General features: G+C 38.4%; 3 protein-coding genes and 1 long non-coding RNA gene across 4 annotated transcripts; 2 read left to right on the forward strand and 2 right to left on the reverse strand.

Annotated features, from left to right (window-relative positions):
* The first annotated feature begins 9,847 nt into the window (after positions 1 to 9,847).
* Positions 9,848 to 10,373, forward strand: LOC110709192 (uncharacterized mitochondrial protein AtMg00310-like). Its single transcript, XM_021887404.1, has 2 exons — positions 9,848 to 9,967; positions 10,014 to 10,373. The coding sequence occupies exons 1-2, from the start codon at positions 9,848 to 9,850 to the stop codon at positions 10,371 to 10,373; spliced, it is 480 nt and encodes a 159-aa protein (XP_021743096.1).
* A 7,747-nt stretch (positions 10,374 to 18,120) lies between these two features.
* LOC110709193 lies at positions 18,121 to 26,771 on the forward strand. Its single transcript, XM_021887405.1, has 6 exons — positions 18,121 to 18,254; positions 20,709 to 21,112; positions 22,313 to 22,797; positions 22,888 to 23,134; positions 23,696 to 24,778; positions 26,668 to 26,771. Exons 1-6 carry the CDS (start codon positions 18,121 to 18,123, stop codon positions 26,769 to 26,771), a joined length of 2,457 nt encoding a protein of 818 aa, XP_021743097.1.
* Positions 26,772 to 28,587: 1,816 nt separating this feature from the next.
* LOC110709203 lies at positions 28,588 to 29,613 on the reverse strand. The gene is made up of 2 exons (XR_002508887.1): positions 29,468 to 29,613; positions 28,588 to 29,015 (listed from the first exon to the last, which is right to left on the reverse strand). It is a non-coding gene; the product is annotated as an uncharacterized LOC110709203 (long non-coding RNA).
* Positions 29,614 to 54,335: 24,722 nt separating this feature from the next.
* On the reverse strand, positions 54,336 to 58,529 carry LOC110709181 (ABC transporter G family member 11-like). The gene is made up of 10 exons (XM_021887396.1): positions 57,928 to 58,529; positions 56,798 to 57,087; positions 56,515 to 56,686; positions 56,278 to 56,400; positions 56,064 to 56,192; positions 55,777 to 55,971; positions 55,602 to 55,688; positions 55,172 to 55,444; positions 54,972 to 55,079; positions 54,336 to 54,762 (listed from the first exon to the last, which is right to left on the reverse strand). The coding sequence occupies exons 1-10, from the start codon at positions 58,327 to 58,329 to the stop codon at positions 54,385 to 54,387; spliced, it is 2,157 nt and encodes a 718-aa protein (XP_021743088.1). The 5' UTR covers positions 58,330 to 58,529; the 3' UTR covers positions 54,336 to 54,384.
* Positions 58,530 to 72,089: the final 13,560 nt, after the last annotated feature.

Raw genomic sequence — 72,089 nt, forward strand, 5'->3', positions numbered from 1 at the left:
AATAAATCACTCATAGATCTTCATGACAAATTGAACTTTTCTATTGTTGGGCTAATGGCTCCTCTGTTTGGATTATACCCTTCAGAATTTTTCAAAAGAAATATGAGGACATCAAACCTCCCTTTAGTGCTGAGCCTATTTTGCCGTTTATGTTGCCTTCGTGGAGCTTTACCTTAGCTTGCTTCCCATTCATGTGGACTGGCTATTGTGTGTCTTTTTGATGTTCCCTCATGTTGTGGTTCAGATGCTTCTTCAGTTGGCTGCATGTTTAAATAAAAGAAAAGTCCCCTATTACCTCCACCATTTCATCATCACTTGGTTGATCATCGTCTAGCATCATGTTCAAATCTATTCCTGAAGGCATGGTAGAATTAGGCAATGATGCGAAAGATAAACTCAATTTTTTTAATTTGCATATGATTTTATATTCTCAATAGAGTAATGGAGGCTAAAATTTTTGGCTTGAAGTCCTTATACATTTAGTGCCCTTGAAATGAAAAAGGCGAGATTATAAAAATTTCATTCTCCTCCTGTACAATTCGCATCGGTGTGTACCCATATCAAATGAAAGTGATTGGTTCTTTTGTTTTTCATAAGTAAATGTGATTGGTCTTTTTTTCTTTCTAAAAGGATTGATGACATGTGAATGCATTTATTTTCATTCTTTTTTTTAATCCAAAACAACAATAAATGTCCTTTTATTCCTTTTGTACTTCTCAATCACGGGTTTTAAGGAATCTCTAAGTTCCTTAATTCCTGTGAAAAATGGGAAATAGGTACGTAGATAAGGGACAGAGGGAGTAATAATTTTATGATACTAGATATAGGATAATATATTTTGATGTTGAATAATGAATGAAAAAAAATAAATTTTACACCCTCTGTTCCTTAATTACAAGCCTTTATTACTTCTTGGGTCTCCCAAAATGTTATTTGTGCCTATTTATAAAAATACCACTTAGGGCATGTTCTATTATGCTTAATTTCAGTTCAATTTAGCTCCAATAAGTTCAATTTAGTTCAGTTCCTAATTTCCTTATCTCATAAACAATTTATTTCAGCTCTATTTAGTTTAGTAGTTCAGTTCAGTTCGGTTCTCATACAATATTTCCTCAACTATTTCCATCCACCTTAATTCCTGTTGTTTTATTTTTTTTGGGCAGATATAGGCTTGTAATTAAGGGCAGCGGGAGTAAATAGTACGAGTATCGTAGTAATATAACTAATTTAATTTATATTTATATTTCATCACTTAATTTTTACCATAAAAGCTTATTTCAATATACATATACACTCGAGACATTGTCCGGGTAAAAAACTAGTTAATTGTATGTTTTTTACAACAAGATTAGGTTCATCCACGGTGACGGGTCCAGTGCGTGGAGGGCTGGGTGGGATTTGGTGTTGTAGCTCGGAACCCCCCTAGAGAAGTAATCTTTACAGGGACGAAAAGAACCAGAGGATTTTGGTCACCTGAGATCACTGAATGCAACGCGATGGTATTCGCTACCGGCCTCGCAAAGCAGCATGTCCTTCAGAATGTGATACTTTAGTCAACAACAGAACTATTGTTTCAAGACTCGCAAATGCTGTAACTTTTCTCTCTAATTTAGATTCACTTCTTGATGATATTTTAGATATTTGCTCTAGGTTTGATTTTGTCACTTGGTCTCACGTAAATTGGGAGGGAAATTATGTGGTTCACCACTGAGCTCGTTTATTGCCTCATGGCCTGATCTTGAACAAGTGTGGTATCACTATTGTCCAAGTGCCATTGATCCTTATGTACTAATGAACAATTTGTCCACCAATTAATGAAGGCTAACTTGCTTTCCCTCAAAAAAAAAAAAAAAGGTTCATCCGTTATGAGTTCTTCAATTCTTATAATCAACACCAAAAACAATTAATGTTAGACCATCCAAAATGATATGCAGACATGTAATCACTATTCTAAAATTGAAATGGGCTTGAACCTAAATGAACCTTAATCGGGATTCAATGTCATTACTATTCTTTCCGTTTCTAATTAATATGCCACATTTAACCTTTTTTTTTGGAAAAATGGAAAAGAAAAATCCAACTTTTGCACTTTTTCCTCCTAAAAATCCAACCTTGATTTTATTCCTTAAAAATCCAACCTTTATACCCCTCCTTCTCTAATAGATCCATTTTACCTTTAACCTGTTAAAGAGGTTAAAAATATATATATATATTTTTTAATTATCTCAATTACATTTCTCACTCATCCTCTTTCTCTCTCCTCTATCCTCAAAAACAGAAACAACCCATTACCACCACTACGCCACCAAAACCACCACGTCCACCAGAGCACCGTACCACCAGTGCACCGCCGGAACATCACCGACCAGCCCCTCCACCTCTAGTTATCAGTGATATTCGTGAACCCACTTCTCGTCATCGTCTTGCTTTTCTCCTTTCACATGCCTTAGAACCCTCCCTTGAATCTTTCAAAAAAGTTCTGTTTTTTTATCAATTTGATTGTTAAATTTGTGGGTTTTGTTCAATTTGGCTTGTTTTGTGTTATTATTGACTAATTTAGCTGAATTTCAATTGGGTATTATTGACATCAAAACGAACCTTGGCTTTGACTAATTGAGCTGCAGCTGAAGGTTTAAGGTGGATGGTGGTGATGGTGGTTGTATGGTATTGTGGGCTACGTTGTGTGTGCGATTATTTGGGCTGAGCAAGGAACTATATTGGTTTAATTTTGAGTTGGTGGCTGGGCGGTTTGGAGTCGGTGGTTGCGGTTTGCGGGACTGCTGAAATGGAGGGTGGAAACGGAGTTGGGTGGTGGTGCGAGCTGGGTTGTGGCTGGAAAGGGAGGGTAAGGGGAGGATGGTCGGAAAGGGAGGTGGTGAGGAATGGTGGCCGGATTTAATGGAGGTGGTGAGGATGGTGGCCGAAAAATCTGATATTTTTTATTTTTTAATTATTTTTGTTTTTTAATAATTAAAAAAATAATTAACCTATTAATAGATGACACGTGACATCTAACTTATAAAAACCGGTAATGGACCTTTAGATGAAGGGAGGGTATAAAGGTTGAATTTTTGAGGAATAAAATAAAGGTTGGATTTTTAGGAGGAAAAAATGCAAAGGTTGGATTTTTAATTTCCATTTTTTTTTTTAACATAATCATGATCATATAATAGAATATGTGAGCAACTCTTAAAATCGAAAATCTACTCGATTAAAGTTAATTTGAGAGAGATATTATCATTTAGCTAGAACAATTCAACCCATAATTAGAATTGGGGAATTTCAAGTTTCTCTTTTTGATTTTCAAGAGGGTAAATTGGTCCATTTTCGCAAGAATATGAGGGCCGGGTATAAGTGACTTTTTCATTTGACTGCCTATTTTCAATGAAAATTGCCACTAAGTCTTAATTTGGCATTCTTTTCCTCTATCCTTTCTCCTTCCTCCATCTTATCTTCATTCTCTCACCTCCTTCAATGAAATTCAATGGAGAAATTGGAATGCACAAACATTTTCGATAAAGGTAGAAGTCAAACCTTGCCCTAAAAGGTTAACCAAGCCCTAATTTCTCTATATTTATTAGGGTTTTTCGTTTACTTTTGGCGGCAAAAGCTAAGGAGGTTGAAGAAAATAGGGGACGACGAAGATGATGGTGGTATATGGTTGATGGTGGTTGTAACTATGGTTTTAATGATAACTTTGACAGATGACGTAATTCACCATTTAACACCGTCTACATTGGTGCACGTCAGCTGCTTCAGTGTGTATTAGGGTCAACCGTTATTCTTATTATAATACCTTTTTTTTACAATTTTCAAAGCGTTTTTATTACACAATTGCCACTAAAGATACACTTCTTGTTTATCAAGAAGAGCAATTAGGGCACCCCCATTAGAATTTAAGTACGTCATAGTATGTATATACATGTATATATTTTGGGATTATAATTTAGAAAGTAACAACATTTATATATGATCTCCTTTGCAATAATATTCTCACAACATATATACTTTAAAATCAGAAAAAGTCCCTTGCATATGGTTTGCTCTCGTCCCTCGACTAGGGCTGTTCGTATAGTTCTGTTTCGAGTGAGTTTTTTTTTTTATTTCCCCATCAATATTCTCTGTTTTTCCCCTCTCATCTCTGCTTTTATCATGGAGTCTAATCTGCTGGAAGAATTGGAGAAATTGCAATTGACAGAAGAAGAGAATAAGGTTATTGGCGATGAGTGCGAAACCAGTGTCAATGAGAACACAAAGGCCCAGATTTCCCTGACTCTGTTGGAAAGCTTCTGATGACGAGACCGTTCAATGTCGAGGGGATGAAAAGAATGCTTCTGAACGTGTGGAAGGTTAGGGGTAATGTGGCATTTCGAATGTGGAAACAAACCTGTTCATCTTCCAATTCTTTACCGAGGATGATAAGAAGAAAGTTATGGAGGGATGCCCTTGGTTTTTTGACTAAAAATTGCTATTGCTGACTGAAATTATTAGCGATGAACAACCTTTGGAGGTAAGTTTTGTTAATTCCCCTTTTTGGCTTAGAATTAGAGACGTTCCTTTTAACAAAAGAACGTCTGAATTCGATGATGCTGATCCACTCGGTTGGGACGAATACCTACGGGTTAAAATCCTAATAGACATTCACAAACCCTTTCGTAGGGGGATTAAAATTGTTAATGGACCTTATTACAATATGAAAGACTTGCGAATTTTTGCTACGATTGTGGTAGAATGGATCATACTAATATCAAATGCCAATTTGTTGATGAGGACGAAGTGAAAAATGGAGTTGTTTATGAATATGGCCCATGGCTTGGTGCTTCTCCTAAGAAAGCTACTCGATTTTCAGTTTTTTATCGTGAAAAAGAAAAGACCTGGTTGTCAAAAATTAAAGCTCATGCCACTAACTCCCTGGCTACAATGACCCTTCGGTGCTGTGTAAGAGACCCCCTAGTGCAGCCCGTAAATTATCCTTCTCTGTTAATTTAAGCTCGAAAGTATCAGGTTTAGAAAGTGGGACATGACTCCTCAAGGTTCTACCAATGCTGAAAAGGAGGAGGGGGTGATCAATGCTGAGCAGGCCCTTGTTATTCCAAGAACAGACCTGCATAATTTAATTGCTATACCCGTGAATTCTGTAATTTCTTCTTCAGTTCAGGAAGAGAATAGCAAGAGAAAGAAAAGGGCTGGTGGTTACTCTGAGAAGACTTGGAGACGCATTGATAGAGATATTGATTTATTAATGGAGCAAAATGTTCTTAGTGGTAAAAGGAAGCAAACTTATCATTATGAAGAGATGGATGTGCACGAGACTTTGGTTGGGAAGAAATTTAAAGCTACCCTTGCGAAGACTCATCACTCCTCTAGTCCGGCGGAGGTTGACTCATCTCAACCCCGCCCTCAGCAATGAGTACCTTATGTTGGAACTACAGGAGACTAGCTAGCCCTCGTGCAGTTCGAGCACTATGTAAGTGGTGCAATTCCCGATGTCCTGATTTAGTGTTTTTTTTTTCTTAAACTAAAGTGAATAAAAAGATTGCTGAAAATAATAAAAATAGATTTGTTTTTTCTATGTTTTTGGTGTTGGTAGTATTGGTAGATCTGGTGGCTTATGCTTGTAGTGGAATGATAGTGTAGATTTTTCTTTATCCTCCTTTTTGCTTAATCATATTTGTCGAGATGTCAAAACGAGCCTTGGGGTTTCATGGCGCTTTGTTGGACTTTATGGTTGGCCGGAAGTTGGTAACAAAAACAAAACTTGGTCCTTAATTAGAAATCTTTGTGACAATTTTGACGGACCAATTTTCTTTGGAGGGGATTTTAATGAAATATTGTTGTATGATGAGAAGGTAGGTGGGGTTGATAATAAGAGGAGAGCCATGCCTGAGTTCCATGACACTCTTTGTGACTGTGATCTTATCGACCTGCACTTTGTTGGTCAATGGTTTACATGGGAAAGAGGGTTTGCAGACTCTCATCAGAGAAAGATTGGATCGTTTTGTGTCCAATAGCTCCCTCGACCTAGTTGTTGAGAATATGGCGACAGTTAAATCTGATCACTCACCTATTTTCCTCAAGGTTGGTGCTCATAGAAAGAAGAAAAAGAAGAGGTTTCTCTTTGAGACTTGTTGGCTCCTAAAGAATGAATGTATGGATATTGTCCAGTGTGCTTGGCGTGGTACAGGGGGGGAAAGTGGAAGAGCGGATCAAGAGTGTCGCAGGGGAACTCCAAGTCTGGAGTAGATGAAAATTCCAAGACCTAGAGAAACAGGTGGAAAAGCTAGAGAATGAGCTCAAAGAGACACAAGCTGAAGAGGTGTCAGATACTTCTCTTGCTAAGTGTGCGGACATCGAGAAGAAGCTTGACGAGTTACATGATAAAAAGGAAGCCTACTGGTATCTGCGATCTAGAGCCTCAGAAATTAAAGACGGGGAACGGAATACCAAATATTTCCACCATAAAGCATCGCAGAGAAGGAAGAAGAATGGAATTATGGGTCTATTTGACTCGGAGGGTACTTGGCGTGAGGAAGAGGAGGAATTGGAGAAGATATATCAGAGCTTCTACTAAAATTTATTTACAGCAGGTACTTCTACGATAAAAGCTTGTGATAAAGTTCTTTATTTGACAAAGCAACTTATCACCTTGACATCAATTCTGAGATCCTTCGGCCCTTCTCGAAAAATGAGATCTTTGATGCCCTGAATCAGATGCGCCCTTTCAAGGCCCCGGGACCTGACAATATGCATGCTATATTTTTTTCAGAAATTTTGGCATATTGTCGGAGATGATGTAGCTAGATTCGTTAGTAACGTTTTACAGGGTAATGAGTCTATTAGCCCTATTAATTTTACTAACATTGTCCTTATCCCGAAGGTCAAATCTCCTACTATGATGTCAGAATTTAGGCCTATAGCTCTATGCAATGTACTATAAAAAATAGCTTCGAAAGCCTTTGTTATGAGACTCAAATCTATTCTCCCAGTCATTATTTCGGAGAATCAGAGTGCTATCATTCCGGGATGGCTTATTATTGACAATGCCCTAATTGCTCCAGCATTGTTTCATACGATGAAATAGAGGAGTAAGAATATGAAGGATACTATTTCTATGAAGCATGATATGAGTAAGGCCTACGACAGAATACACTACTAAAATTCGGCTAAATTGCGACTGTTTTTCTACGACCGTCTGAAAAACGGTAGCAAAATATGAAATTTGCGACCGTTTTTTATGCGATCGCAATATTACGACTGCTTTGACAACGGCCGCAAATTTGCGACCGTTTTCAGCTTTTAAGACGGTCGCTAGGATGTTTTAACAATTAAAAATATTTCTAAATTAAAATAAATCGTTTGCGACCGTCAAAGACGGTCGTAAATGTCATAATCTGCGACCGTCCAAGAGACGGTCATAAATGTCCTAATCTGCGACCGTCAAAGACGGTCGTTAATGGCATAATCTGCGACCATCCAAGAGAAGGTCGTAAATGTCATAATCTGCGACCGTTAAAGACGGTCATAAATGTCATAATCTATGACCGTTTAAGAGACGGTCGTAAATGTCATAATTTGCGACCGTCAAAGAAGGTCGTAAATGTCATAATCTGCGACCGTCAAAGACGGTCGTAAAATTCATAATCTGCGACCGTCAAAGAGACGGTCGTAAATGTCATAATCTGCGACCGTCAAAGAGACGGTCGTAAATGTCATAATTTGCGACCGTCAAGACGGTCGTAAAAAGCTTTTTTTTAATAAAAAAATATTCGGGTATAAATACTCACCCATCTCACCTCAACCCTAATTTACTAACCCTGACAGCCGCCCCTCATTTTCACGCCCCTCTCCTCTCATTTTCTCTTCATTTTCTCCCTCCTCTCATTTTCACGCCTCTCTCCTCTTTTCTCTTCTTCTTTCCCTGACCTTTCCCCTTCTCTTTCCTCTTTTCCTTGATCTATTTCCTTCTCTTCTTCTGCTCCTCCCTCCGTCTAGGCAATAAAGAATCCTTATTCAACGAGAAACAAACGAATTATGGTGTTAATGGTCAAATTCGACCATAAAAATTCCAGATCTGGAGTTTTTTTGGTCGAATTCGACCATATGAAACATTAGAGGAAAAAATATTGACAAAGGTGGGTTTAATTTATGTTTGTTTTATATTTATGAGAGTTTTATTTCATGTTTGTTGGAATTTTTGTTGGAATTTGTTGGTTTAATTGTTGTGGGTTTTTTTTTTGGGTATAATTATTGGGTTTAATTTTTGGGCGATTTTTTTGTTTGATTTTTGTTAATATTACAAAGTATGTTTGATTTTCGTTTCGAATTTTGGGTTGATTATTGTTAATTTCATTTCGGGTTTGATTTTTTTGTTGATTTTGGTTTGATAATTGTTTTATTTTCGAATTTCCATGTGTTATTCTTTCAAATTTTGCTGTTTTTTTGTAATTTTTTATTTTTCGTTGAATTTTTGTTTGGATTTTTTTTTTCTGGGTTTGATTTTATTCGTGTTTGGGTTAATTTTTGTTGGTTTGTTTGGTTTTTGTTATTTTTGGGTTCCATTTTCGTTCATTTCAATTTGGTTAATTTTGTTTGATTTTTATGTTTGAATATTTCGTTCTTTTTGGGTTTATGTTTGGTTTTGTTTAATTTCAATTTGGTTTTTTTTTTGTTTGATTTTATCTATGTTTTGGGTTGATTTTTGCTGGTTGAATTCGACCATATTTGATTTTTATTGGGTTTTTTTTTGGGTTTCATTTTCGTGGTGGCTGGTTGGGATTGTCGAAGTGATTGGGTGGTGTTTTCGAGGTGTTTGGTTGGTGGGTAAAGGTGGTTGGCTGGGAAGAGGCAGTGGTGGAGTTGGCTTGGGTGGTGGTGGGGGGCGTGGTTGTGAAGAGCAGGGATGGGGGTGAATTTTCTTTTTCTTTTTCTTTTTTTTTTTAAATTTTAGCGACAGCTAAAAGCGGTCGCTAAATTGCGACCGCTGCTTTTACCGGTCGCAATTGTTTATATTTACGACCGTTTTCCTTGCGGTCGTTGAAATTAATAAAAACGGTCGCAATAAATCTGCGACCATCATAATAATTTTTTTTGCGACCAAGAAATAATGACCACCCCTTTACGATCGTTGACGGTCGCAATTATAAATTGCGACCGTTTTTGCTATTTTCTGCGACCGTTAGAGGCGGTCGCAAAAACCTTAATTTTTAGTAGTGATAGAAGGGAAATTTCTGGAAAAGCTGCTTTTAAAGATGGGATTTGCGGAAAGATGGGTGAAGATTGTTATGGATTGTGTGACCTCGGTAAAATATTCCTTTATTGTCAATGGTAATGTTTGTGGATCGGTGGTACCTACTAGAGGTCTTCGGCAGGGAGACCCTCTCTCTGTATTTATTTATTCTTGCAGATGCTTTCTTTGGTCTTTCACGGAAACCTTTACACGATGGCTCTATTCATGGGGCTAAGGCTTGCCGTGGAGGCCTAGTGATTTCTCACCTTCTCTTTGCAGACGACAATCATGTTTTTGCTAGAGCCAATCCAAGGGAGTGTTTAAAAATTGTCAAAATTCTTGACATATATGAACAAGCTTTCGGGCTAAAAATTAATTATGATAAATCGGAGGTCGCTTTCAGTAAAGGAGTCAATGCAGTCGTCCAAGAGGAGTTATTGGGAATTCGATCTTGTGATGCGCCGAGTATACAATCATGAGAGATATCTTAGAGTACCAACCATCATCGGTAAATCAAAGAAATTGATTTTTTCGGCTCTAAAGGATGGAATATGGACAAAATTATCGGGGTGGAAGGAATTTTTTTTGTCAAGAGCTGGGAAAGACATTCTTCTTAAATCGATGATTCAGGCTATGTCGACCTACACTATGGGAGTATATAAAATTCCTGCCGAGGTGACTGATCATATTCATGCTATGATGGCCAGATTTTGGTGGGGTCAAGATGAGGCGAAACGGAAGGTTCATTGGAAGAGTTGGAAAGATCTATGCTCTCCAAAATGCTTAGGGGATATGGGTTTTAGGGACTTTGAAAGTTTTTAACGATGCTCTTCTCGGTCGGCAATCTTGGAGACATATTAGTAATCCAGACTCCCTTTTAAACAAGGTGTTGAGTGCTAAATACTATAAAGGGAAGAGCTTCCTTAAAACTAATCTCGGAGTAGGGGGCAACTTCTCTTGGCGAAGTATATGGCCCTCCAAAGGCTTGCTCAAAGAAGGGATAATATGGAGAATAGGGAATGGATCTTCCGTTGACATATGGGATGACCCTTGGGTGGACAATGGTACTAGCAGATTCATCGCTTCCCCTGTGTCCGATGAAGTTTCCCATGTTAGTGACTTGATTGACCATAATGCAAGAGAGTGAGATGTTTCGAGAATTGAAAAGATCTTCAATAAGGAGGACGTTCATAGCATTCTTGCCCTACCCTTGAGCTCTACAGGGGGTTTGGATTTCATTTCTTGGGCTTTTTCTATATGGCAAGTACTCGGTGAAGACGGCCTGTATGCTCGGTAAGTCTTGCAATCTTAAGAATTTTCACAAACACTGGGTTGAGTTATGGAACTTGAATGTTACTCCGAAGGTTCGTCATTTTATTTGGAGAGTGTGTACCGTTACTCTTCCCACTCGTGCTTATCTCCATTATAGACACATGACTGATTGCGTTGAGTGTCCATGGTTTATGGATTTCCCTGAAACCATGAGCCATGTTCAGTTTCATTGCTCGACTGTTCGCAATCTATGGTTGGACTGTGACTGTGTGGAGATGTCCCTATGGCCATCAGGTTTGTCTTTCTTAGATTTCATCGTTTCTTGGTTAAAACTGGACGAGAGAAAGAGGTGTAGGGGTGCTATATTGATGTGGCATATATGGTGTAGAAGAAATGTAATGATTTTTAATAGCAAGGACACCTACCATCCCATTATCATTAAGCGGGTTTTTCGCTTAGCAGCTGATTGTATGGCTTATTCCAAGAGGATTTATGGGTCTACGAAGAAGCCTTCTTGTAGAAGCCCGAAATCTTGGAAAGCTCCTCCAGAAGGGATGGTCAAAATCAATTGTGACGCCTCCCTTGCTGAGGATGGATGGATTGGTCTTTGTGTCATCGCTAGAAACCATGAAGGAGTATTAATATTTGCTACTACTCGTCGCTGCAAAGCTTATTAATTGGCCCCCGATCATAGCTAAAGGGAAGGCAGTAGCGTGGGCTGTCAGACTTGCCACCAGCTTCAACATGGGAAATATCATACTCGAATTTGATAGCAGTCCTCATTAAGCAGCTTGAAAAAGGAATCACTTTCTTCTCTGATTTAGACTTTATTTTAGATGATATTTTATTTTCTTGCTCTTTTCTTTCTTCTGTTTCTTGGAGCCATGTCAAACTTAGTGGAAACATAGTTGTTCATAGTTTAGCCCGTTTGACACCCAATGGTACTGAACAATTATGGGAGAACCAATGCCCTTGTGAGTTTTCTCCATATGTCTTGATAATTAAATTATCAATAAAAAGCTCCTTGAACTTTTCCTCAGAAAAAAAAATTTATTCTCACTGTTGTGAAATAGGGTGAAAATATGAGAGATGGAGAGAGAATTAATCTGTGTAATCTACTTGTATTCCATATAATGAGATATATATACACACACACACACAGTACAAGTGATAGGGTTTGCTTAGAGAATAATAAACCCTAAAATCAAGAAAGTTCTGGAATGATACAAGGGTATAATGGGCATCCATAAATATATATTTCATAACACTCCCCCTTGGATGTTCATTATCTAAGAATGTGCCTTGTTAAAACCTTATTAGGAAAAACTCTCTAGGATAAAAACCTAATTAAGGAAAAAGAGTACAACATTCTTCGTAATACGCTTGGGATATTGCCTCGTTAAAAAGGCTTACCAAGAAAACCCAATTTGGGACAAAACCATGATCAAGGGAAAAAGACTGCAGCGCGTATTTGCTCCCCCTGATGAATGCATAACGTATTAGCGTGAAATCTTCTAGTGCAATAAATCTCATGCGATATGTTTAGGTAACTTCTTCCATGTAGCAGAACACCATTTCTTGATGATTGATCTTTTTAAATTGAACTTGAATCTTCAAATCTTAAAATAGACTTATTGAGTCGTCTTCATTTCTTCATACTTGTGGAAATAATACAAGTATTTACCACTATTTCATTCGATAGTTTTGTTTTGAATTATCATAAAAATTAGATGTATGCCTTCTTCTAGAGGTCATATATACTACAAAATGATGATTTCATGGAAACACTTGATATCATATTGATAAGTGTCATTTATGTAGCTATTTTTAAGAGTTTTCTAGTTAGTTTTTCATAGTTTTTATATCTTTTTACTTAGTTTTAATAACGTTTTACTACATTTGTCATGATTGCGTGTGAAATGTCGTTATTGCTCAATTTTGGCTTTTCTTGCATATTTTGGTTGCTTATGGCATTAGATTATACTTTATTGGTTTATTCTTATGTTTAGGAACACTTGCATAAGTTCATTGCTCAAGATTGAAGAAATATAAAACATAAAAGAACAAGTAATGAAGAAATGTGCACTTGATTTGCAATGATTGAACTTCAAACGCCTATATCTTTTGATCTACAAAACATTTTGGGGCGATTTTAATTGGAGATGAAAGCTTATCTCGAGAGCTTTCCAACGACAGGTCATATGCCCAATTCTGTTGTAAAACGTGGGAGATATGCTCATTTGAAGCTGAGCGTTTATCCCAGTCCGATAGGAGCGGGCGCGTACCCTATGAGGAGCGTCCGCTCCAAACTTTCTGGAACGATCCTGCCATATTTTGCTGCAGCTAGGAGCGCCCGTGCACGAAATTGGAGCGCCCGCTCCTCTGCGCGCTGCTCGACTTTTTGCGGAAGGCAATATAGTAAGGGGTATAAATAGATTTTTTGCTCATTTTAGATGGAAAAATTCATTTCTTCAGTAGTTTTAAGATTAGTTTTATGTTTTTAGAGAAAGAAACTCTCAAATTTAAGAGAGAGAAAGTGAGAAACACAATGGTTTTCATGGATTTTGGATAATCAAAGGAGGAATTTTATGATTTGAAGATCTCCATCTTATATCAATGAGCATTCTTACTCTCTTTTCTCTTTATGCTTTCTTTAATTGCTTTGTTAATCATGTTTGAGTAGGTTTCCTTCTACTAGGTGTTGAGTTAAGCTTTGTAATGTTTAATTGAGTTATTTGAGATAAATTTGATGATAATTGTGTGATTAAATTGATTGAATTGATGATGGCATGTTGTTTGTTTTAGATTGGATTAATCTCCCATGATAGCAAACTTAATTGCATATTAGTTCTAGTTTAACAAGGGATTGTGAATTAGAATTGTTATATTTGATTGCATATTGGGTAAATTTCTTCTATGCACCTAGTCAATGAGGGATCTAGGCTAGGAATTTGAGAGATTGCTCTTGAGTGTAATTAATTCCCATTTTAATTCTTTCTTTGCATGATTGATTTTCAAATTGATTCTCATTAACTTGTTAATTGTTCAAAGTGGATCTTTACCCCTAGTAGACTTTATAATATTTGTTCTTTATATGTGTGTTAGTGTAGTTGTAGTGTCCACTATCCATAAATCGACTTCGGTGTAGCTTAAGCATTAGATCGAGAACAATCTAACATTACCGTTCCTTGTGGTTTGACTCCGAACTTACCACTAGACTTGTTTAGGGGTTAGTTTAGGATTATAATAAATTTTGTTTGGCCGTGAGGAGGTTAGTCAACGACCTAATTTCCCCGTGCTCAAAATGATATTTCATTTTCCAATATCATATGAATTAAGAAATTAAACTAATTACATATTTTGCTCATGGCTCTTCTAGACCATAAGAATATTATTCTCACTCGATGGTATCTCAACTTTATTCTTTAATTAGACATTTCATGTTTTATATGAGAGTTCGCCAATGAATACATAGAGTTGTTGAATCTCACATACTCTAACTTCAGGTTGAGATATCGATGATGTAGTCATATTGACTTTTCATGAGTTTGATAATAATTCCAATATTCAAGATATAAAATATGTAGTGCTGGGTATTTAAAGACGTTGTATATAAGTTCTTCATGAACTCTTCTTACATGAATCATAACAAGCTATTATTAAAACGACGTCCTAAATAATTTCATCACTAATGTAAGCCCATTGGAATATAAATATTTCTTTGTAAGTTCCCATCAATGTTGTATATACGATTTACTATACATTGGACGGACATTCACACATACCACAATTATAATATAGAAACTAGCTAGTGCATGAAATATGAGATATAGGAATCACGATAAGATATTGAACAAAATATACTATGAGTAATGCATGTAACGACTTCCTAAACGTGCAATAAGCAATCCATTAACCTATGCCTCACGCATGCACATGGGTATAAGACTCAAATTAATGCAAGACAATGTACAGTGTGGATTTAATAATCCATATTTCATTGGATTTTTGGTCCATGATAAATTTTTGATGATTATCATTATGTCGACATCATTATGGAAATACGTTTTAGATCCCTTATTCAATAGTCCATTCTATCATGCATATGCATATTATTCATCGGTTCCATTATGTATCGGTATCATAAAATTACTTTAAATTACATTTCGCATGCTATTTTTAATGATATCTGAATACATTTCTCATTATTGGTACCATCATAACATTTCTTCCATAATAGGCCATCTATTATGATAATTCAGATATCTATACCACCTATCAAGGGTATTTCTCACACTTGGCATTTATATACCATTATTATACTTTAAAAGTATCAACTGCTCTATCTTTCCATATATCGCATATTTATATTTGAACCAATCATACCAACTACACTTCAAGTGCAGTGATTTAAAGAAAAATTGGCAAGATCTATCTTAATGTATGCACATAATATCATTATCACTATAATCAAAATATATCTCTCTATTCCTCTAGATGTGTCATAACGATATACAAATCAAATCATAGATGTGCAACATATGTGTAAGGAATATTTCAAGCATTACTCCAAACTTGAACCCCACTCTGATCTTACACTTAAGCATGGTGGCGTCCAAAGGGAAGGAAGTTAGAGCAAAAGAGTCGTCAACAAGTTTTAGGAACTTGTAAACCGTTCACAGGGTGAAGGTTACACCCCTTAACGATCCAAGACATCGTTAACTCCAATAGGTCTGGAACCAAGACTGGAAGTTCCGGGATGAAGGTACAAATCCAATCTAAACGAGAAAGAACCTGCCCTAATAATAGGCCTCTACTTTATTCTTCTTGTATTCATGTGCGCTTTTTTACTAACATGCAATCATTAAGTTTACCCTAAACCTGTTTATCTATGTTGGTTGAATATTAATGCACAATAAATCTGTTATTGGCGATCACTTGAATTATAAACATATTATCCTTAACAAGATTATTAATTATCTTATTAAGCATGATTACAAATACAAATTCCCTTTAAACATGCATAAAAGGTGTGATCAAGCAATAAAAATAATAATATCAAGCAACATAATAATAATCATCATCATAATAATAATCAAAATAGTCATGTTAAAGCATAATATTAATAGCAAGATCCTAGGCATGATATTGACAAGATTAATAACAAACTCTAGCATGTCACTAACTATTAAAGATCAAAACTTTAGCCCTAACATGATACTAACATGATATTAGGAAAGAAAATAGGAAGCATTCTTCTAATCATACTTGATATTAGAAACATAAACTAACCCTAAACATGATACTAGGAAGTAATAAAACATCCTAACATGATACTAGGAATCAAAATAATAATCTAAACATCATTTCTATATCAAAATATCAATAAAACAATTAAAGTACTTACTTGGATGCCTCGTATCTCTTTCTAATAACAAAATACACACGTTAGTAATTTCAAGGAAAATATAAAATCAAACAATTAAATTAAATAATTGAAATAGAGATTTGGGACCAAACCCTCAAAAATATCAAACCTTTCACTTTTAGGGCGAAGGCAACTTCGAACTTGGCTAGGTGTGTCTAGTGCTAATGTATGAGGAATTGTGTTTGTAAAAGGCTAGGCTAGAAAGAGGGAGAGAGAGAATAAGCTTTAGCTTAGAGAGAGAAAGAATTAGAGAATTCTGGTTACTGAAAATCGAAGGTCCAGGGACCCTATTTATCAGAAAATAGTCCGGAATCGATAGAAAAGAATCAGTGTTCGAAAAGGAATAAAATACCTCCCTGTCACCAGGGCTCGTCGCCAGGTGACGAACCTTTCGTTTGGCGATGCATAAGGTTTTCACGCGTTTTAAACACAGAATCCACTTCTTGATAAAATCAATTCATAAAATCGTACGAAGGGGTAAAATCGTATTTTCATATAAAACACTTCTTTTATTCCAAATAAAACTCATAAAACATATTTATCAATCCTAATCCCATTAGGATTTAAAAGAACCCTCTAGAAGATTCTAGAAGACTATAATCATTCCTAATAGCTTTAGGATGATAATTAATAATAGGCCCTCCTCTAGATCATTGGGCCGCATATAAGAACCAAATCGGGCCAAATTCAGTATTTTGGCCATAACTTCCTCATTATTCTTAAAAATTGGGCTCATAATATATCGTTGGAAAGCTCTTTTCGAGTTCCATACAACTACACCATTATTGGACCCTTGTCATGAACCAAACTAAACTGGAATGACTATTTTCATAAAATAGAGTAGGTTTTCAAAAACAGAAGAAAGATTTTTAATAAAAGCTAACCGCAATATTAGACTTTTCACACTTTCACTTCATTCGATTATGATTCGACGCGAAAGGTATTCATCACCGGGTTTGGTTTTGGGGAGACACATTTGGGTGTCTACAATATGTGGATACAAAAGTTGGCATGTAACTTTATAAAGTATCATTAGAGGGATCAACTAATTATAGTTTTATAATTTTTCCAACTTACTTCAATTCTTATCTCAAATATTGGGGCAATTTTTCACCAACTTAGAATATAATTTCATGCGCATCAAATTTATCTCGTAGGATAATCATATATGTTCAACAAAGTTCTATCTCTTCTAGAGAATAATGAAATTTTGTTCTCTTCTAGAGATTAATATTAATAGGGGTAATAAATTGTGCAGTTGCTAATTTCTTATTATATTCCTTATGTGCTGACATACAATAGCCCCAATCAAGAGAATTGTTATATAAATATAAAATTTCTTGTAATTTCACTAGGTGGTGATCTTCGGAATCACTAGAATCATTGATAGTATGATACTAGTTACTTAAAAATTTCCACATATAACTTGTACGCGGTGAGCTTCGTTCTGGTCACCTAATATTTGTCAACATATAAAATATTCTAATGAACTTCTGGTCATCAATTATTCAGAATAACCAATGTATTATCTCTTGAACTTCTCTTTTAACACAAATTATTAAAAATCACAATCCAAATATGTCTTGCCATTTGATTTATTTCATATATATAACATGAGAAATCATCAACACATTATTTCTTCGTTTTCATAACGAAAATTTATTAAACCCCGGATGGCCTAATTATTAATATCACATCCAATCACTTTTTCTTTAGTATTTAAATTATGGTCAGTATCACTACTAGAAATAGGCTAAATTGCGACGGAATACTTACGACGGACATGTTTTTCCGTCGTTAAGGTGGATATTTTCGACGGAAAACATTTCGTCGCAATTTAGCGACGGAAAATTTTAATTACGATGCATTTTTCCTCGTAAATTTTACGACAGAAATAAATTCCGTCGTAATAATAAACTTCCGACGGAATATTTCGTCGTAAAGTGATTTGCAACGGAATATTCCGTTGGAAGTTTATTATTACGATGGAATTTATTTCCGTCGTAAAATTTATTGTTATTTTTTAAAATTAAAATTGTTTCCTTGACCTAAAAAAAAGGGGGATCGAAACGCAGAGAAAGAAAGAGAAGCAGCGGGAGGAGAGAGAGAAAGAGAAGGAGAGAGAAGAAAGTCGCGGCGGCATAGAAAATTACGCCAGCGATGCCTGCAGTCGACGCACACCAGCCGCCGGAGAATGAAAGAGAGAAAGAAGGGTGAAAGAAAGAGAGAGGAGAAAGAGAACGAGAAAGAGAAAGCTAAGGAGGAAGGGAGAGCTGTCGAGGAAGAAACAACCGCCCTGGTGGTTTCCGGCGACACCGCCGCGTCTAGGTATGTGTGTGCAATTGGTCAATTTTTTTTAAATTTTGCAAATAAACCACCACCGGCTAACATTTAACCACCACAACGCAGCCTATGCGCCGCACCTCTGTCCCCTAGCCGTGACTGAACCACCTGGCCATGGTTGTTTCTGGCGACGCCACACCTCCATCCCCTGAAAATTCAGTAAGTTGCCTTTGCTTTCCCCCTTTTTTTTTCCAATTTAATTTTGTTTACTTATAAACCCTTAATTATTTTTTTTTAATTTTGTTGTAGGATTTTGATAACTTGCTATTTTATGCGGTTTTAGGGCGTATTTGAACCTATTTTACCTGAACAAATTTGTGTTTTGGTTCACTTTTACCCTATTATTATGCAATTTTTGTGTATCCTATGCTTCACGGGTTGTTAGTGTTTTTGTTGAGATTTTAGGTCCAAAGACGACCAAATGAAGCCCACGGTTACCAAACCGAGGTTAGAAGCAAGGAAATGATGGAAAGAATCCAAGTACAAGAGCATCGTAGAAGAAAACACGAAGAAAAGGGCCCAGAAGACCCTGCACGGCCGTGCAAGATGTTGCACGTCCGTGCAGGAGTGCAGACTTGAAGCCATCTTTCTGCCAAGGCCTGCACGGACGTGCCAAATATTGCACGTCCGTGCAGATGATGCAGCACGGACGTGCCAAAGGTGCACGCCCGTGCTGCAGCAGGTCGTCTTAAACTGAGTTTCTGCCTTGGTCTGCACGGACGTGCCAACTTCAGCACGTCCGTGCAGACCTACAGTTTACCCGTTTCTTGTTTTCACCGTCCTCTTATTTTAGGGGGTAATATAAATAGCCCCTTTGGACCATTTTAGAGGGGTTCCCAATTTTTCCAGATTTTCATACTCCTCTTAGTTTGAAACACAAAAATCCTCAAATTAGCATAGATTTTAGTTCTTGTTTTGAAGGTTTTTCAATCCAATCATTGTAGAAGACAAGTTCCACCATTGTTAGTCAATTATTGAAGCTTCTAGTAATTTTTTCTTACTCTTTCTTTCTCTCTTCTATCTTTAATTCTTGCTTTTTATTAATTGTTTGGTTGTTCTTTGCATGTTTAATTGTTAAATTCTACTTAATTCTTAGTTTTAATTTGTTCATGAATTCCTTGAAATCTTTAATTGCTTTAACCTCCATGGATTGTGAGTAGTCTAATTTCTAGGGTTTGGGTGAACCCTCAATGTAATCACCAACACTTGTTGCATGAACTAATTTGTTAATTGTGGGGTGTTAATTAGTTGAGTTTAAGAGGTTTCATTGTTAATTCTTGTAATTGGCCATTGCTTGAATTATTTATCTAGCTTCCTCAACGAAGGATCGAGAGATGAACTTGAGGAAGCTCCCTTATGCTTGATTGACTTGATTTGCCATGAGAATAGGAATTTCTAGTCAAGGGAATTTGCATGTTATCGTGAGGATGTTTTAACACTTGTTTCTTGCCCATAATCACGAGAGTAGGTTATGGTTTTGATGTCAAGTAATCCCTCTAGCTTGAGAGAGTAGTTGGGTGCATTTGATAACTTCCCCTAATTTATCCCCTAAATCACCATTTCTATGCATGCTACTTGTGGTCCGTGATGAAGTTTAGTGGTGTAACCCATGCCCTAGGCCTTCTTAATATTGTTAATCACCTCTTAGAATTAGTTGATTTGAATTAGAATAGTGTGACGTAATACCAACTTAAAACCCCCGACTTAATCTAGCTTGTTTAAACAATAACATTTGGTGGTTGATTCAACGCCTCTCATGGGTTCGACCCTTTCTTGCCCTTGCTACTAGTTGAGTAGGATCGAGTTAGGTCTTATTTCTTGATAGGTTGACGACGTCCTATCAAGTTTTGGCGCCGTTGCCGGGGAGGCAAAGTCACATTGAATAAGTTATTGTTGAATGAGTCTAGATTTGTGTATATGTATATAATCTTCTTATTTTGTTTTTGTTTAAGCGTGTTTACTTGTGATAGTCATTGCTAACGTTTTCCTTAGCTTTGTTTGACTGTGCATGACACGGAGGAGTAAGCAATCACCGCTTATCCCCGTAGATCCGGAGTTAAATAGAACTTTGAGGAACGTAAGAAGGCTCCTACAAGGCACGCCGTAATTTTCTCTAGCTTATACGGATTCCGAGTCGGAGGATAATCTTGACAACGAGCAAGAGATGGCCAACCCACCGCCTCCTCCACTTCTACAAGACTATGACCACCCCGATGCATTCCAACTTCGGAGTGGCATACTTCTTCCCACCACCAATGCAAACAACTATGAGTTCTCTCCTCAACTCATAAGGATGATCCAAAGTGAACAGTTCGGGGGGAGTGCAAATGAGTGCCCTCTATCTCATTTAGACAACTTCCTTGAGTTGTGCACTACCATCTAGCAAAACAACCTCACGGAGGAATTCATTTGGATGCATATGTTTCGGTTCTCTCTTAGGGACAAGGCTAAGTGTTGGTTGAGGTCCGTGAAAGAAGGATCCTTAACAACATGGGAAGAGGTTACCAAAGCATTTCTTGGGAAGTTTTGTCCGCCCGAAAAGACCGCGGAATTGAGAAGGAAGATTACAAGCTTCACTCAAGAGGATGATGAAACCTTAGGTGAAGCATGGGAAAGATTCAAGGATCTAAAGAGGAAGTGTCCACACCATGGGTTGCCTTTATGGATGATTATTCAAAGCTTCTACGACGGTCTCACTCCTACCTCAACGGCCAATCTTGACAACGGAGCCGGTGGTAGTCTTAAAAAGCTACCGGTGCAAGAAGCCGAGAATATGATTGAAGAAGTTGCAAGGCATTACGCCTATAGATATGATAGAAGAGAAAGTCAACCGAAGAAGAAAGGTATGCATGAGTTGAGTGCAATAGATCTCATTGCCTCAAAGTTTGATATGCTAGCTCACAAGCTAAACCAAGCAACCTCCTCAAGCGGTACCTCCTCTTCACAACCACAACCACAAGTCATGTCTTGTGAGACTTGTGGGGGTAATGATCACATGGCTTCATATTGCAATGCTACTAATGAGCAAGTTGCGGCCATGAACCAAAGAAATGAGCAACCTTTCAATCAAGGTTGGAGGCAACAAAACCAAGGGTGGAGACAACCCAATCAAAACCAACAATCCAACTACAACAACCCTCCTCAAAACATCTACAACCAAAATCAACAAAATCACCAAGCCCCATACCGCCATCCAAACCAACAAAGACAACAATTCAACCAACAACCTCCTCCACCCCAAAAGACTTCCCTTGAGGCCGCTCTTGAGTCTTTCATAAATCAACAAGGGAAGAGCAATGCAGAAATGAGCTCCAACATCCAACAACTTCAAGCGCACAACAAAATAATTGAGAATCAACTAGCTCAAATTGCACAACAAGTTGGGAGTTCTACCTCCAATGCTAGTGGTCAATTTCCAAGCTCAACGGTTGTGAACCCAAAGGAGCATGTCAAGGCTATCACATTGAGGTCCGGGAGAGGGTATGAAGGTCCGGTAATGAGTGAAGATGTGCCACAAAAGAGAGATGAGGGTGTGGAGGTGAGAAGTGAGAATGATGTTGAAAATGAGGTGGTAGAAGTTGAGAGAAAAGAAAAAGAAAAGAGTGTTGAGGGAGACACAAAGAAAGGAGAGGGAGTTGAAGTTGAAGTGGAGAAACCCCCAATGAGAGTCTACAAGCCACCTATTCCTTTCCCTCATAGGTTGGTAGAGAAAAAATTGAATGAGAAGTTTTCAAAGTTCCTTGAGGTCATGAGAGGGCTCCAAGTGAACATTCCCTTTCTTCATGCTATGTCACAAATGCCTACATATGCGAAATTTTTAAAAGATCTCTTGTCCAACAAAAGTAGGCTTGAAGAGAGTGCAACCATCTCCCTTCCAATGGAGGTGAGCGCAATCATTCAAAACAAGCTTCCCCGAAAGCTTGGTGACCCGGGTAGCTATGCAATTCCGGTGAAGATTGGAGATATGGAAGCCATGGATGCTCTTTGTGATCTTGGGGCAAGTGTAAGCTTGATGCCCTTCTCAATTGCGAAAAATTTAAAAGTTGGTGAGATGAAGCCAACAAGAATCTCAATACAATTAGCCGATCGTTCGGTTAGGTTACCAATGGGAATACTTGAAGATGTACCGGTACAAGTGGGAAGAGTTTTTGTACCTTGTGACTTTGTGGTGATGGAAATGGAGGAGGACAACAAGGTTCCTCTCATTTTGGGAAGGCCGTTCTTGAACACGGCGGGAGTGGTAATTGATATGAAACAAGGCAAGCTAACATTGAATGTGGGAGATGAGAAAATTTCTTTCTCATTCTCGCAAGCCATGGGGAAGCCTATGTATGAGGATATCAATAGAATCGATACTCTTGACCGAGAAGTGGAGGAATTGAAGATGATGAACAATAGCAAAGATACTCTACAAGCGATCCTCACGGAAAGTTTGTACAATGATGATGATGAAGCTAAGGGGTACAAGTTGTTGCTAGACCAACCCCTACATGGCAAGGCAAGGGAGTTTGAAGCACTTAAGGTGGAGGTAAAAGAGGAGAGGTCTACGCCTCCTCCTAAGGTTGAACTTAAACCCCTTCCCCCTTCACTTAAATACGTTTTTCTTGATGATAATGAGACTTATCCCGTTATTGTCAATACCAACCTTGATGACACTTCCCTTGAGAAACTCCTAGTTGTGTTGAGGGAGTATAGGAGTGTCATTGGGTATGCCATTGATGACATTAAGGGGATAAGTCCCACGATATGCATGCACAAGATTTTGCTTGATAATGATCATGAATCCTCAATTGAGCACCAAAGAAGGCTCAACCCCAACATGAAAGAAGTTGTTAAAAAAGAGGTTTTGAAACTTCTTGAAGCGGGCATAATCTACCCTATCTCCGATAGCAAGTGGGTTAGCCCGGTTCAAGTTGTTCCAAAAAAAGGGGGCATGACCATTATCAAGAACGATAAGGGTGAGACCATTTCTACAAGGTCGGTCACCGGGTGGAGAATGTGCATAGACTATCGAAAATTGAACAAATCCACTCGGAAGGACCACTTCCCTCTCCCCTTTATCGATCAAATCTTGGAAAGGTTGGCATCACATAGTCACTATTGCTTCTTGGATGGGTATTCGGGATTCCTCCAAATCCCTATCCTACCCGAGGATCAAGAGAAGACTACATTCACATGCCCTTTTGGCACCTTTGCTTATCGAAGGATGCCATTTGGATTATGTAATGCACCTTCTACATTTCAAAGGTGTATGATGTCTATCTTTTCCGACATGCTTGAATCATCAATCGAGGTATTTATGGATGACTTTTCTGTTTGCGGTTCATCTTTTGACACTTGCCTAAGTAATTTGATTAAAGTGTTAAAAAGATGTCAAGAGGTGAACCTTGTGCTTAATTGGGAAAAATGTCATTTCATGGTTGAAGAGGGTATTGTGTTGGGACATGTTGTTTCTAGTAGGGGCATTGAGGTTGATCGTGCCAAAATTGAGGTTATTGAGCGCCTCCCTCCCCCCACTAATGTGAAGGGTATAAGGAGTTTTCTTGGACACGCGGGTTTTTACCGCCGGTTCATTAAAGATTTTTCCAAAATCGCTAAGCCGCTCACTCAATTGTTGGTAAAGGATGCCCCTTTTGTGTTTTCTAATGATTGTTTGCTAGCCTTTGATAGGTTGAAGGAAGCTTTGATCACGGCTCCCATCATTCAACCACCGAATTGGGAGCTCCCTTTTGAACTCATGTGTGATGCTTCGGACTATGCCGTTGGATCTGTGCTTGGGCAAAGGAAGGATAAAAAGCTCCATGCCATCTATTACACTAGCAAAACTCTTGATGAAGCACAAAGAAACTACACAACGACTGAAAAAGAGCTCCTAGCCATCGTCCATGCTATCGAAAAGTTTAGGTCTTACTTGGTGGGCTCCAAAGTTATAGTCTTCACCGACCATGCGGCTTTGAAGTACTTGCTGTCCAAGAAGGACACTAAACCAAGGTTGATTAGGTGGGTCTTGCTCTTACAAGACTACGATATAGAAATTCGGGACAAGAAGGGTGCCGAGAATGTAGTAGCCGATCATCTCTCACGGCTACCGATCGTAGAAGGTGAAATTGAAGCTTTGCCAATTGATGATTCATTCCCGGATGATCAATTATTCGCAATCATTCAAGCCCCGGCCCCATGGTTTGCGGATATTGTAAATTACTTGGCTTGCTCCATCCTTCCTCCCGACCTCACCTATCAACAAAAGCGGAAGTTCCTCCATGATGTCCGCCAATACTTTTGGGATGACCCCTTGCTCTTCAAACAAGGTGTTGATGGTCTTTTTAGAAGGTGTGTCCCCGACGATGAAATTCATGAAGTTATCACAATGTGTCACTCCTCACCTTGTGGAGGACATATGAGTGCTAACAAGACATTGACGAGAATATTGAAATGCGGTTTCTATTGGCCCTCTATGTTCAAGGACGTATGGGGAGTTGTTAAAGCTTGTGACCGGTGTCAAAGGACCGGTAATTTGTCAAGAAAGAACGAAATGCCTTTGAATAACATTTTAGAGCTGGAAATTTTCGATGTGTGGGGAATAGATTTTATGGGACCTTTCCCATCCTCTTTTGGGAACAAATACATTTTGGTGGCCGTCGACTATGTATCAAAGTGGGTTGAAGCGGTTGCATCTCCTACAAATGATGCTAAGGTAGTAGTCAAGTTGTTCAAGAAAGTCATTTTCCCTAGGTTTGGTGTGCCACGTGCCGTAATAAGTGATGGAGGATCGCACTTTGCAAAGCGATCTTTCAAGGCTCTCCTTGAAAAATACGGAGTGAGGCACAAGGTGTCATTGGCTTACCACCCTCAAACAAGTGGTCAAGCTGAAATTTCAAATAGGGAGATTAAGTTGATACTAGAGAAGACGGTGAATAGGTCAAGGAAGGATTGGTCATCAAGGTTGGATGATGCTCTATGGGCCTACCGCACCGCCTTCAAGACTCCTATTGGCACCACCCCTTACAAGCTCGTTTATGGGAAGTCATGCCATCTACCGGTGGAACTGGAACATCGTGCGCACTGGGCTATCAAAACCTTGAATTTTGATATCCAATCCGCCGGAGAAAAGAGGATGCTTGACCTCCATGCCTTGGAAGAGTTGAGGTTAGATGCATATGAGAGTGCAAAGATCTACAAGGAGAAGACCAAAGCATGGCACGACAAGCACATCAACAAGAGAGAGTTCAAGGAGGGTGACAAGGTCTTGCTATTTAACTCCCGGTTGAAGTTGTTTCCGGGAAAGCTAAAATCAAGATGGAGTGGCCCTTTCACCATTACAAAGATATTCCCATATGGCGCCATTGAGATTTCCAACGACAAAGGTGAACCATTCAAAGTTAATGGCCAAAGGTTGAAAGCATACTTCGATGGTTTCGTGCAAGAAGAAACAAAGGTAGTTCATTTAGATGAATTTGATATCCCTCGTGATTGAAAACGTAATATGGTCAAGCTAGTGACAATAAAGAAGCGCTTCCGGGAGGCAACCCGAGTATTTTAGTAATTTTACTCAAAAAAAAAAAGAAAAAAAAAAGGAGAGTAAACGTACCAAAAGCAGCAAGTATTCTGCCAAGTTAAGCACGTCCGTGCCAAAATCAGCACGTCCGTGCCAAAAGCAGCACGTCCGTGCCGATAATGGCACGTCCGTGCTTTTACAGGCAGAAAGTTGAGAAGTATTCTGCCAAGTTAAGCACGTCCGTGCCAAAAGCAACACGTCCGTGCCGATAATGGCACGTCCGTGCTTTTACAGGCAGAAAGTTAAGCACGTTCTGACTTGAGCTGCACGTCCGTGCCAATGCTGCACGTCCGTGCATACCAAGTATTTAAGGCCGAAACTGCTCGAAAAAAAAGAAAAAATCCACAATTTTTTGTTCTTCCTCTCAAACCCACGGTTCTCCTCCTTCTCTCTAACCCCTCTTACTCCTCCTCTCAACCCTCAAACACTCAAATTCTCACCCAAAATTCAACATTTCCCACCATAATCAACACTCCTTTTCAACAAAAACGCAAAATACTACTCCTTTCTCCAATCTTCAACCCAAAAATCACCCATTAACCGAAACCCTAAGAAGAAAAAAATCAATTTGGGGGTTTTCTTTTGGATTGAAATTTTAACAATTGGTTGAAGGAAAAGGTTCAAGCAAGGGAAAGGAAGGCTAGGAAGGTTCATTGGCGGGTTTTACACCCACGTTAAGCTCGGTATAATCGTTCCTTCCACTTACTATTTCCATACTTGAAACTTGTTGTTTTGTGCTTATTTTTGCTTGCAATCTTGGTTGAATTGATAGTTGTTGAGTATTTGTGCTTTTATGTAAAGCATTATGGGTTTAATTCAATATTGTGAGGATTAATTGTTTAGGTTTTGTGAGTTTTTGTGATTGTGTGGATTATTCTTTGTGGTGTCCTTTGGTGTGGCTAAGTCTTGGGTTTTTGACCTTAAAATTGCTTGGTGAATTGGTTTAGTGTCTTGATCTCTTTGTGTGGCGGGTTTAGTCATTCTAAATAAAACAAAATAAAAACAACCATGCCAAGAAGAAACCAATCCCGAAACACCTCTTCCCTTAGATTTAGGAACCCATCGCCTCCTCCTCCCGTTGATCCACCGCAAGTGGACACAATGGGAATAGTTTTCGCTGACCAGGCCTTTTCGGCCAATTTCCTTAAAATCAGTAGGAGGCGGGTCAAGCCCACCAAATTCTATGATAGTGAGGTGGCGGACGCCTTAGGGGTAGGAGCTGATATCACAATGTTATTCGAGGGAGCCGACCTAGGTTCTTGGCTAGAGTTACATGCCTTAACCTATAGGAGACTGACCCTAGAATTCCTCTCCTCCCTTTGTGTGCACCGTGACACCACAAGATCCCCCCGTTACATGACCTTCCAGCTCATGAATGCCCAACATAGAATGTCCGTAGCGAGAGTTAACCAAGCTTTCGGGTGGCCTGTTTCTGGAACTATGGGGCCTAAGGATAGGCAACCCCGTAACTATATGGCGGGTGAATTTTGGAGAAGAATCACAGGGCTGTTTGGGTATAACCCTAGAACTGATAAGGCCACAGCCATTATTCACCCTGCCTTTAGGATCGCCCAGCGTACCATAGCGAACACAGTTTTTGCTAGGGGAGACAGTTCAGGGGTCGTGTCTACTCGAGAGCTTTACTTTCTATGGCATCTGAGTGAGGGTAGTACGAGTTTAAATGTGGGGTCTTGGTTTATGAACCACCTAGAAGATGTTGCCACAGGATCAGGCAACATCACCATAGGTGGTATGATTACTATAATTGCTGCTGCTCTTAACCTTGATTTTGCAGAAGAGCAGGTTGTTCCAGGTCCAACACAGTTGGATATGCAGTCGCTGAGAGCCATGAAATGGCTCACGGATGTAGAGGGGAACCACCCCTATTTGTGGTTGGTGAGTAGGCGCCCCTATGCCTACTTACCCGACCCCGAGGCCACCGCCATCTACAACCAGGCGAATTGGATCTTTCAGAGGGACTTCCCTTGGGCTCCCGGTCAAGAGGGAGAGGAACAAGGGCAAGAGCAGCAAGAGCAACAACAACAACAATTTCAGCAACAACCAGAATTTCACCAGCAGTACGAGTTCCAACAAGGGTACCAAGAGGGGTACCAAGGTCAGGGCATGGGTGAAGGCAACCCATTCCTCACCTTCGAGCAGCAGATGGCTAATATGAATGCGAACTTCGCCCGCATGACTTCCGAGTTTGAGACCATGAGGAAGTCAAATGAAGACTTGTGGACTTCTTTTGACGGAATGACGTCAAGCTTTGAAGGTCTTCGATCGGAATTGGGCGACTTCCGCAATGTATATCACCATCTCTACCCCGGGGGTTCGAGCTCCCAAGGGGGCCCGAACCAATGAGTTAGTATCTCCTTCCCCTTCTCTTTGTGCTTATATTGTTTCAACATTGGGGACAATGTTTATGATAGCTTGGGGGGGAGTATTTTCTCATTTACCATTGGTTCATGCTGTGTTCTCGTACGTATATGTTGATTTGCATGCCCCTATTCCCATTTCCCTAACATCCAAACCCTTTGAATCCAAATTGCTTCCTTTGAAATCCAAATCCCTTGCATTGTGAATACTTCTCCTATCCCTTATTTAGATGTATAGTTATTTTATGCCTAAAAAAAAAAAAAAAAAAAAGAGAAAAAAAAAGAGAGAAAAAAATGAAAAAAAATGATGAAAAAGTGCCCAAGGATGAAACTCATATGACGATTATATGTTTTGCTTGCTTGACTCTTGAGTGATGAGTAAAAGTTTTTTTTTAGAAGAGTGTGTGCACGAGTTGGGGGTCATTTAGAGGTCTATTAATCTTGATTGCATTGGAGTATATGAAATGAAAGCCAATGAATGCTCAATTGCACGCCTAGTATAAGATATTGTCTAATTTGCTCAAGTAGGATATGTTTGAATAAATTTGTGGTCCCTTGTGCCCTTGATGTGTCCCCTTTCCTCCCCGAAATGAAACTCTATTAGGGAATTGGTTCTACTTGTATCATGTGTAATAAGTGGCGTAATAAGCCACACGTTCTCAATAAAGAAAGAGCCGCTCACAGTTAAAAGAGGCGAGGGCATTGAAAATTGAAAAAAAAAGAAGAGCATAAAAAAGGGGGAGAACAAAAACTACCCCAAAACTTCTAAAAAAAAAAAAAAATTCTCTTCTTTAGAGGTCAACTCGTGGATGCCTCCTGTTTGGGGGTTTTCTATGTGTCCTTCGGGAGAGTTACAATTTCCTAGCAGACTTCCTTCTTACGCCTGTACCTGCAGCTAGCCGACTTCCTTCTTGCGCCTGTACCTGCACAAATAACGGAGACTCCGGATGGGGGGTGGGAGTTCCGCCTCCGAAGATTAAGTTAGTATCTTTTCGAAGTGGAATAAGAACAGTAAAAGCTTCTCGGTTCGAGAGCGTTTCAGTAGGTTTGGGCTTTTTTTGGTTTTTTTGTGGTTGCAATTAATGTATATCTCTCTGTGTCATAAATGAGGTCTACCCTTACTATTTATAGTAAGGGAGAACTGTACCTCAATTAGGGTATAAGGGACACGTGTCTGCAAAGGAAATGGGCCTTTGCACTGAAAGATTGACACGTGTCAAGCCTTTATTGGGCCACGTGTCTTAAGGTATTTTCACCCTAAACACCTCCCACACCTTGTTTGCATTGTTGTTTCTTATGAAATTCCCGAGTTAGAGTGTAGTTAAGGGGCCTTGGGTGTGCATTTTGGGAGGTGGACTAGCATTTTGAGATTTTATAACCGAAAGAGGGCTTGTTACAACTTTGGAATATCTAGGTGTGCTCTAATGAAATAGTAAAAGGCCAAAGGAAGTATCCTAGTGCAACCTTGTTTAGTTCTCCTCTCTACCCCCAACTCATGTGTACATTTGTATGATTGGTAATTCTTGAAAGTTGTTCACTTGTCTTGCTTTTGAATCACATCCCGATGAGTTGACTTGGGCTATAAAAAAAAAAAATCGTGTGTTGTGTTTGTGGGAGTTGTGGGTGATTCTCTTTGGAAACCCTCACGAGAGATGGACTCGTCCTACTAGGCGACTTGTAGGTTTAAACGGCTTCTCACTTTTGCTAAAAGTGATCGTTCGGTTTATTGTGTATTCCTACCCTTTCTTGGTTTAACTTTTGCTTCAACCTTCTATAACAAGTTAGTTCCCTCTATTTGTTTTGTCATGACTAGTTTGCTCGAGGACGAGCAAAAGCTTAGCTTGGGGGGATTTGATAACTTGCTATTTTATGCGGTTTTAGGGCGTATTTGAACCTAGTTTACCTGAACAAATTTGTGTTTTGGTTCACTTTTACCCTATTATTATGCAATTTTTGTGTATCCTATGCTTCACGGGTTGTTAGTGTTTTTGTTGAGATTTTAGGTCCAAAGACGACCAAATGAAGCCCACGGTTACCAAACCGAGGTTAGAAGCAAGGAAATGATGGAAAGAATCCAAGTACAAGAGCATCGTAGAAGAAAACACGAAGAAAAGGGCCCAGAAGACCCTGCACGGCCGTGCAAGATGTTGCACGTCCGTGCAGGAGTGCAGACTTGAAGCCATCTTTCTGCCAAGGCCTGCACGGACGTGCCAAATATTGCACGTCCGTGGAGATGATGCAGCACGGACGTGCTTCCGTGATTATGAGGCAGCATGGCCGTGCAAGATGTTGCACGTCCGTGCAGGAGTGCAGACCTGAAGCCATCTTTCTGCCAAGGCCTGCACGGATGTGCCAAATATTGCACGTCCGTGCAGATGATGCAGCACGGACGTGCCAAAGGTGCACGCCCGTGCTGCAGCAGGTCGTCTTAAACTGAGTTTCTGCCTTGGTCTGCACGGACGTGCCAACTTCAGCACGTCCGTGCAGACCTACAGTTTACCCGTTTCTTGTTTTCACCGTCCTCTTATTTTAGGGGGTAATATAAATAGCCCCTTTGGACCATTTTAGAGGGGTTCCCAATTTTTCCAGATTTTCATACTCCTCTTAGTTTGAAACACAAAAATCCTCAAATTAGCATAGATTTTAGTTCTTGTTTTGAAGGTTTTTCAATCCAATCATTGTAGAAGACAAGTTCCACCATTGTTAGTCAATTATTGAAGCTTCTAGTAATTTTTTCTTACTCTTTCTTTCTCTCTTCTATCTTTAATTCTTGCTTTTTATTAATTGTTTGGTTGTTCTTTGCATGTTTAATTGTTAAATTCTACTTAATTCTTAGTTTTAATTTGTTCATGAATTCCTTGAAATCTTTAATTGCTTTAACCTCCATGGATTGTGAGTAGTCTAATTTCTAGGGTTTGGGTGAACCCTCAATGTAATCACCAACACTTGTTGCATGAACTAATTTGTTAATTGTGGGGTGTTAATTAGTTGAGTTTAAGAGGTTTCATTGTTAATTCTTGTAATTGGCCATTGCTTGAATTATTTATCTAGCTTCCTCAACGAAGGATCGAGAGATGAACTTGAGGAAGCTCCCTTATGCTTGATTGACTTGATTTGCCATGAGAATAGGAATTTCTAGTCAAGGGAATTTGCATGTTATCGTGAGGATGTTTTAACACTTGTTTCTTGCCCATAATCACGAGAGTAGGTTATGGTTTTGATGTCAAGTAATCCCTCTAGCTTGAGAGAGTAGTTGGGTGCATTTGATAACTTCCCCTAATTTATCCCCTAAATCACCATTTCTATGCATGCTACTTGTGGTCCGTGATGAAGTTTAGTGGTGTAACCCATGCCCTAGGCCTTCTTAATATTGTTAATCACCTCTTAGAATTAGTTGATTTGAATTAGAATAGTGTGACGTAATACCAACTTAAAACCCCCGACTTAATCTAGCTTGTTTAAACAATAACATTTGGTGGTTGATTCAACGCCTCTCATGGGTTCGACCCTTTCTTGCCCTTGCTACTAGTTGAGTAGGATCGAGTTAGGTCTTATTTCTTGATAGGTTGACGACGTCCTATCAGATTTGTACAATTTTGTTGGTTTAATTGTTAAAAAGAAGTGCAGATCTAAAGGTTAGTTACATTACAAACCCTAATATAATGTATGTGTGTATCTTACTTTGGTTGTTAGATAGTGTGTTGGATTATAATTAGAATGTATTCAATAACTTTTAGTTTGGTTAATTTATTGACATTGGTCATCTCTTATAAGTTATTAATTGCTCCCTTCTCTTTAAAAAAACAATATAATGTTAGTTTGGTTTAGTTTAGTTTAACATAATGTAGTTTAGTTAAGTTTATGTTAATATAATGTGTTTTAATTTAATTTATTTTAATATAAAGTATCTTATTGTAGTTTAGTTTTTTTTGAAATATGTTAGTTTAATTTAATATATATAACGGTAGTTTGGTTTGGTTTAGTTTAATATGATATATTAGTTTACTTTGGTTTGGTTTGATTTGGTTTATATTAATAGTATGGTGTTATGATATGTTTCTCTTGTTTAGTTTAATCTTGATATATTTGTTTAATATTATGTATGTTAGTTAAGTATATATATTTTTTAAATAAATCTTATAATTAATTAATTGCTCCCTTCTCTTTAAAAAAAACAATGTTAGTTTGGTTTAGTTTAGTTTAACATAATGTAGTTTAGTTAATTTTATGTTAATATAATGTGTTTTAGTTTAATTTATTTTAATATAGAGTATCTTAATTTAGTTTAGTTTTTTTAGAAATATGTTAGTTTAATTTAATATATAAAACGGTAGTTTGGTTTGGTTTAGTTTAATATGATATATTAGTTTACTTTGGTTTGGTTTGATTTGTTTCTCTTGTTTAGTTTAATCTTGATATATTTGTTTAATATTATGTATGTTAGTTAAGTATATATATTTTTTAAAAAATTATTTACATAATAATATACCTAGATACCCGTTCAAGGCATACACATTAGGAGTATGTCTTGAATAGTCCCCGGTTGGGACTGTCCTTGTACGTTTATTCTCACTTAGGTGGTGAATGTATTCCTTTGTTTTAATTCTAAGGAAGATCCTTGCTTGTCATTTCTCTACAATGTTCTCTAGGTACATATATAGGTGTTTCTAATCGCCTATGTTGTGTACTTGGGGAACTGTAGGGAGATGCTGCCGGATTTTCCATAGAATTGAAATTCTGGCATACATTCACTAGTGAGATTGAACGTACAAGGATGGGTTAGGTTGGAGTGATAAGGACCCTTGGAAATCATTTCTCTTCTCATTTGCATTTCCATAACAGTTTGATCTATAATGAATATATATTGTGCTTTATGACTAATGTGATTAATGGCATATGTGTTAGTTGTGTAGAACTTGTAATCATGAAACGAAAAGAACGTAGCTGGATGTACGAAAGGAAGGTTGGGAATTCTATTAATCCTGAGTTCTTGAAGGGGGTAGATGAATTCCTTAAATATGTGGAAGATCATCCCGAGAGTAGCAGCTCGAATGAAGTTAGGTGTCCATGTTTTAAATGCAAAAACAAACGTCTTTGGGATCCAGATACGGTCAAACTTCATTTGTATCGCAGCGGTTTTTTTACCTAATTACTATGAGTGGATGTGTCATGGGGAAGGGTTTCCAGGAACTCGTAGAAGGCAGTCAAATGAATATCGTAAAATGGTTTTGGATGCCTTTGGTCAGTCTCAAGATCAAGGCCATTCCGAAGAGCCACCTGTTTCATTAGAGGAGGAGCCTAATGCACAAGCCAAGCCATTTTTTGATTTGTTAAGAGCTTCTGAACAATCGTTATACGAAGGGAGTTCATTGTCTGTGTTAGAGATGGCTTCTAGAATCACTAACCTAAAGTGTGAGTATAATTTGCCGCACAGATGTGTTGATGGATTTGCTTCTTTGGTTAATGAAGCAATTCCTAATAACAACCACATGGCCGAGACATTCTATGAGGTCAAGAAAATTGTTAAGGGGTTAGAGCTGCCCCATGAAAAGATTCATGCATGCCCGAAAGGATGTATGTTGTTTTGGAAAGATGATGCTCAATTATCTACATGTAGGGTGTGTGGCAGCGACCGATACAAGAAGACTTCTAAAGGTAGCTTAGTGCCTTTGAATGTTCTATTTTATTTCCCTATCACACCTAGGTTGCAAAGGCTTTTTGCAACTAAAAACATTTCTGAGGAAATGACATGGCATGCTAAAAATCCTCGAGTTCAAGGCACAATGGCACACCCTAGAGATAGTGAAGCGTGGAAACACCTAGATAGTTGCTTTCCTGAGTTTGCCTTTGAACCTCGTAATGTTCGACTTGGCCTATGTACGGATGGATTTGCTCCACATGGTCAGTTTGGGGGACAGTATTCATGTTGGCCTGTCATTTTGACCCCTTATAACTTGCCTCCGTCAATGTGTATGAAAAGACAGTTCATGTTTCTTTCGTTACTCGTTCCTGGTCCTAAAAACCCTAAGGGCAACTTGGATGTTTACATGCAACCGCTCATACACGAGTTGAAACAGTTGTGGGAAGTTAGGGCAAATACTTACGATATTTCGAGATTACAAAATTTCAATCTTCGAGCAGCCATCCTATGGACCGTTAGTGACTTCCCGGCTTATGGTATGTTATCTGGTTAGACCACAGCCAGTAAGAAGGCTTGTCCATATTGCATGGAGAAAAGCAAAGCATTTTGGCTCGAAAATGGTGGTAAGGTTTCTTGGTTTGATTGCCATCGTCAATTCCTTCCGACAAATCATCCTTTTCGACATAGTAAAAATGCATTTTGTAAAAACAAAGTCGAAAAAGGTTCACCACCTCACATCATGTCAAGAGAGGAACTTTGGGAATGTGTGAAAAACCTCCCAAAAGCAACAGATGGCCCCGAGGCACTGAAACGTCTCAAGAATGCAAAAAAAGGGTGGTTCAAGCAAAGCACTCTATAGGACCTTCCATATTGGAAACATCTGCTTGTTCGTCACAACTTAGATGTCATGCACGTTGAAAAAAACTTTTTTGATCAGTTGATTCACACTATAATGGACGTGAAAAAGCTATCTTGTGGCACGCCATCAGCTCGGAATGACATTGCTAAATACTGTAAACGGCCCCAGCTACATCTTCAAGAGGATGATATGTGATTATTTCTCTTAATTTCTATCCTTAGGCACTTAAAATTATGTGATATTGGAACGTTAGAAGAAAGAACGAGTCCATTTGCTTGAAAACATAGAAAATAGGCATGGGTTTAGCCATATAGGCCAAATTTGGATGATTTTGGATGAGTTAGGGTCGATATTTGACATATGTGCTTATTTCTCTTAATTTCTATCCTTAGGCACCTACAAGTATGTGATATTGGAATGTTAGAAGAAAGAAACCTTCCAGTTGATTGAAAACATAGAAAATAGGCATGGTTTTAGCCATATAGGCCAAATTTGGATGATGTTGGATGAGTTGGGGTCAAAAATTGACATATGTGCTTATTTCTCTTAATTTCTATCCTTAGGAACTTAAAATAAATTGATATTGGAATGTTAGAAGAAAGAACGAGACCATTTGCTTGAAAACTTAGAAAATAGGCATGGTTTTAGACATATAGCCCAAATTTGGATGATTTTGGATGAGTTAGGGTCGATATTTGACATATGTGCTTATTTCTCTTAATTTCTATCCTTAGGCACGTATAAGTATGTGATATTGGAATTTTAGAAGAAAGAAACCTTCCATTTGATTGAAAACATAGAAAATAGGCATGGTTTTAGCCATATAAGCCAAATTTGGATGATTTTGGATGAGTTAGGGTCGAAAATTGACATATGTGCTTATTTCTCTTAATTTCTACATTTAGGCACTTAAAAGCAATTGATATTGGAATGTTAGAAGAAAGAACGAGACCATTTGCTTGAAAACTTAGAAAATAGGCATGGTTTTAGCCATATAACCCAAATTTGGATGATTTTTGATGAGTTAGGGTCGATATTTGACATATGTGCTTATTTCTCTTTATTTTTATCCTTAGGAACCTACAATTATGTGATATTGGAATGTTAAACGAGTCCATTTGATTGAAAACATAGAAAATAGGCATGGTTTTAGCCATATAGCCCAAATTTGGATGATTTTGGATGAGTTAGGGTCGATATTTGACATATGTGCTTATTTCTCTTAATTTCTATCCTTAGGCACTTAAAAGCAATTGATATTGGAATGTTAGAAGAAAGAACGAGTCCATTTGCTTGAAAACTTAGAAAATAGGCATGGTTTTAGCCGTATAGCCCAAATTTGGATGATTTTGGATGAGTTAGGGTCGATATTTGATATATGTGCCTATTTCTCTTAATTTCTATCCTTAGGCACCTAAAAGCAATTGATATTGGAATGTTAGAAGAAAGAAACCTTACCTTATATTGTTGGTTGTTTTTTTAACAATATTTTTTATTATCTTTAATATTTTGGAGGAGACCTACTAGAAGAAGCTCGAAGAAACAAGGAGTCAGGGGATTCAGAAGAGTCCCAATGAGTTGTACTGGGAGACGGTGGGTGGGCGCAATAAGAAGGGGCGTGTGAAGGGACTTGGCCAAGGTGCAGAGCTATACTATGGCAAACAGATGGGTCGAGGTTCCCGTTCTTCACAGCAATACACGCCGTATGTCATTTCTCAATTGCAAGACCAGATGGAACACAGGGTGTAAGCTCTCCAAACTCAAATGGAAGCCGAGATGGAAAGGCGAATTGACCCCGAATGGCTAAAATGGAGAGGAGATACAAGGAGAGTATGGATGAGATGATGAGTCGTTTGACCAACAACGACTCATGTTCCACCATTCATCCTCAGCATCGAGACCCAAGGAACAACCCGGGTAGTAGTGGAGCAGGCCAGGGTTTCCAGGAGATTGCGTAGCTTAGCTTTAGTCTAGCATAGAATCACTCTAACCTAGCTTTTGTTTGGTATAGATACCAAAATGTGGACTATCTTTTGTACTAGGACATAATTATTTTATATATATGTACATAAATATAATTTCGTAGGTCGGTAATTAATTTTTTTAAAACAACAATTTGGAGACTCAATATTTAGTTTTTTTTTTGTCGATTTATCATAAAAAAATTCAGGTTTGAAATTGCAGAAAATTACAGAAATTTGTTTAGGCTGGAACTATAATTTACGACGGAAAAAGCGTCGCAACCTATAATTTACGACGGAATTTTCTGTCGTAAATTATAATTTGCAACGGAAAATTCTGTCAGAAATATATAGGTTGCGACGGAATTTTCGGTCGCAAACTCTAATTTACGACGGAAAATTCCGTCCCAACTTATAAATTTCCGACAGAATTTTTCGTCGCAAATTATAGGTTGCGACGCTATTTTCCATCGTAAATTATAGTTTGCGAGGCTTTTTTCCGTCGTAAATTATAACTTACGACAGAAAATTCCGTCGTAAATTATAAAATACGACAGAAAATTCCGTCGTAAATTATAGGTTGCGACGGATATGTTTCCGTCGGAAGTTTGCAACGGATCTTCAATAAAGGCCAAATTCAAGTCCAACGATATTATTTCCATCGTAAACTCCGTCGTAAAGTAGGTTTATGACGGAAATTCCATCGGAATATGGACATTTTCCTACAAAGGGTTTTTCGACGACCTGTTACGACGGAATTCCGTCGTAACCCTACTTTACGACGGAATTGACATATTTTACGACGAACTTTTTCCGTCGCAATTTCGCTGTTTTCTTGTAGTGTTTTATAATATTGGTGATCACCTTATTAAAGATACTTTATGCATGGCCATGAATATGATGTGATATTAGTACACTGAGCGCGGGGAAATTAGGTCGTTAACTAACCTCCTTACGACCAAACAATTTATTATAATCCTAAACTAACCCCTAAACAAGTCTAGTGGTAAGTTCGGAACCGAACCACAAGGAACAGTAATGTTAGATTGTTCTCGATCTAATGCTTAAGCTACACCGAAGTCGATTTATGGATAGTGGACACTACAACTACACTAACACACATATAAAGAACAAATATTATAAAGTCTACTAGGGGTAAAGATCCACTTTGAACAATTAACAAGTTAATGAGAATCAATTTGAAAATCAATCATGCAAAGAAAGAATTAAAATGGGAATTAATTACACTTAAGAGCAGTCTCTCAAATTCCTAGCCTAGATCCCTCATTGACTAGGTTCATAGAAGAAATTTACCCAATATGCAATCAAATATAACAATTCTAATTCACAATCCCTTGTTAAACTAGAACTAATATGCAATTAAGTTTTCTATCATGGGAGATCAATCCAATCTAAAACAAACAACATGCCATCATCAATTCAATCAATTTAATCACACAATTATCATCAAATTTATCTCAAATAACTCAATTAAACATTACAAAGCTTAACTCAACACCTATTAGAAGGAAACCTACTCAAACATGATTAACAAAGCAATTAAAGAAAGCATAAAGAGAAAAGAGAGTAAGAATGCTCATTGATATAAGATGGAGATCTTCAAATCATAAAATTCCTCCTTTGATTATCCAAAATCCATGAAAACCATTGTGTTTCTCACTTTCTCTCTCTTAAATTTGAGAGTTTATCTCTCTAAAAACCTAAAACTAATCTAAAAACTACTGAAGAAATGAAATCCTCCCTCTAAAATGAGCAAAAAATCTATTTATAGCCCTTACTATTGCCTAGGAAGCTCCGCAACAAGTCGAGCAGCGCGCAGAGGAGCGGGCGCTCCAATTTCGTGCACGGGCGCTCCTAGCTGCAGAAAAATATGGCAGAATCGTTCCAGAAAGTTTGGAGCGGGGCTCCTCACTGGTGCGGCCCCGCTCCTCTTGGACTGGGCAAACTATTCTGCCTCAAATGAGCATATCTCCCACGTTTTACATCGGAATTGGGCATATGACCTGTTGTTGGAAAGATCTCAAGATAAGATTTCATCTCCAATTAGAATCACCCCAAAATGTTTTGTAGATGAAAAGATATAGGCGTTTGAAGTATGATCTTTGCAAATCAAGTGAACATTTCTTCATTACTTGTTCTTTTATGTTTTATATTTCTTTAATCTTGAGCAATGAACTTATCCAAGTGTTCCTAAACATAAGATTAAACCAATAAAGTTTAATCTAATGTCATAAGCCACCAAAATATGCAAGAAAAGCCAAAATTGAGCAATAACGACATTTCACACACAAACATGACAAATGTAGTAAAACGTTATTAAAACCAAGTAAAAAGAAAGAAAAACTATGAAAAACTAACTAGAAAACTCCTAAAAATAGCGACATAAATGACACTTATCATACACCAATGTATTTCTTTCTACAATTGGCAAGACAATTAACTAATACTCATACTGCATTAGAGCCTTGATTGTAATCTTGATACATGCTAATCTTGTTGGACAACATTTTATACTCTTCTGAAGTACTTTATATAACCATAACACATTTTAATGTACTAGAAATGATCTCTCCAGGAGATGCATCAAAATGTGTCACTTTCTCAAATTTGTCATTGTCAATTATTGCTCCATTCCTCTTCTAGGGATTCTTATCGTTGTAACCCTTTGGATTACCACACTTCAGGTGTGCTAGTTTCAATAGCAACTGATCTTGTCCTTTTAGGGCATCAACTTAATATGTACATTTATAGCTGGTATATAGGTAATGACATTTATTCATATCCATCTTCAAGATGGTATCATTCTAAATATTTGATTATCAAGTGGCCACCTCTATTAAATAAATCATTAATATTTAGACTAGTGTATGTACCAAACTGACCATTAACATATTTAATTATTCATGTGCAAGGATTACATAAAAACAATGTAATAAACACAATCTCCCCCTAATCCTTGCATATGGGGGTATAAAAGTAGTCCAACAATCTTTAAATTCATTCTCTTTTTAAGCCATAAATTCTTTTAGCAATGCATGTATCAAACAAAGCAAAGTCAATCTTTTCCTCTTGCCCAATTATATGAATCTTTATATTGAAAATTATGAAAAGTATGTCATGCTCAATTTCTTAATTTCATACAATTATTTCTTACTCAAAGGAATATTATATACTCACGTTTACATTTCTTATGAACTTTTGCATAAATCATGATCAATAAAGTCAACAAACATTCTTGTTATCCTTTTCCATCATACACCAATATCTCATTCACTTCGGGGGATGAATACATCTTAGTTACAAATATTACTTTTGAAAATAATAGTTCATTATTTTAAATATTTATCAAAAAGGTATTATATTCTGTTTAGGGTATTTTTACCCTAGACACGTGGACCAATGAGAGGTCGCCACGTGTCAAGCTCAGGATGGCCCATGTGGCTCAACATCCTCTTGACACTTAGCGCCCTCAGATATGCTTCTGAAATGGCGGCCTTCAAGGGCCCAAATTCCTAGGAGCGCCGTAAAACGGCGCAGCCCACTAAAATCTAGGTCAAGTGACCTAGGTAGGGGCACATTCTCCAACAACCCTATAAATAGGGAGATATTTCCCCATTTTGGGGACAGATTCAATCATTTATTACACCTTTATTCTCTTACATCAGAGAAAGACCTGAGCTTGGAATCAGAGCAGATACCCACCTAAACTTCCGTTCTCTTTATTCCGTTTCAAGTTACTAACTTGACCATCGGAGGCGGAGCTCCAACCACCCGAAGTCTCCGTTATTTTGCAGGTACAGCTCAGCCGGATCAGACTTCGTGACGTAACTCTCCCAAGGGAAAAAAGCACCCAAAACATTTTAGGCCGTCTGTGGAGAGAGTACCTCGAAGATGGTTCAAGAGTTTGTGCCACCCCCTAACCGTCTGGGCGATGACCCAGAATTCTTTACGGACCAGGAGGATGAAGATTCTCAGGTCGAAACCTTTACAGCCGATGACGGCTCTCTCAGAACCAAGCGCATCCGGCCCAAAGACACTCTAGAGCGGGGTGCCTCCCAGGCGGGTACAAGCCGACCCTCTGGGCAATCGGAAGGGGAAACCCAAACGGCCGCTGGATCAGCACCTGTCACCCGAGACGAACTCATGAGATTCATGACAAGTTTCAAGGGTGAAATTAAAGAGCTGATCACCCAAAGTCGGGCTGGCCCAAGTAAAGGGCAGTCGGCGAAGAAGACTCCTCCAAAGAAGGGGAGGTCAGTCAGAAACAGGCAGCCCACACCTCATCCAAAGGAAAAGGCAGCCGGGACCATTGATTGGTCAAAAATTCTCCTTCCTAAGAGGAACAACAACAACACCCACTAGACTCAGCAGCCGGTGGGAAGCAAAAAATCAATTCTCGATGCCCGGGAAATCATCAACTGGAAGAGAAACCAATCACTGTCTTAGTCGGCTTCAACGTCGAACTTTCCAGACAGTTTCATCAACATTTCTGCAGGGAGTGTGCCCTCCTTGCATGAGAGTCTGACAGGCGGCAATACCGTCAATTCTGGCCCTCATATGATTGGAGCGGTACCGTACGTGCCTACCTAGGCTTACGAACAGTATCCTCTTCACTTCATGCAGCCGACTCTTTTTAGAGGTCAGGCGACATATCCAAATGTCCAGCCATTGGACTGGCAGCTTCGTCTGCTGCGCCTAGGTGAACAGCCTTCTGCGTTCACCCGGGAGATAATTGAGGCGGCCCAGCCGGGCAAGGTTAAAAATGTATTGGTTGGTACCTATGACGGTACCATCAATCCGGAAGACCACCTCATGGCTTACACCAACCTCATGTATCTGCAGGGGTTGGATGATGCCACTTGGTGTCGGTGCTTCCCGGCTACATTGAAGGGCATTGCCCAACAATGGTTTGGTAATCTGCCAGCCGGGTCCATCGATAGTTTCAGGAAGCTTGCCTTCCTGTTTGCTTCCAACTTCTCAATGAACATTCCTGCTAAGAAAACAAGCCTTGATTTGAGCATTGTTAAGCAGGGAGAGAGAGAAGGGTCGCGCTCATATGTCAGGCGGTTCAATCTGATCAGAATTCAGATTCAGGGACTGTCTGATGAGGTAGCTTTTATAGACTTGTTCAAAGGTCTGGGAGACGGGTCGACCTTTAAGTTCGACCTAGTTAGAAAAGAGGCTTTCACCCTGCAGGCGGCCCTGAGGGAGGCGGAAAGCTACATTCAAGCTACCGACCTCTGCTCGCGTGGTAGCCAGTCGGACTCTAAGAAGTCCGACAAGCTGAAAGACAACCGGCCTGCTCAGCCGGCCAAAAAGAAAGAAGAGAGCAAGAAAAGAAAAGAAAAGAAATCTGGGCGGTAAGTGATTCTGACCAGCCGTCCCAGAAGAAGAAAGAATTTAAACCGTACGTCCCAAAGTACAAGTTTAACAAGGACTGCAACTCCATCCTCATGGAGATTAAGGACCGGCTGTCCCTAGAAAAGCCGAATCCAATGAAAAGTTCCATTCAATCAAGGAACAAAAATAAATTTTTCCAATACCATGAGGAAGTTGGCCATGACACCAACGACTACTTCAGCCTTCAACGGACGTTGGACCGTCTGGCTAACAAGGGGATGTTGAAGTCCTATATTTCTAAGTCCCCAGCTGGGGCTAAGAAGAAGAATAAGGGTCAGTCCTCTAAGACTACCCCCCAGCCTGCTAGTAGCTCGGATACCGACAAGGAGCCGGTTTACACAATAGCAGACGGGTTCTCATGCGGTGGCCCTACCATCCGGGGCACCAAGAGCCATCTTCGAAAGATGGACAAAGATGATGATGGGCAGGCGTCTGCAAGCTCCTCCTTCCCGGATGTTCTGATCACTGAGAAGGATAGGGGCAGTGTTCGCCGCCCACACGATGACCCGGTCGTCATTGAATGTAAGGTAGCCAACCAACTGGTCGGGCGGATCCTTATTGATACCGGAAGCTCATCAGACATCATCAGCCTCCGGTGCTTGCAGATGCTGAAATATAATGACAGCATCTTGCATCCAGTCACCCACCCCCTAGTTGGGTTTTTTTTTTTTTGGGGGGGGGGGGGCGGGATGGTTTACCCAGTCGGAAGAGTCGATCTACCCATCCGGCTGGGTGAGAAAGGAAAAGGGAGACATCTGGTCGTCAAGTTTTTGGTCGTTGAGGAGTTGACCGCCTACAACATTATCTTGGGCCGGCGAACCCTCAACGAATCCAAGGCTGTAATCATCCCTTCCCTCATGCTCCTCAAGTATGAGAGGGATGACGGCTCTGTTGGTTCCTTGAATGGGGATCAGAAGACGGCCCGGGAGTGCTATCTCTCAGCCGTTAGAGATACCGTGGCCCCAGGCGGCCAGGAGCCAATAGACCTTGACAACGTCAAGGAGGCCGATCAAGCACCAGCCCCACCAGCAGCCAAAAAGAAAAGAAAGGCACCTATGCTGGTGGAGGTGAAGAAGGAGAAAAAATAGCAATCACTGACCGGTGAACGGTCAGATGAGCTTCGTCCCCAACCGGCTGGTGAGCATATTAACATACCTCAGGACGACAGCCGTCCGCAGCGTACCGTGAAGGTTGGGACGGTTGCCTTTGCTAAGTTAGGTGCGGACTTGCACCTTCTGCTGAAATAATTCAAAGACATTTTTGCCTTTGAAGTGGAAGAGATTCCAGGCGTCAGCCCTGATCTTGTTGTCCACAAACTCGCCGTGGATCCTAAAAAGAAGCCCATAAGGCAATAGAAAAGAAATCACGGCGAGGAAAGAAGTCAGGCGGCAGCTGCCGAAGTAAAAAAGCTGTTAGATGCTGAGTTCATTCGGCCATGTAATTTTCCGACTGGGTGGCGAATGTAGTGCTTGTAAAGAAGTCGAATGGTACCTGGCGGATGTGTGTTGATTACACAAATCTCAACAAGGCATGTCCAAAGGACAATTATCCGCTTCTTAAGATCGACAGTCTGGTCGATTCAACAGCCGGGCATGCCTTGATGAGTTTTATGGATGCCTACTCCGGCTTCCATCAGATACCCTTGTGGAAGAAAGATCAAGAAAAGACGGCCTTCGTCACTGATCAGGGGCTATTCTGTTACACGGTGATGTCGTTTGGCTTGAAAAATGCGCCGGCTACGTTCCAACGGATGATTAATAATGTCTTTATTAATCAAATTGGGAGGAATGTAGAGGCATACATTGATGACATGATAGTCAAATCCAAACAGCAGGCGGATCCTTGCTGATCTCCGAGAAACCTTCACCACACTCAGGCGGCATAAGGTTATGTTGAGTCTAGGAAGTTTCTCGGATTCCTGATTGATTAAAGGGGGATAGAGGCTAACCCTGAGAAGATACAGGTGGTGATTGACATGAAGTCACCCCGCACTGTCAAGGAAGCACAGAGACTAACCGGTTGCCTGGCTGCTCTGGGGAGATTCCTCATCCGGTCAGGTGACAAATGCCTTTACTTCTTCCAAGCAATCAGGAAGAAGACCAGATTTGAATGGGGGAATGAGGCTGAGGCGGCCTTTCAACGGCTGAAAGAACACCTCCACTCTTTGCCAAGACTTGTTAGTCCACTGCCTAGGGAGGTGTTATACATGTACTTGGCTGTCTCAGATCATGCCCTCAGTGTCGTTCTCCTTGCTGAGAGAGACGATGTTCAGCTTCCGGTCTATTTCATTAGCCATGTCTTAAAAAATGCTGAGCTCCGGTACCCCATGGTAGAAAAATTTGGCCTTGCCCTGTATATGGCTTTCAAGAAATTGAAACCGTATTTCCTGGCTCATCCGGTGGTAATCTACACCGACCAGCTCCTCAAGCGGCCAATGTCTACTTTGGAGTCATCCGGCAGAATGTTGAAATGGGCTATTGAAATGCAAAGTCTTGAAATCACTTTTGAACCTAGAAAGGCAGTGAAAGGTCAGGTGCAACCGGATAGTGTTGACCAGGTTTGGAAAATGTATGTAGACGGAAGCTCAACGAAGAACGGCTGCGGTGCAGGAATCATATATGAGTCCCTTGAGGGGGAAATATTTGAATATGCACAGCAGTTTAAGTTTCAAGCCTCAAATAACGAGGCGGAATATGAAGCCCTGCTAGCCGGAATCCGCATGTGTAAGGCAGCAGGGGCAACTAAAATTGACGCCTATTTTTATTCACAGTTGGTCGTCAGCCAGTATGAGGGAGCATATGAGGCAACTCATCCGTCTATGATCGAATATCTTCAGGAAGTCAAAGAAGAGACTGGGGCACTTGAGGAATTCCGTCTGAATCAAGTGCCTAGGTCCGATAACAACCAGGCGGATGCATTGTCTAAATTGGCTTCTTCCACCTGCTGTGATACTCCTCGGTCGGTCTTTTGGGAAGTTCTTGAAAAGAGAAGCATACATGAAGAGCCCATTGGAACCTTAGTCCGAAGTTCTACCTGGATGGATGGCATGCGGGCATATTTAGCAGACGGTAAGCTTCCTGATTCACCACAGGAGGCAGCCGTCATGAAAAAGCGAGCGATAAACTTCGAGTTTAGAAATGGAGAACTCTTCAAGGCGGGTTTCCTCAAACCTTTATTAAAGTGTGTTACCCAAGAGTAGGGGAAAGAAATTCTCGAAGAATTGCATGTTGGATACTGAGCCTCTTATATAGGCGGCAGGTCCTTAGCCGTCAGAGCCAGGCGGCATTACTTTTGGCCTACTCTTGAAGTAGACGCCAAAGAGTTAGTCAAAAGATGTGACAAGTGCCAGAGGTTTGGCCCACTGATTCGCCGCCCGGCTACTGATCTGACGGCAATCCACAACCCAGTCCCACTTTCCAAATGGGGCATGGATATCTTGGGTCCTTATACGCCTGCTCCAGGCGGAAAGCGCTACATTTTGGTGGCTGTTGACTGTTTCACCAAATGGGTAGAAGCTGAGCCGGTTAAGAACATCAAGACAAAGGATGTCATCTCCTTCATCTGGAAGAACATCATCACCAAATTTGGGGTACCTATGTCTATGGTGTTTGATAGTGGCCCTCAGTTTGAGACCCCCCAGCTCAAGACTTGGTTAGGAGATCAGGGTATCTCACATTATTTTGCATCAGTCGGCCGACCCCAAGCAAACGGCCAAGTTGAAGCCTTCAACAAACTCATCTCAGACGGCATAAAAAAGAAAATTGAAAGAGCCGGTGGTTTATGGGCAGAAGAATTAATTCATGTCTTATGGGATATCCGAACTACTGCTAAAGGGGCAACCGGAGAAACCCCATTTCTTATGGTATACGGTGCTGAGCCGTCTTACCCATTGAGCATTATGAGCCGACTCTCAGAGTTTTGCTCTATGATGAAGAGGCAAATTGGGAGGCCATGCGGTTGGCATTGGACTCCTTCTCGGAACGTAGGGGCAACGCTGCTCTGCGCCATGAGATATACCGTCTGAGAATGACCAGAGCTTATAACAAGAGAGTGCACAAGCGTCCCCTGAAAGTGGATGACTTCGTGTTACGAAAAATGGAGGCAACCGGTAGGGCTAATGAGGCTGGGAAGCTAACCCCTAATTGGGAAGGCCCCTACCGGATATATGAAGAATTCAGGAACGACACCTACCGTCTGGAAACCACGGACGGCCGCCGCCTGCCTAGAACTTGGAATGTAGACAATCTAAAAAAGTACTACTTCTGAGAATGTATAATTTTTGTAAACAGTAAGTCAATTAATGAAAATTCAGGCTTTGTTTGCAGAGGTATTTTGCCATTTTTATTGTTCGTCCGCCTGGGCAATACCCAGACGGACCCTATGTTTAACTTACTAAGTTTGATACTTGGTTTGGTTGAATGTTATAACCGTTTGTCTGCCTGGGTAAAACTCAGACGGACTCTTTGTTTGAATAACTACGTTTTATACTTAGAGCAATCTAGTCCACCTGGGTAAATCAGACGGACCCTTTGTTTAAATAATTACGTTTAATAGTGTAATTTAATAAATTTGTTGACCGCCTGGGTAATACTCAGACGGACTACTCGCTCAACTAACTAAGTTCGATATTTAGTGTAAATCCAATGTTGTAATAACGCTCGGCCAATGATCCGATTAAAAACTTAAAACGCTTAGTGGCTATACAACCGGTCTCAAACAAGACCAAAGGCCAATACGGCCGGATGGTTGCTTATTTTATAAAACCGCCTGTCCAATATGGACAAAGGCGTCTGGAGACACCCCGGGTGCAATCGTCGCAGAGAACAGACTATTCGTCGGTTCTAGGTACAAATGCAGATGGCGAAAATTGAACGACCAAATTGGTCAACTCATAATTGTCTGACCAGAATAATCTATGAAGAATAATTAAGTAACCAAGTACCGGATGCCCTAAAGCATCAGTCGGTCATCGGTTGAAATTCTTACTTGGGTTATTTATTCCAAAGTTGCACTCATTTCCCCTATTGGGGCAAAAGATTGTGTAATGGCTACGCGTTAACCCCTGATGGAATATAACCGCCTGGGTAAGAAGCTCAAAGCACCCGCTTTTATGGCCAGCTGTGCACTTGGTTTGGGGCAATCACCATTATGATTGATTGGCCTAAAAACACTCCATACTTCTCCTAGTATCAAGTGTTTTCAAGCCAATCAATCAGCTTGAAATAAAACCAACCACACAGCCGCCCAGGGGCAAGAGCACCCGGATTGCAAATTGCCGCATGCTTTTTTAAGTTAGGCAAAATATTAAAGAATTGCAAACAGATGCAAAATTCAAATTGAAAAACTCAAACACAAACATATATAAACACCGACTAAGTCGGAATACTTCATTAATATTAAGAATGGCACAAAGGCCAGAATAAACGTTATCCAGAATCACATCCGGTGAAGAAACCAAAAATCAATTGTTGACCCAACCCCATGGTCGGTAAAGATACAAGATTACACGACATACAAGCCGGTAGAGAAAATGGTTAGCATACTGCCACAGTAGTTGGGGAGGCTCGCCTAAGGCTGAGGTGGATGCTGCTCCGGCTGAGTCTGGCTGGCTTGACCTTCGTTATGATCATCCGCCGCCGGCTCCTCGTCATCAGAGACTTCATATCCCTGCTTAGCAGCCCAGTCTTTGAAGTGAGGCGGTGGAGCATCACCCAGTTGTTAGGCATCATACACCGCAGTGGCGTAATCATACCTCAGCTTATAGACCTCAAAATCTATTTCTGGGTAAAGGAGGCTCCAGGTGATCTTCAGTCGGGCCAAGTTGTCCCACTCATTCTCCTCAGTCAGCCAGGTCTGCTCTTGGGCCAGCTCGTCCGACTGCTTGTTGCGCAGATTGATGAGCTCGACCCTCAGGCGGTTATTGTCTGTTTTGAGTTAAGCATTCTCCTTGTCAGCATCTTCCAATGCCTTGAGATCTGATTTGGCATCTTTCAGCTTCTTATCAAGGTCTTCAGCCCGGCTGTTAGCTTCATCGTTTGCAACCGTCAAAATCCGGATCAGCTCCTCTTGTTTCAACTCTACTGCTTTAATCTTTAAATTACACATATAATCAGAATGTTCAGCAAAGTTGAGGTTTTCTAGGGCCCTCCGTTTGGCGTCATTTACGTTTTCTTGCTTCCGCCTGAAGGGGCCCCGGAGACTGTCCACTCTCACCATAGCCTGTGACAATAACAACCGGTTTATGAGTTACTTAGCCAAATTAAAGATAAAAGATATCAGGGTAGAAGGATTTTTTACCTCAGCCAGAGAACCCATTATCCAGTCGAAGTCCACGACCTGCAGATCAGGTATGGAGTTCTGCTCAGACCGGGTGAGGGTCCTCACCATTCGCTTTGCAAAGCTTGCAAGATCTGGCTCATCAGAAGTCGGATCTGCATCAAAAGTAGCGCTTTGTGAGATAGAAGCAGCGTAGTCGGCATTCATCCGTTGCCGGCTGCTAACCGACCCTTTTGAAGGATCAACCTTGGTCTTGACTCTCATAAAATCAAGTGGCCAAGGTATTTCAGTTCGTTCCTTACCTTGGGCTTCCTGATGGGTCTCCGTCTTCTTCTCCTCCCCAGTGGTTGCCGCACCGCTTGCAACCTCAGGTGGCTCGCCACCCTTTGATGCCGTAGAGACATCCATCGCTTTCTGCTGTGAGCGTTCTGAGCTTTTGCTCAGTTTTCTCAATACAGCAGGAGATTTGCCCCCAGTCGTTGGACAACCGGATTGGGCAGACGTTTGTTTCTGGGGTGGAGGGTCCTTCTTGGCGGCTTTGGCAGCCGGAGCCTTCTCCAGATCATCTCCTTGCCTTTTGAGCAGCTTGGAGAATGATCGTGGAATCCTCTTGACGGACTCTTGAGAGAGAAACAAAATGTAAGTATACCCAACCGGTAAAAAAAAAAAAAAAAAAAAAAAAAAAAAAAAGTCAGGCGGTTCAGTATTCTACCCCTTGGAAACATGGTACTTAGCCCGCAGGCGGACAAGAAGCACTTGTCCTTGAAGAAGTCCGGATGGGGGATCCAGTTTTTGGGTACAATAATATGAGTCCCATCCCCCATGGGCTCAGTTGTTGTTTCAAAGAATCCCGCGCAGTGTCCGGTTGTGTCTTAGGGTGGGGGAGGAAATCAAATAAAACTTGTCCTTCCACCCGGACCATTTGGACACTTTGTCCAAAGTCATTAAGTATTGGGGTAAGGTAGTCAGAGTATAACATGCCCCACGGCCGCCTGGAGCCTTGCTCAAATAGTGCATGTGAGCGAAGGCAGAGAAACAGGGGTTTAAGTTCTGAAACTCGCAGACAGCGATGTAACTTAAGATATTCACCCACGAGTTAGGGGTGAGCTGCCAAACCCCCAGATCGTACCCCTTGAGGATTTTCCTAATCCCGGGGTGGAGGGGGAACCGGAGGCCGGCTTCGATAACCGCCTCGTAGCAGATGAAGTAATCATCTGCATGGTCAATGTCTTCACTCCAGGCCATTACAGCATCAGCCGGAGGGATAATAATCTCCCAACCCCTTCCAAAGGGGTGCTTCTCCTTGAAGGCCCTGAACCCGCTATTAAGGAGGGCGATATTACTCGGCAGCATCCGGGTCTTTTTGGGGTTGGGGTTATCAGCAACCTTGGGCAGCTGCTGATAGTCAGCCGCAAAATCATTCTGGTCGGAGCTGGAGGATTCGAATCTTGATCCTTGGCCGGCCTCAGCACCGCCGGCTTCGTTAGAGGAGGCGGCTCCCTCGCCGTCTACCTCTCTTATCCAAGAGCTCCCGGAGGTATAGGGAGCCTCTTCGTCAGATCCGCTCTCCTCCCAATCCCTCTATTCCCCTTCCGGGAAAACCTCATCGGCTGGCACTCTCATAGTGCGCCGGCTCTTAGACCGCCTGACCGTCTATTTCGTTCTGGCCATTGTGTCCTGCACAGACACAGAGAGGGAGGAATTCGGAGATGAGCATATTGGTTCCGACAGTCCAGAAGAGGCACCCCCTGTTCTAGACTCAGCCGTTCCGGGGGATCGGCTGAGTGTCCTAGGCAATGCCGAGTGGGTGGATTGGAAACTCATTTATATTCTCTAAAAAAGCTGGGTATACAGGCGAAAAAAATTGTATACAAATTGAAAGGGAGGAAAGCTAAAATGGTACAGGCGGTTACCTTGCTTTTACTCTGGAAAAATCTGAAAACCGCTACAGCCGGTGAACCGGGTGATGAACTGCTAGCACTCGGAAGCTTGAAACTTGCTGTGACGCAGACGGGAGCAGAGAAATCTCTCTCTAGAATCTCTCTTTTTCTCTCTCTAAAAAGTCAATGTGAACGTAAGGTGTGAAAAGGAGGGGGGTAACTTTCTATTTATAGAAAGTAAAAGTGGGGGGAAAATTTTTGATTTGAAATTCAAAAATTTTACCCGTTACTGTTCTCCTATGAAAGGTGGACACGTGTCACAGGCCCCACGTGATACGCACGTGTGACCTGTGAGGGGCAAATGTTTAGGGTATTTTTACCCTAGACACGTGGACCAATGAGAGGTCGCCACGTGTCGAGCTCAGGATGGCCCATGTGGCTCAACATCCTCTTGACACTTGGCGCCCTCAAATATGCTTCTGAAATGGCGGCCTTCAAGGGCCCAAATTCCTAGGAGCGCCGTAAAACGGCGCAGCCCACTAAAATCTAGGTCAAGTGACCTAGGTAGGGACACATTCTCCAACGACCCTATAAATAGGGAGATATTTCTCCATTTTGGGGACAGATTCAATCATTTATTACACCTTTATTCTCTTACATCAGAGAAAGACCTGAGCTTGGAATCCGAGCAGATACCCACCTAAACTTCCGTTCTCTCTATTCCGTTTCAAGTTACTAACTTGACCGTCGGAGGCGGAGTTCCAACCACCCGGAGTCTCCGTTATTTTGCAGGTACAGCTCAGCCGGATCAGACTACGTGACGTAACTCTCCCAAGGGACAAAAACATCCAAAACATATTCCATTCTTCAAATTCATTCCACATAACAATACAAAGCAAAATTACCATTATATATAGGTGCAAACTTTATAATTAAGAATTCTGATTTCGGTAAGAGGACGGAAAAATGAATTATTCACAAGGTAAATATATTATAGAAATTAAAGAGTGTATATGAATATAATTAGCATGCAAATTCACCCTCTTTTCAATAGATTAAATTAATAATTAGATTTGATCAACCATCTCATAATATTGTATAGTGTTCCTTCAAGGAGATCAACAAAAATACAAAAGAAAGTGGTATTGAAGTCTAGTAAATTAAACAAGGATATAATATATTACATATAAATGGAAGCATCTATGATTAGATATGCATTGGCAACATTGCCACAATCAACTTTTCTATAAGTTCAACAATTTATATAACCATAAAACTAACTATACAGAGTATAGTAGTTTAACCATCAAGATAGCACGCATAATAAATATATATGTAGTAAGTTTTACTTCAATTTATCAAATTATGCTACCAATATGACAAACACCTATCATATAGGTTAAGATTTGGAATATAAAAAGGAAATAATAATACAGTAGGATTTATAAAGGAAACTGATTCTATGAGGTTTGCATTATCATTAAACATAATATATACAAGCTAATTAAGAGTTAGCTAGGTAGATAATCTCCTAACTAAATCCCTTAATATGTGGGATAACTATTGACTAAGCTAAAGCCTAGCTAATTCCTGGACTATGATAAGTACATAAAGAGTGGAGATATATACAGTAAATATAATGCATATATTCTAACAATTTAACAATCACGAATATTCACTATATTCCTAATTATATTAATATAGTGGTTAATAATATTATATGTACTATACATACACACATGTTTCAAAGCATCTATGTTGTTTGCAAACCACAACTAAGTCAACAAAACATGAAACCACACCTAATGAATATATACATAGTATTATCAATATCCATTTGCTTAACTTAGCATAACAAAACATGGCAAGTAAAGTGAACCTTTGACTCTGAAACTCGACATTAATACCAAACAAAAATTCATGATAATTTATAAAGTTATCTATCGCTAAAGTTTTATAGTGATATAACAAAGCATATATAATTAATTGAAATGGAGAAACCGCATACTCCTTAATGATACAACTAGGTAAATTATGGATTCTAAAACTTATAACCAGAAATGTAATTTATTTCAAGAAGAGCCTGACTACTACTACTTTGTTAATTCATTTATAAACTAAACCCAAAACTATTGTGTAATTGATACAACTATATAAATCTTTGATAAAACAATAAGGCAGTGAGTGAAGTGCGAGTAAATTAAAGATTTAATTTGTAATATAATCCAATCACAAAAGATAATTAAGGGTTATCGATAAAAGATATATATATGCCATCAAATAAACAAAGTAGATAGTAATCACATATATATTCACATGTAAGTACAGTGAAAAACAAATACATGCATGATGATACGGGGTATATGATCATGAATATATATAATCAAATTTATGGAATTGTAGAAGTAAATAAAGAAATAATACTATATAATAAAGAAATTAAATAGACCTGGTTCACACTAATTTATTGTGGACCACTAACATTAGGGAAACTATGGTTGTTTTATTAGAAAAAAAAACGGTCACTATAATAGAAAAAAGGTCTCTATGTTGAAATAAAAGTCATTTTGATAATATATATGCTATAAAAGGTTAATTTTTTTAATGAAATATTTTATATACTGGTTAATTTGAATAATAAAGGTACGGTCACTATGTTAAAATTAGGGTCATAACGTTGTAGTTTAAGTTCACAATAATATTAAACGTTATACTAGTTTTAATAAAGGTTACTATGTTAAAAATAAGGTTACTATGTCAAAATTAAGGGTCACTATGTTCAATATAATGTCAGTTGCATGTGTATAAACCTCGGGTCCACAATAACATTATTGTGGACCAGGTCCACGCAAGATTTTCTGAGGACCTGGTCCACAATAATATTATTGTGGGCCCGAGTTCTATACACACGCAACTGACTTTATATTGAACATAGTGACCATTATTTTTAACATAGTAACCTTATTTTTAACCTAGTAACCTTTATTAAAACTACTACAACGTTTAATAATATTGTGAACTTGAAATACGACGCTATTACCCTAATTTTAACATAGTGGCCTTTATTATTCATATTAATCAATATATACAATATTTCATTACAAAAATAACCACTTAGGCCTATATATTACCAAAATGATTTTTATTTCAATATAGTGACTTTTTTTAAATTATAGTGACCTTTTTTTTATTAATAAAACAACCATACTTTCTTTAATGTTAGTGGTCCACAATAAATTAGTGTGAACCAGGTCCACTTAAGAATTTATAGGTCCACGCAAGTCTTTTTGCCATGAATGATCAAAAAGTAATCCTATGACGCAAGGGTTTAGTGGATAATAATCCATTCAATTAACAAAAAATAATATACTTATGAAAAAAATACAAGTTAAATAATAGTGACTATTAAGTTAAGTAATCAATATAAGTTTGGCAGATTAAATCATAGTGCATCAAAAATCTCACCAGTTGTCTTGAAAATATAGCACATACATTCCAACTTTCATTCATTCCAACTTATATCTACGGAAAATTATTTAATAACTAAGCATTGGAGTATATGTGTACTGTGTACCTTTGTTTATCTTTGAGATATGACTATAATCAAACGTGCGTGCAGGACTCTCACAGGTTTTATAGTGAATAATCATATTTTGTGCTCAACTGGATAAAGACTGGTGCTGATAACGTGTTGTGAAATAGGGGGAAAATATGAGAGATGGAGAGAGAAATAATCTGTGTAATCTACTTGTATTCATATAATGGAGGTATATATATATATAGTACAACTGTACAAGTGATAGGGTTTGCTTGGAGAATAATAAATCCTAAAATCTAGAAAGTTCTGAAATGATACAAGGGTATAATGGGCATCCACAAATATATATTTCATATCACTCACAATATAATTAGATTCAATAATCAAATTCCCATATTATAATAAAAATTGCCTCAATGTTGAAGTTGGAAAGAGGACTAATGCTACAGATAAATAATTAAATCATACATTCACAACTTCAGCATATATATATATATATATATATATATATATATATATATATATATATATATATATATATATATATATATATATATTATAATATTTATGAATATTCATTTTGTTGAGCATATTTTATGGTCATCATCACACCCTTCTAAGGATATTAGTAGTAGCATTCGCAGAACTAGAACGACGAGCGACATAAGCTCTAAGAGAAGGGGATTGCGAAAGGCGATCTGGTGCAACCGTGGTAAAATTCTGGTTACGGTTCTTGTGTTGAATTCTTCTCCTAGCTATGTAGCCTCCGATCCACGGGGTGACATCCTCGTTGATTTTGATCACGATGAAGAAGATTATTCGATAAACTATGATCATGCTGAAGATCACGCTAAGGTCCAACCATTTTGAACGTGTTGTATCAATCTGAAATACGTATTCGAGAACGTACTCCCCAGAAATCTTTGGAAGATCCGGTGTCCGGTTGTCGAATACCACCCCCTTCAGATCATTTTGGTATTGTCCCTATATACAATAACAATTAGCACCATTTTCATAACATTACATATTTACCATATAATATGATTTTACATGTTTACCATTACATATTCGAGTATTGTTAACAGGGGAGTAAGATAAATGAACTAATTGTTCATTTATAGTAAGTTGTACGAAGAAGTTTCATTTCCTTTCAATTTCTTAAAGTAGAAGCAGCCAGTATAGGGGGTAAGTACCTGGAGAGCCCAGAAATGGAAACTGATGTAAGACATAGGATAACGCCATACTGGCTTTGGTATGTCGTTAGGAAGCCGGAAGAAACCCGAAACAAGCATGAAAATTCCCTGAAAATAAGGGCAAAGTACATGAAGAAATTCATTGCTGAAACATAGGTCGACATTGCTATTATTTACATGAAAATCTAAATTTTTTTTACCTGTATGCCAGCTCCAGTGATAATACCCATGAGAAAATTGGGAACAATGCTCGCGATAGCCATCATTAGACTCTCAACAACGGTGACACTTGCATAAAGACAGAGTACAAAGAAGATGTAGTGCTCGAAGCCAGGGTGGAGACGGACCATGAAGTAACAGACAGTGCCCGAAAGAAAGGTAATCATCATTAGGAATGGCATTGCAGATATTGTGTTGCTGACCACAAACGCCGTTACTCCATAGTGCCCATTCAACCTTTCTCTTTGGAATACCTGAATGTAACACCATTTATTACTCTTATGTTGTACTTGTTTTTTATTCCTCTTATTTGTGTGGCCTAAGATGCTTTCGAAAATTATGAAAACAAGTTCAAAATTAATTTAGAGAAGTACAATGGACACAATATGGGTAAGGGTACGAGAATTTTACCTTCATATCTTCAACAAAGGACGGAAATCCACCAATAGACATAAATGTGACAAAGCCAAAAACAAATGATGCACAAGAGCCTCTCGCCTGTAACAGCAAAGGAGGACAGTTATGATCAAAATGTACGTTAGTGAAATAATGAGATGAATTCAAAAATCATTAGTAAGTTAATTACCAGTATGGCGTTGAAACTAGTTCCAACATTGAAAAAGATTGATCCAATACAGACAGTAACCACGACGTAAATTACCAGCCTGAGCCAGTAGTAACCAAAGTCTCTTGACATGTTTGTGAACGAACGTTTAGTTAAGGTGAATGTCTGCATCAAGAAGCTGGCCTGACTTCCTCCCGAGTCTATAACCGTTCCTTTCTGTCAAAGTTTACAGCAAATAATTTGAGCATTGAACAAACAGGACAGGAAGAAAAAAAGTTATGGTGAAGGGAAATAGACAAAAAACTTACCACTTTAGAGATTTCTTCTACCCTCTGTAGTGCTGAATAAGACTGTTGAGAGGTGGCATAATAGCTTATCAGAGTTCGAGTAGCTTCCGCTGTTGTGATCTTCTCTAATGGGTCATCACTTGCTTCAAACTATTTATTTTAGCGATTTGTAAGTAACATTCATTACTATCTCATAAAATTGTTAAAAATGTTTGCGAAATTAGTTGATATTTACCCGTAGTTTCATTGATCCTTTAAGAGTAGCCTTGACTTTGTCAAAATCAGAGTTGATACACCTAAGGAAGTGATCAGATGGATTCCTCAAAGCAGGGCAAGGAAAACCAGCTTGAGCAAAGAACTACAATATTATTTCATCATTGAATTAATAATAATTGACAAATTACCTCAATAAAACAGTTAATGATTTTGACAACCAAAGAAACAAACAGTTTAAAGATTTGAGACAAATTACCTCATATGCCTCTGAAGCTTGCCCGAAATAAACAGTCTTTCCACCAGAAAGCAAGTACAAACGATCGAACAACTCGAACACCTCACTACTAGGTTGATGAATCGAGGCAATAACAGTTCTTCCGTCTCTGGATAGTCCACGTAAGGTTTCTGTCACAAAGAACGCAGACGCACTGTGCAGGCAACAACGAGTGAACCTATGTTAGTTTACAATATCTTTGATCGACGAATGACTTAAACATAACAATGCAAGTAAAATTGGTTTCGATGTTAATTAAAATAACCTGTCTAGACCACTAGTAGGCTCGTCAAGGAAGAGTAATCGCGGTCTCATAAGGATTTCGACAGCTATACTAACCCTCCGCTTCTCCCCACCACTAATCCCCCTCAAATGCCAGTTTCCAACCACAGTATCAGCACAATCTTGAAGGCCCATTTCGATGATGGTGCTTTCGATCAAAGCTTGCTTCTCTGACCAGGGCATTTTATCCGGTAATCGAAGCCGAGCTGAATATGCTATTGTTTCTCTTACTGTCAATGTCCCAATCAAGTTATCATCTTGTGTTACATAAGCCTGCATTCATACATACACAACATTGTATCATATATTCATATTATAATATTTTTACAACTTGTAACATTGCAATAACAGATTATATTATAAGTCGATATTAATCCGTTATTAAAAATTACATCAACCCAAAATTGGCAAGCTAAAAGATGAAATCTAGAAACAACATTAGTAAATTTATTTAATTTAAAGTACAGTCTACCAACTGGGTAAAGTAAGCTAATTAATTTCATTAATTCCTCTTACCACTTTCTACCTAACTAATTTTATTAACCGAATTTTAACAACAATCTATATTGATCAATTGACGATTATTACCACACACAAAAAAAAACAAAAAAAAAATAAATAAAAAAATAAAAATAAATATAATAATTCTGAAATAATATATGACCATTAACCATGCTTTCTCATTTAAAAACAAAAAATTCTAAAAAAAAAATAAATCGATATAGGTACAGAATAAGACTTATTAATTTTTCATTTATCGTAACAAATTAAAATACTTTGTGTAAATAAATTACTATTTAGAGTATATCAGATCTACTAAAACATAAAAATATCCTAAACCAGGTTCAATTTTGTTTTATAACAACATAATTATATTAGAGCAAGGTTCATTCTTGTTGTCACATACGACAAAAAAAAAATCAAACCAAGTTTCAATTTTGTTTTTGTTAATAAAACCATCATTTAAATAACACTACCTATATAAATAATAATAATAATAATGATACTCCCTATGTCTTAAAAGTTCTTCATATTTAGACAGTGATTTTGTGGCTTAACTTTAAAAAACGGAGGGAGTATAAAAAGACGATGATAGATAGATATGTAGCTTACCGCAGTACCGAAAGAGAGCTTAGTTTTGCGACCATTAAGCAAGATAATACCAGAGAGGAAAGCATTAGCAGCAAGACGGCTGGAAAGAGCGTCAAGAAGAGTAGATTTACCAGAACCAGAAGGACCCATAAGAGCAGTAAAAGTACCAGGCTCAGCGTAACCTGTTAAGCTTTCTAACACAGTTTGAGTATCACCGCTACTTAATGTTACCATTACTGTTAGATCTTTCCATGTTAGCCTCGCCGATACGTCGCCGATGAAGTCGGCTTTTGTCATAACATGATCTCGCCATAGTGTCTCACTTAAGGGACTTAACCCCGGTATCGACACCGTTGTCGTCGAAGATATCCCATGATTGTTGTTGTTGTTATCATGTTGTGGTTTGTTTGATTCTATCTCCATTTTTGTTTGTTTTTATGGTAAGTTAGTTTTGGGAGGAAGAGAGGAGTTTTATTGTGAGAAGTAATTTGTGTATTTATTAAGAGAGGAGAGAGAAGTGTAAGGAATTGAAGTGATGAAATGAGAATTGTATGGAGAGAGGGGAGAAATTCGTGAATTTGACTAGGACTCTTGGAGGTTGGGGAGATATTATTAGACAACAACAATAAGGTATTTATTTTTAACTTAGATGTTAGTCCATTTTATTTGCATGCTTAGAGAAAATAAGGCTAAGGATACACCTAAGATAATTAATAAGCTATTAGGATTATATTGATCTTAATTTAAGCTAAGTTTTATAATTTTTACTCTGATAAAAATGAAGAAATATGCATTTATAGACGCTTCTTAGAGACCGAGGGAGTAAGTGATTTCATAAGTTTCTCGATTCGATTTGAGTCGGTTCATTTTGTATATTAGTTATATCTTTTTCACTTTAATTTGAGCCAAATCACGTATAGTCGTATATGCGTTCATATTTTAAGACAAGGGTACATGCTTAAAATTGAGTTGTCGCTCGTATTTGATCATGAGCGAGCTAAGTTAATTAGGTAGAGTCAAATTTGAACAATTTTGCTTCCACTAAAAATAAAAATCAACTATTGGATTAATTTTTCGAAATCTACTATTCAACTCGTAATAAACTCTCAAGTCACGGTACCATTAGACACTTAGTAGAAAGGTTGTTACTTATCAATCAAGTGTAAATACACGATAGAGTGAGCTTAATCACAATTAATATTATAGTTAGAGTAAAATAGACCATAATACAGAGCAATTAGTTAAAATTGGATGAGGAAGAAGAAAAAAGCAAGATGAGGAAGAAAAAAGCAAGCTAAGAAATAATAAATGAGAAACAGGTAGAAGTTGGAAGGGGTGCAATAAATGAGAGGGTATACCATACTGATTGCAATGCCAACCCTCGAAAATAAAAGCATTAACTATTTTTTGTTTTTTTAGTTTAAAATAATTAAATAATTTATATTGTCGAAATGAAATGAAATTAACGGAATTGCAAAATGCAAGCTGGTTGGGGAATATGCCTCGCAACGCGGTCCGTCGTTTCGACATTTTATGGTGTGTTCACGCAGTTGGACTTCTTATTATTGTGGGGGACCTATTTCTTAATATTAAGGTACTCGTATCATTCACTTTGTTATACAACAAATATACAAGTATATAAGGACTTTAGGGTCTTTTATATCGGCGTTAATTCAACCATGTAGCCGACGATGTTGTTGTTTTGTTTCTTTGTTTTTTTGCTTTTTTTTGGCTTGGGTTTTCAGACCTGTCTATCTGACATTGTGCCACACCGCCACCCATATACTTTGATATTATTTGGATGATATACTACAAGAGTGGTTGAATTGTAATAAGTTCCTAGTGTCTAATTTTCGCGGAATATAAAACTGATTGTTGTTAGGAACGTAGACAATGTAAAATGAGTTTTACAAGGAAACCATCTAGGGCATAATTAGAAGTAAAACCTCGACCCTCCAAGAGATTTCAAACCAAATTAATCCACTATAATAGGTCAAACACTCCTAGTTACAACCTATTACAAACAGACATTTCTAATTGCTACACGATTGGACCCTATCCTTCCCAACCTAAGCCCCGAACTTAGATTCCACATTGTACTCAAGAGTACTACTCACTCGGCCTCTCACTAGAAGCTCACTCGGATTCACACTAGAAGCTCACGCTTTGCACTCATACAATTATGATAATAAGAATCCTCACGAACTCTCACACCCCAATAGATAAAACACTCAAAACCCTTTTTTCCCTATACAAGATCTCAGAAATAACTCTAAATACATTTCAATGAATAAATAGATAAAACTAATTTGCTGAACACTCAAGATATGTCTGGAACTGACTAGACGAAATGAAACCAAGCCTTGACCAGGAGGACTGACTTTGCTTCATTGTGAATAATGAAGCCATTAAGCATAACCACGACACTTCGTCAGCCTCAACTTTGCATGAATACATATGAGCATATTTATAATACACCTAAATAACTATAGGATTCATGTAAGGATATATGTTGGTGATAGAGTATAAAACATATTCCTAAGCTGATGGTTGAGGCTTAGGAATATGTTTTATACTCTATCAGTTCGAGGACCAACTCAACCAACAGCTTAAGCTGATGGTTGAGGCTCAGGAATATGTTTTATACTCTATCATTCCCCCTTACATGAAAGGCCCTTTGGGCTTGAAATGTGGATGCAACACAGGCCCACTTTAGGGAATATTTCAAGCATTACCCCTAGCTTGAACCCCACTGTGATCATACACTAAAGTACGATGGTGTCCAAAGGGAAAGAAGATAGAGCAAAAGAGTTGCCAACAAGTTTTAGAAACTTGTAAATCGTTCACAGGTTGAAGGTTACACCCTTAACGATCCAGGAGATCGTCAACTCCAATAGGTCTGGAACCATGACTGGTAGTTCGGGGATGAAGGTACAAATCCAACCTAAAAGAGATTGAACCTGCCCTAATAATAGGCTTCTACTTTATTCTGATCGTATTCATGTGCGTTTTTTGACTAACATGCAATCAATAGGATTAACCCAAAACCTGTTTATCTATGTTGGTTGAATATTAATGCATAAATAAATCTATTATTGGCAATCACTTGAATTATAATCATATTACCCTAAACAAGATTATTAAATACCTTATTAAGCGTGATTACAAGTACCAATTCCCTTTAAACATTCATAAAAGGTGTGATCAAGCAATAACAATAAATAATCAAGCAACATAATAATCATCATAATTATAATAACAATCATAATAATAATTATAATAATTATTATAATAATAATAAAAATAATCATAATCATGTTAAAGCATAATAATGATAGCAAGATCCTAGGCATGATGCTAACAAGATTAATAACAAACCCTAGCATGTCACTAAGCATCAAAGATCAAATATATAGTCCTAACATGATACTAACATTCTATTAGGAAAGAAAATAGGAAGCATCACAATTGTCATAATTGATATTAAAGTTACCCTAAACATGATACTAGGAAGATCGAAACGCCCTAACATGATACTAGGAATCATAATAACAATCTAGACATGATTTCTATATCATAATATCAAGAAAACCATTAAATCACTTACTTGGATGCCTCGTACCTCTTTCTAATAACAAAATACATGCGTTAGTAACTTCAAGGAAAATAATAAAAGCAATTAAATTAAATAATTGAAAGAGAGATTTGGGGCCAAACCCTCATAAATTAAAACCTTTCACGTCTAGGGCGAAGACAATTTTGAATTATGCTAGGTGTTTCTTGGTTTTTTGAATGCGGAATTTTATATATAAAACTAGAGAGAAAAGAGAATTCTTAAAACTAGAGAGAATAAGAAAACTAGAGAATATAAGAGAATTAGAGAGGATTGATGATAGTTGATGGTAGTAGATGCTCAAAACGGAGTTTTTAGGAGGCTATTTATAGAGAAAATTAGCCAAAAAGATAGAAAAACAAACCAGAGTTCTAGCGTGAAAAAACGGAGTTTGCGCCAGACGCTAACGTTAGCGCCAGGCGCTAATGCTGGCGTTAGACGCTAACCAATTTTTTTTACATGTTTTCTAAAATAAGATAAAATTTAACCGTACATGAGGATAAAATCGTATTTTCCTCAAAAACACTCTTTTTATTCTAATTAAAATTCCAGAAAGTCAACAAAAGTCAATTTATCAATGCTAATTGAATTAGGAATGAAAAGAACCTTCTAGAAGAATCTAGAAGACTGAAACCATTCCTAATTGCATTAGGAATGATAAATCCACATTAGGCCCTCCCTTAGATCATTGGGCCGCATATAAGGCTCAAACCGGGCCCAGTTTAGTAATTTGGCCATAACTTCCTCAATATTCATCGGAATTGGGCTTATAATATATCGTTGGAAAGCTCTTTTCAAGCCCCATCCAACTACACTACTATTGGACCCATATTATGGACCAACCAAACTGGATTGACTGTTTTCTTAAAATAGGTTTAAAAAACAGAGTGAAAAGAAAAGAGATTAAAACTATCCGCAACACTAAACTTTCCACACTTTCACTTCATTCTATTATGATTCGACGTGAAAGGTACACATCACCGGGTTTGGTTTTGGGGAGACATAAATGAGTGTCTACCCCCACCCATACCTGGTGCGAATTAATTCCACTTTGAAGGAGGGGCGGATGAGATTCGAACCCGTGACCTTTGTGTCGCGCTGGCTCTGATACCATGTTAGAGGATCAACTTAACCAAAAGCTTAAGCTGATGGTTGAGGCTCATGAATATGTTTTATACTCTATCAGTTGGAGGTATAACTATCAGGTTCCTTCATGGTTTGGTTCTCGTGGGAGAACCTGCTTTAGGTTCATTAATTTTCTCTTGTTCCTCTTAAAATCTTCTATGTTCCAACCCATTGACTTCACCTAAGTCAGTTCATGTCTTCACATAAACACTTAAAAGAACATTAGATTGAAGTTTGTTTATCATAAACAAACTTTGTTTGTCATAAATTAAACAAACTTCAAGTGACAGATCGAGCTAATTAAACTTAAAGCCTTTGTAAATTAAATACTCCTACACATATACGACTCATGTATACATAGGGTACATACCTTAAGAAACTAACATTAGGGGTGTCCATTCGGTTTTCGGTTTGGATTTAAGCCATATCCAATCCGATTTGAAATAAAATTCAGTTTTTAATTTTCAAATCCATTCTAATCCAAATTCCTTACCAAATACAATCCGAATTAAAATTCGATTATTTGGATCAGATCTAAAAATCTAAATTAGAATACATTGCAAATTATTTAAGCCTAGTCTGATTATAAAAATAGACATATAATATTAAAAAAAATAATTTTTGGAAGGATAGTATTATGTTTTGGGTGTTTTTGTCCCTCGGGAGAGCTACAACTCAAAAGACTGGCTGGTGAGCACTTGTACCTACAAAACAACGGAGACTCCAGGTGGTTGGAGCTCCGCCTCTGACGATCAAGTTAGAACGCGCAAGAGTGAGTAAAAAGTGCGGAAAAAGATAAAGGTGAGATCATTCTCGGATTTGGAGATCAGGAGATTTCTCTGCTGTAAGAGAATGTCAGTAATTTTGTAATAAATTCAATCCTCCCCACAAATGGGGGAAATCCCCCCTATTTATAGGGTCATTCTAGATAAGAGTGCCCTTACCTAGGTCATTTGACCTAGATTTGGTGGGCTGCCCGTCCTTTTGACGGGTTCTTGGGAATTGGGTCTTTGAAAGCCATCATTCCTTTTGATGACAGTGGATTCCACGTGTCATTTCGTAAGTGCCCAATTTAGGTCAATATAAGATGGACATGTGTCCTATTCTCATTGGACCACATGGCGGGGTAATTTTACCCAAAACATATTACATGATTAATACTAGTATTAAAAACATAATTTTATATGATTAATATTGATGTAATCATGAATATAGTTTAACATGATTAATACTAACAATCCTTGTTTGTAAAAGCATGGTTTCATATTTCGATTATTTTGGTTTTTTGGATCCTAACAAAGTCAATCCGATTCGAAAATCCGAATTAAAAAAAAAAATTCAATCCGATCTAATCCGATTTAAATAAATAATTCGATTTGGATTGGATTGAATCTTGGTTTTAATCAGAATAATGGACACCCCTAGCAAAATATGAAATCTGCGACCGTCTAAGGCGCGGTCGCAATATTGCCACTGTTTTTTATAGCAGTCGCAGATTTTGCGACCGTTTTTTATAGCGGTCGCAGATTTGCGACCGTTTTTTGGTTATTTAACCGTCGCAAGTTAATTTGAACATTTTTAAAAAAAATCAAATTAAAAAAGCCCTTTGCGACCGCCAAAAACGGTCATAAATTGCGACCGTTTAAGAAAAGACGGTCGCAAAGGGCTTTTTTTTAAAAAAAAAAAACGTGTTTAAAAAGAACCTAATTCACCCTAACCCTAACCCTCACGCCGCTCACTCCTCTTTCTCGGCCTTCTCTATTCTCTTTCCTTCTCTCCTCCCTTCTCCTTTCTTTTTCTTTCTTCTCTCTCCTCCTTTCTCCTTCCTCTTTCCTCATCCACCATCTATACTGGCATCTGCAATTCTTTCCTCTGATCTGCCACCATATTCACTACTTTGATGGTGTTGTTGAGTCCAAAAACGTTTCCCTCAAGATGCTTTGGTGGTGGTATTAACTAGTTCATGGTTTTTAAGGTCAAATTCTACCATGAAAACTCTAGATCTAGATTTTTCATGTTCGAATTTGGCCTTATTAAACTAAATTTGAGGTCAAGTTCGAAGTCAAATCAGGTTTGAGTTATGTTTTCTTGTTTTGGTAGATTTTTGGTCTATTTTAGGTTGATTTTCGTTTTGTTTTGGTTGATTTTAGGTAATTTGGTTGGTTTGTTTTTGGTCTGTTTATTTGGGTTTGATTTTGGGTAATTTGGTTGATTTTTTTTATTTGAATTTCATGTTTGATTGTTGATTTTTTTTTGTTTTTTTTAGGTTTCATTTTCATTTTGATTTTTTTTTTGTTAATTTTGGGTTTAATATTCGTTTTGATATATGTTAATTTTCGGTGTGATTTCGATTTGAATTTGTGTTTCATTTTTGTTAATTTCGATTTTTAGTTTGATTTCAGTTTGATTTTAGTGGGTGGTGTAGCACCCCCGATTTACTAACCATAATAAAAAAGAATTAAAGGAAAAATAAACAACCTTTAAATAAAATTGCAGAAGCATACACCTAAATTGGATGTATCACTGCCACACTCAACAACTTGTCGAGTGTTAAGACTTACAAAATTCCAATTGTACAACTCAATAAATGTAGGTGATCTATTTATACAACTTTACAAACTTGTTATAACAAACTAATCGAAACACTTGAGCTCATTTAGCTACGATCACTTCATTAACCTGTTTAGAAAATCTTGACTGCTCACCGTTAAGGACAAATTCCAAAATATATCGTCGCAAGGCCACCATAAGAAAAAGACATGGCTGCAAACACAAATAGCACAATAAAATAACACACACGTCAGAAAAAAGCTGAGTAATAACCACTTATCATAATACAAAGAATAATAGACATATTAACAAAACTAGCTCAATTAAACAATGTAGTTCAAAACTACATTACACATTGTACTCTGAAAAAATAACCTTTATCAACTCAACCTTAAATAATAATACAATCTTTCACTCAATTAACTCATCTAACCAATAAGTGTGCCACGCTCTTTGTTCTATACCTAGCCTTGGACATGGGCAATTGGAATAACAAACCAACAAGTATAAAAACTTGAATACTCTTAATAACCAGAAAAATACCTTAAACCAGACCACATACGATTCAATTCCCACTGTAGGGGACCATAAAAAAATAAATAATAAAGATTGTACCTCATTCTTAACTCATGATTATTACCCTCTTACCAACAAGCCAAGGACAAAGTCATATAAGGCCGAGCCTCAAACCAAGAACAAAATAATAATTCTCAACCTTTTGATCTCGTACTCTGATCAAATAATTATTCGCAAACTAATTTATAATAACTTAACAATGGCACATGTTCCCAAATAATACAATAATTCGATTCAAAAACATCTCAACTCTTAGGGAAAAAATACTAGCACCCAAAATAATTAATTCTCAACCCAAAATAATACTCTGCATTAACAACCCTTAAACCTCAATAAAACAATACTCCCTATAGAAACAACATTAAAAACCCTAGAAAAATAACACAATCAATCAATATCACAAAATAATAGGACAATTAGAATCATATTATACCACACACTAATCATGTATATATATAAATCATGATCATATATACACTAGTAGAAAAATACAGAAAGGCAACCCCCAAATGCCACCGGTTCCGGCCAAACCGGTGGCAAAAACCGGCCTAAAATTGTGCGGGGTTTTAGACCAAGAACAATGGCACCGGTTCAGCTCAAACCGGTGCCAAAAATACAAAGGCCACCGGTTTGAACCGGTGCTTGATTCAAAAAAAAAATCGCGTTGTCTCTTCTTTCTTCTTCCTTCTCTCTTTCATTTTCATTTCGGCTCACTATTGTATTACCTTCAGTGTTCAAACCCTCACCTGAACTCTCTCCGTTTTCCTTACACTAGAGCCGCCACCTTCGCTGGCCACCTGCCCCGCCCTTCTCTTTCTCCCCTGCCCTGCTCTTTCTCCCTTGTCCTTCTCTTTCTCTGTTGTAATTCGAGGGCTGTCAAGTGGGTTTCCCTCTAAATTCGAGGGTTGTCAAGGTCTTGAAGCCGCGACACCACCTTAAGGTCGTTGCGCCACCGAGCTTCTGCCGCCCTAAGGTTGCCGCGCCACCTAGCTGTTGCTGCCCTCCATCTTCCTTGAGGCTCCTCCACCACCGAGCTTCTGCTGCCCTCCATCTTCCCTTTAAGGTTTTTTCCTTTTTTTCACAATTATTTTCCAGTTATGTACTTATATTAATGTGTTTTGCATGTTGAGTCATTGTTTGCAAATTAAAATTTAGGTTTGAATATAATTATACTCCAATTTTTCTCAATTTTAGGTTGTTTTATTGGGAATTTGTGAAAATATTAGAGATTTTTCTCAATTAGTTGGATTTTATTATGTTTTAATGGTTAATTTAATTTGTTTTGGTGGATAATTTTGAATTAATTATAGAATATATATTAACCTTGGTACTTAATTAGTTGAAATTTGGTATGTCACTTTTAATGGTTAATTTTAAGTTGTTTTGATGGGTTATTTTGAATAAATTAGAGATTAGAAACCTTGTTATTAAATTAGTTGAATTTTGGAATGTTTTAATGGTTACTTTTAAGTTATTTTGATGGGTAATTTAGAATAAATTAGAGATTAGTAACCTTGTTAGTTTAGCAATTTTGAATAAATTAGATTAATTTTGAACAAATTAGTGAATACATAGTTTAGCAATTGTTAGTTTGATGAATGATGTGTTTTAGCTTAGAAATAAATTAGTGAATTGACATGTTATGAGAAAGAAATAGTACATACATAATATTTAACCTAATTCTTATTTTTGTTTTTTTTTAATAGATTCATATGTGAAGCACGAGTTTAGCTTGAGGACTACATATTGAGCTCAAGTGGGTAGTTCATAAGCGTACATCCACTGTATTTGCTATATTGGTATGACTTATAAACTTTACTAAGCTATATTTCTTTCTATTTATCCATTTAATAAAAGTTTATTCATGATATTTCAACTTGTGTATTGCTTAATTGCAAATAATTACAACTATATATAGAATTCTTGCATCATCAAATGCCTAGATACCCGTTCAAGGCTTTCTCATAGGAGAAAGTCTTCAATAGTCCCCGGTTAGGAATGTATGTTCTTGAATGTGTACTCTCACTTAGGTAGTGAATGTATGTTTTCTTTTCGATTTTAAGGAACATTTTTGCTTACCATTTCCTCGCTGTGTTCTCTGGGTACATATAAGGGTAATTAATTATCTACATCGTGTACTTGGAGAACTAGGGGGAAATGCTGTCAGATTTTCCTTAAAATTGAAAAGTTGACATACATTCACTAGTGAGAGTAGACATTCAAGGATGGGTTAGGTTGGAGTGATAAAGACCCTTTGAAAACATGCATTTTTCAGTACATGAATGGTATATATATTCACGTTTTGTACTTGAATTTAATTTACATAAAATATGTAGCAATTACACATTTTCATTATATGTTGCTATATATGTTTAGGGACAATTTACTAAATGGAGAAGGATCATGGTTGGATTTATGGTAGACGTGATACATTGGAATTTTGGAATGGGGTTCAAGAGTTTTGCGAGAGGGCTTTAGCTTATCAACGCAAACTGGGTGACAAAGGCCTTTATTGTCCTTGTGTTGATTGTAATAATGTGAATGTGATCGATAGTGTTGAAATCATTAGAGATCATGTATTATGTCGTGGGTTTAGGCATAAATACCATGTGTGGATTTGGCACGGAGAAGGTGGAGAGTACAGTGGGGATCTTGATCGTAATGATGTGCGTGTTAGAAGCAATGAGATTCATGTGGACGAGGAATACGAGAATGATGACAATATTGTTGATAATGGTGAGGATGGAGCCGATGATGATCAGGTGGATGAGGTCGAGGATGAACACGTGGATGAGATGTTGCATGGTGTTGAAGGTGGAGTGTTTGAGTTATTATCGGAGGCTTCCAAAAATCCTTTGTATCCTGGGTGCAAAAAATACTCCAAAATATGGGTCGTGCTAACACTTTTCAACATTAAGTCGAAGCATGGGTGGCGGACATTAGTTTTACTTCTTTGTTGATCGCATTAAGTGACATGTTGCCTGATTGGAATGAAATTCCTAAGTCTTACTGTTACGCAAAGAAGCTCATGTGTCCCTTTCGTTTGGAGTATAAGAAAATACATGCATGTCCTAATGATTGTATTCTGTATCGAAATGAGTATGAACAATTGCAGGAGTGTCCACGATGCAAGCGGTCGCGCTACAAGCGCATGAGTTTCAATATTGGTACGGAGGGACCTCCTGCTAAGGTGTTGTGGTATCTTCCCATTATTCCATGGTTTAAGCGTCTATTCTGAATACCAAAAGACGCTAAAAAGTTGAGGTGGCATGCATAAGGAAGAAAGAAAAACATAATGCTGAAGCATCCAGCTGACTCTCCACAGTGGAAGAACATTGATTTGAAGTTTGAGAAATTTGGTGATGAAATCAGAAATTTAAGGCTTGGGTTGTGCACGGATGGGATGAATCCATTTGGCACTCTTAGTACCCAACACAGCACATGGCCGGTACTTTTAGTGATTTATAATTTGCCTCCTTGGCTGTTCATGAAACGTAAGTATGTAATGCTTTCACTGCTAATAACTGGTCCTAAGCAACCTGGAAACGACATAGATGTTTACCTTGCGACGCTTATTGACGACTTGAGAAAGATGTGGGACGAAGGGGTTTCCGTTTTCGATGCTCATCAGAACGAGATGTTCACATTGCGTGCAGCCCTTATGTGGACCATGAATGACTTCCCTGCATATGGCAACTTGTGTTGGTACAAGGTCAAAGGGAAATAAGCATGCCCCATATGTATTGATGACACATCAAGCGTATACCTTACTCATTCTCGCAAAGATGTCTACTTGCGGACTCGAAGGTTCCTTAGGCGTGATCACCCGTACCGTAGGTAGAAAAAGGCTTTCGATGGAACAATGGAAGAGGATACTGCGCCTAGACCATTAACTGATGATGAGATTTGTGCTCGGGTGAAAGGGATACGAACGATGTTTGGAAAATCAGAAAAAAATTGTGGTCTCAGCTGCTTTGTTTAAGAAATAATCAATCTTTTGGAAGCTTCCGTACTAGAGAGAACATTACGTTAGGCACTGTCTTGATGTGATGCATATAGAGAAGAATGTGTGTGATGCTCTTTTGGGAACGCTTATGAATATCCAAGGCAAAACAAAAGACGGAAAGGGTGCACGGTTAGATTTGAAAGAGATGGGGATTCGCCCAGAATTGTGGCCTCAGGAAAAGGTTAGAAAGGGGAAGGAACCGAGAAAAGAAGATGAAAATGTTTTGAAAAAAGGGAAGGAGAAGAGCAGGGGAAAGGAAAAGGGAAAGGCTACAGATGCATCAAAGAAGAAAGTTGAGGGTAAAGGGAAGGATGAAAAGACTTATTTACCCCCGGCTTGCTATACATTGTCAAGGGTAGAGAAACGTATGTTTTGTGCATGTCTATACGGCATTAAGGTTCCATCAGGGTACTCATCTAACATGAAAAGATTTGTAACCTTGAATGGAGAATTGAAGCTGATAAGTATGAAATCCCATGATTGTCACATTATGATGCAAGTGTTCCTACCAATTGCAATTAGTGGTATTCTACCGAAGCACGTGAGGGAAGCAATTATAAGCCTTTGTTCGTTTTTCAATATAATTTGTAGCAAAGTGCTTGATACTTGTACACTAGATGCTTTGCAAGCAGATGTAGTTGTGACTTTGTGCAAATTTGAGATGTATTTCCCACCCTCATTTTTTTACATAATGGTTCATCTGGTTCTTCATTTGGTGCGTGAGATTAAGTTGTGCGGTCCAGTGTTCATGAGGTGGTTCTACACTTTTGAAAGACACATGGGTACATTACAAGATAAAGTACGGAACCGGGCTCACCCTAAAGGAAGTATGATGCAAGGGACCGTGGGTGAGGAGATAGGTAACTTTGTGGTGAACTACATAGCCCTTGATCAACCTATTGGTCTTCCTACTTCTCGACATGAAGGTAGACTTGATGGTCATGGCACAATTGGGTCGAAACGAATGTCACCTGGTCGAGATCAGTTCTTACAAGCACACCTTTATGTGTTGCACCATGTTTCAGATGTGCACCCATATTTAGACGAGCACATGGCTAGTTTACGTGACAAATTTCCATCGAAAGGTGAAAGGCCAATTATGCAGTTGCATAATAAGAGGTTTTTTAATTGGTTTTGTGATCGAGTAATGAGTCGATTGGATGATACTAATGTGACCGATACAGTACGGTGGCTTGCTGACAGGCTAAAGTCGTATCACCTATTCAAAAGTAATTCCTAAATCCTTTAACTAATGCAGGTAGGGAAGTAGGGTCGAATCCACAGGGAAACTGGTCTTTCTATTCCTAATTAATTAAATCAATCTAAATTATGAAGTAACAAATATATTGTAATTGAAGGGTAACTAAACTACTAAGAGTAAAAGTAGGGAAGAATAAAATAGAGAAAATCAATGAAATAAAAGCCTAGAGCATAGGTTCACCAATAAACAATATTCCAGGGTAAAACATAACAATCAATCATCAATGCATAAATTAATTAGATCATAAAGGGCTTTTGCTACGTATTACAATCACAGAATTAATTTACCTGTATTAAATCTCATCTCTCGAACCTTGACTTAACCATTTATAAATTAACCCGCTTATTGAAACTAGACCTAAACATCAAGTCTCATCTCTCGAATCTCGAATCAATATTGTCAAACTTATGCATAAAAGATCAGGCCCAATCTAGTTATAGATCATTAAATCAATCAATAGGAAATTAATCTAGCATTGACAATAAACAACAATAAATTACCCCTTCATATTATTTATGGATCCCCATAAACCCTAGAAATAAAACTACTCACACATAATTAAATAAAAACTAAACAAAGCAATTAAAGGAAACATTATCAAAGAAAGAAAATAAAATAATGAGATTAAAAGAGAAGAAAGCGTTACCGAAATAATCAGAATTAAGGAGTTGAATTAAGAACAAAGTTGTAGAGAGAGAAACTAATCTAAAGCTAAGTAGAGAGAGAAAGTCTAAGAGAAGAAGTACTAAGCAAAAGCATTGAAATCGTACTTCAAAACAACAATCCAAAAATTACCCTAATTAGAAACTAAGTGCTCGTCAAATTAGCTGCTCCAGAAACATGCGCCCGATCGCGCGAAGGGTGGCCCGATCGGGCTCGCCTTTTTCATCGCACACCTTTCTGAACAGCCGCGCCCGATCGAGCCAATGCTCACCCGATCGGGCTCGGCTTCTCCTTGAGGCTTGGAACTTTGATTGGGCTTTCTTCTTAGCCCAATCCGGATATCCACCTAGGGTCTTGAATACTTGGTCCAACGCTCGTATTCCACAAGT

Source organism: Chenopodium quinoa, unplaced genomic scaffold, assembly GCF_001683475.1.
Source record: "Chenopodium quinoa cultivar QQ74 unplaced genomic scaffold, ASM168347v1, whole genome shotgun sequence".
Lineage (NCBI taxonomy): Eukaryota > Viridiplantae > Streptophyta > Magnoliopsida > Caryophyllales > Amaranthaceae > Chenopodium > Chenopodium quinoa.

What these genes read in the sequence shown, in the direction of transcription:
- LOC110709192 (XM_021887404.1), top strand. Translation starts at nt 9,848, where the DNA reads ATGATTCAGGCTATGTCGACCTACACTATGGGAGTATATAAAATTCCT. An exon ending in AAGATGAGGCGAAACGGAAG is followed by an intron (nt 9,968 to 10,013) that starts GTTCATTGGAAG and finishes CAAAATGCTTAG; the next exon opens with GGGATATGGGTTTTAGGGAC.
- LOC110709193 (XM_021887405.1), top strand. Translation starts at nt 18,121, where the DNA reads ATGAAAGAGAGAAAGAAGGGTGAAAGAAAGAGAGAGGAGAAAGAGAAC. An exon ending in TTGAAGCACTTAAGGTGGAG is followed by an intron (nt 22,798 to 22,887) that starts GTAAAAGAGGAG and finishes GATGATAATGAG; the next exon opens with ACTTATCCCGTTATTGTCAA. An exon ending in TTTGAAACTTCTTGAAGCGG is followed by an intron (nt 23,135 to 23,695) that starts GCATAATCTACC and finishes TCATGGTTGAAG; the next exon opens with AGGGTATTGTGTTGGGACAT.
- LOC110709181 (XM_021887396.1), bottom strand. Translation starts at nt 58,329, where the DNA reads ATGGAGATAGAATCAAACAAACCACAACATGATAACAACAACAACAAT. An exon ending in CCTACTAGTGGTCTAGACAG is followed by an intron (nt 56,687 to 56,797) that starts GTTATTTTAATT and finishes TTGCCTGCACAG; the next exon opens with TGCGTCTGCGTTCTTTGTGA. An exon ending in TCCATTTCTGGGCTCTCCAG is followed by an intron (nt 54,763 to 54,971) that starts GTACTTACCCCC and finishes TATTGTATATAG; the next exon opens with GGACAATACCAAAATGATCT.